Source organism: Hyperolius riggenbachi, chromosome 8 (genome assembly GCF_040937935.1).
Source record: "Hyperolius riggenbachi isolate aHypRig1 chromosome 8, aHypRig1.pri, whole genome shotgun sequence".
NCBI lineage: Eukaryota > Metazoa > Chordata > Amphibia > Anura > Hyperoliidae > Hyperolius > Hyperolius riggenbachi.
The window spans coordinates 23,375,452-23,447,540 of record NC_090653.1 but is presented as its reverse complement, the minus strand read 5'-3'; the positions used below and the strand labels follow the sequence as shown (position 1 = coordinate 23,447,540).

The 72,089-nt window shown below is 47.4% G+C and overlaps 1 protein-coding gene across 1 annotated transcript; it reads left to right on the top strand.

The window, feature by feature from the left end:
* Positions 1-24,788: 24,788 nt before the first annotated feature.
* On the top strand, positions 24,789-61,687 carry CHMP1B (charged multivesicular body protein 1B). The gene is made up of 8 exons (XM_068250060.1): positions 24,789-24,949; positions 46,639-46,736; positions 48,699-48,845; positions 50,993-51,061; positions 53,549-53,656; positions 55,425-55,468; positions 57,139-57,211; positions 60,819-61,687. The coding sequence occupies exons 1-8, from the start codon at positions 24,931-24,933 to the stop codon at positions 60,861-60,863; spliced, it is 603 nt and encodes a 200-aa protein (XP_068106161.1). The 5' UTR covers positions 24,789-24,930; the 3' UTR covers positions 60,864-61,687.
* The last annotated feature ends 10,402 nt before the right edge of the window (positions 61,688-72,089 follow it).

The window sequence follows — 72,089 nt, the reverse complement described above, 5'->3', positions numbered from 1 at the left end:
ATATATCAATTTAAAGGATGGGAATAAAGTTTAGAGTCAATCAAACACATGTTTAGTATAGAAATATATATATTTATATAGAAAGAGGGACAAAGTCCTGAAAGAGGGACAAATGAGGATGAAAGAGGGACAGAGGGACAGGGCTCCCAAAAAGGGACTTTTGGCTAATAGTATTAGAGGCAGAGGGTCGGGGGGGGGGGGGGGGTCTACAGACATGTCAGGCAGGGGGGGGGAATTCTCACAAGTTTGCCTCAGGCAGCGAAAGGTCTACAACCGGCCCTGAGTGTAGGCACATGCCTACAGGCGCCTGATGATGGAACGGTGGCTCACTCCCCTCCCCCAGTGCCCACCTCCCTCCTTCCCTATGCAGAGTTCCAAGCTGAGTGTAAATAGGAGGTTACTCACCCAGCTTCCGGCATTCTACTGATGTGATCTTCCTTCAGTCGGGGGCACCTCTAGCTACCTAATACTGAGGGTACGTCTGGCTACCAAATACTAAAAGGGCACCTGTAGCAACCTATGATGGGCAAGGGAAGTAAAGGAGAAGTGACAGCTGGGACAGCCAGCACACTCACGGTGCGGCTTGGTGGGGTATTTGTAGGTTCGTGGAGGGCGGAGTCTAGGGAGGGCGGAGTCTAGGGTGCCAGGACATCTGTGCCTATAGGCTCCCATAGCTCCCAGCTGTCCCTCTTTTGGAGCCCTGTCCCTCTTTCCTCCTAATTTGTCCCTCTTTCAGGACTTTGTCCCTCTTTCTAGGTAAATATATGTATTTCTCTACAAAAAAAATGTGTTTGATTGACGCTAAACCTTATTCACATCCTTTAAATTGATATATTACTAATGAAAAAAATGTTAATATGATGGAAAATGAATCAGGATAGAAAGGACCAGTGCGGATTGAATTATAAAACAGAATATTTTTCTTATGAAATCTTTATGGTATGCGTGACTGGGGGCGTGATCAGGGGAGTGGCAGAGGCATAATCAGGGGTGTGGCACGGGTGTGGCTTAAGCGTCCCTCTTTCTCTTCTCAAAAAGTTGGGAGGTATGGGCTCCTGTGATGTAAATCCAGGCCTGTCTGTGGTTGTTTAATTTGCACATCTTTGATGCCTTTTTTCATGACATATAGTTATACGATTGGTCATTCCACTGCTGTCTCCATAGATTTTTATCTGACGTGTGTACGCAGCTTCCGGCCAGAAGTCTTGGAGACAGCAGCCTGATTTGAGTGTAGTCTGCCGGCATGCTCTGCTGGTCTCGGCAATTGTAGAAAGCCCAGCCGTGCAGGAGAATAAGCTGAAGGAACCGCGAGGTGGAGAAATGTTTATCAGTCGTGTTCAGATAACTTTTTATAAAAGTTTAATAATCGCTGCCAGATCCAGAAGCTCTAAATTCAGGTCTATCACTTCCTCTCCGGCCCCCGAAGCTCCAGACGCTACAGTCAATAGGCCTTGCAGCAGATTGGTCCTTTATTCCTCCCTCGACCAATCGAGCAGGAAGGATGAGGGTCATTAGCGGCATTTGTTCGTCAATGCGCCGTGAAATCCACTGGAATTTAAAAAAAAAAAAATTAAAAACAGCTCCTAAATGAGTAGAACGGACTAATCACCTCCGGGGAATGCAGCGCTTCGCTGATAAATTGCGCCGAAGCCGACTTGAAAGGCGAAGATTCCTATAAATACGTTTTTTTGCCTTCTCAAGTGGATTATGCGCCCCCCCCCCCCCCCAATAAAGACTGACACATTAGCTTCAGAGATATTAAAAACACGAGAGGCGCCCCCTCGGGACACGTGGCGGACACGGATAAAGAGCGGGAGGACGTTCGCGGAGTTGTAAGGCGTGAGCGGTAGTTGTTATCCCCCCCCCCCCCCTCGTGTCTCTGCCTAGTTGTAGTAAACGAGAGCGCACACGTCTTTACTGGATGATTCATCCTCTTGCGTCTATATTATTTATAGACTGACTACATTCATCAGAGGAGGCGATTAGGGCGGCCGCAGACACGAGCAGCCCAGGCAGACGCTTCTGTGGTGTTTGTTACCCATATAGGGATTATACAAGATGGAGATTGTCGTGGCACAGACGCCTCCGGCCTCCGTCTGATAGATTAATATTCGCACAGGATGGATTGCACGAGGGTACTATAGGACAGCGGCTCCCTCACTCACAGGGCCGGATTGCTGAATAGGCCACAAAGGCCCAGGCATTGGGCGGCTGCAGCATAAGGGGCACACCTGAAAATAAAAGAGGGGTTGCTATGTATAAGAGGAGGCTGAAAATGGGAAGCAACACATGAAAAAGGGAAACTCATGTCCAAGGGAGCTGTTCATTAAAGGATACCTGAAGTGACATGTGACATGATGAGATAGACATGGGTATGTACAGTGCCCAGCACACAAATAACTATGCTGCGTTCCTTTTTTACTTACTCTGCCTGAAAGAGTTAAATATCAGGTATGTAAGTGGCTGACTCAGTCCTGACTCATACAGGAAGTGACTACAGTGTGACCCTCACTGATAAGAAATTCCAACTATAAAACACTTTCCTAGTAGATAATGGCTTCTGAGAGCAAGAAAGAGATAAAAAGGGGAATTTCTTATCAGTGAGGGTCACACTGTAGTCACTTCCTGTCTGAGTCAGGACTGAGTCAGTCACTTACATACCTGATATTTAACGCTTTCAGACAGAGAAAGAAAAAAAGGAACACAGCATAGTTATTAGTGTGCTTGGCACTGTACATACACATGTCTATCTCATGTCACATGTTACTTCGGGAATCCCAGGATAGATAAAACTATGTTAAAAACAAGATAAAAATACAAAATGGATAGAGGTGGCATACCTCTCCATGGACACAACCAAATATAGGTAGAAATTAGTTTTATTTGCACAGGCAGCACGTTTTGTGAGTACAAGTCCACTTCCTCAGGCCAATAACAGCACCGCTCGCTCTCTTGCACCCAGTGTGTACCGGTGACAGGCCCTCGCTCTGTTGTACACAGTGTGGACCGGTGACAGGTCCTCGCTCTGTTGTACGCAGTGTTTACCGGTGACTGGTCCTCGCTCTGTTTTACGCAGTGTGTACCGATGACAGGTCCTCGCTCTGTTGTACGCAGTGTGTACCGGTGACAGGTCCTCGCTCTGTTGTACGCAGTGTGTACCGGTGACAGATTCTCGCTCTGTAGTACGCCGGGTGTACCGGTGACTGGTCCTCGCTCTGTTGTACGCAGTGTGTACCGGTGACAGGTCCTCGCTCTGTTGTACGCAGTGAGTACCGGTGACAGGTCCTCGCTCTGTTGTACGCAGTGTGTACCGGTGACAGGTCCCCGCTCTGTTGTACGCAGTGTGTACTGGTGACAGGTCCTCGCTCTGTTGTACGCAGTGTGTACCGGTGACAGGTCCCCGCTCTGTTGTACGCAGTGTGTACCGGTGACAGGTCCTCGCTCTATTGTACACAGTGTGTACCGGTGACAGGTCCTCGCTCTGTTGTACGCAGTGTGTACCGGTGACAGGTCCTCGTTCTGTTGTACGCAGTGAGTACCGGTGATAGACCTGTCACTCCTCGCTCTGTTGTACGCAGTGTGTACCGGTGACAGGTCCTCGCTCTGTTGTACGCAGTGTGTACCGGTGACAGATTCTCGCTCTGTTGTACGCCGGGTGTACCGGTGACAGGTCCTCGCTCTGTTGTACGCAGTGTGTACCGGTGACAGGTCCTCGCTCTGTTGTACGCAGTGTGTACCGGTGACAGGTCCCCGCTCTGTTGTACGCAGTGTGTACTGGTGACAGGTCCCCGCTCTGTTGTACGCAGTGTGTACCGGTGACAGGTCCTCGCTCTATTGTACACAGTGTGTACCGGTGACAGGTCCTCGCTCTGTTGTACGCAGTGTGTACCGGTGACAGGTCCTCGTTCTGTTGTACGCAGTGAGTACCGGTGATAGACCTGTCACTCCTCGCTCTGTTGTACGCAGTGTGTACCGGTGACAAGTCCTCGCTCTGTTGTACGCAGTGTGTACCGGTGACAAGTCCTCGCTCTGTTGTACGCAGTGTGTACCAGTGACAGGTTCTCGCTCTGTTGTACGCAGTGTGTACCGATGATAGGTCCTCGCTCTGTTGTACGCAGTGTGTACCGGTGACAGGTCCTCACTCTGTTGTACGCAGTGTGTACCGGTGACTGGTCCTCGCTCTGTTGTACGCAGTGTGTACCGGTGACAGGTCCTCGCTCTGTTGTACGCAGTGAGTACCGGTGATAGACCTGTCACTCCTCGCTCTGTTGTACGCAGTGTGTACCGGTGATAGGCCTGTCATTCCTCGCTCTGTTGTTCGCAGGGTGTACCGGTGATAGGCCTGTCACTCCTCGCTCATCTCACCCCGGAGACCTCTCTGTCATTTCCATCATCCCGCTCTCCCCGCTGATGCCGCACCGCAGGGTTGCCGGTTATGATTTGATCTGACCCCGCTGCCGAGATTAAACTGCCTTGATTGACGGCGACGCTGCCGAGATCCCTGGAGGAAAATGAAGCTGCCGATGCCAGAGAAAGGCTGAGAATAGAGAAATGGACGGAGACGGAGATCACACACGGCCTGCATCGCCCCATCACTGATTACCAGCGCCTATTACCAACAGATGAGTAGAGCTCCGGCCCTGCTTCCAATCCCGGCCAGGGCACTATCTGCATGGAGTTTGTGTTCTCCACGTGTCTGTGTGGGTTTCTTCTGGGCACTCTGGTTTTCCTCCCACATCCCAAACACAAACAGATAAGATAATTGGCTTCCCCCTAAAAAATTGGCCCTAGACTACAATACAGAGATGGATTAATATGTAATGGGGCCCTAGGTAATGTAATAAATGCTGGGCCCCTTTAGTCCTTCTGGAAAGCTGAAGGGAAGAGAGGTCAGAGAGGTAGCAGGTGGACCCCTTGCCACCCACTAGGCCCCAGGCACCTGCCTATGGAATCTGTTGGGGAGGGGCAGAGGCGAATCTAGGGAAAACAGCGCCTATGGCAAACATTGAAACCCGCCCCCAGGGAAGGGGTGCGCCCCTCCAAACATTTTCACATGTAGTCTCGGCTGAACTGGTTGTATCTAAGTGTAAATGAAGCAATGGCCTATAAGAGTATGGCAACAGGTCAGCTTATACATATCCATATCCCCCAAATAACAGGCAGCTTGTTGTCAGCCCCCCAGCACCCCTCCCAGCCCCCCCCCCCCCCCTCCCAGGGGGAAAAAAAAAAAGATGTAGCCAAATTCAAATTGTTGCATTTTGCCAAACATTTTTTTTTATTGTAAGTTTCTGGATTACAAAGATCCAGTGAAAGTGGCCCTGTTATAGTGACATACTGTATAGTAGAATATATAGAAGAAAAAAAAGGTATGAAGAGAGAAGGAAAGGAAGCAAGACTCATCGAACCTGATGATAAGACAGGCAGCCTAAAAAGAAAAAGTAATTGCTATTTTAGTCTATTGCAATTATATATCAAACCATATTGTACTGTATTATGGAGTATATATAGAGTGTATAAAGGTATATAGGATATCGCATTTATTCAGGATATCCACTTTGAGGGCTCGTTTCCACTATCGCGAATCCGCATGCGTCCAACGCATGCGGATTCGCACATGTAATGCAAGTGGATGGGCCTGTTTCCACTGTAGCGTTGTTAGGTGCGTTTTTTTCAGCGGTGAAAAAACGCACAAAAGAGACGCAGAATTCGCCTGCGAGTGGAATGCATGTGAATCGCATGCAATGTATTTAATAGGGAAATCGCATGCGATTTCCCCATGCGTTTTTTGCCATGAATTCGCATGCGAATTCGCATAGGTACCAATGTAAATTCACACAGGCAGTGACATGGTTAAATGGTTAAAATCGCATATACCCTAACGTATGCGAATTCGCATGCGAATTCGCGGCAAAAACGCATGGGGAATCGCAGCCGCATGCGATTTCATCAGCGGTGGAATCCAGGCGATCTCGCACCGCAATAGTGGAAACGAGCCCTGAGGCCTCTTTCACAGTGCGACGTTAAAGTCGCACGTTAGAAAATGTTCCAACGCAGACTAACACACAGCAATACTAAGTCTGTGCGACAGTCACCGTGCACACGTTGCGTTGTGTGTAACGTGTAGCAATATTTACAAAGTGCTGCATGCTGTCCGTTTAGCAATACATTTGCTGTGTTATGTGTGTTGCACATGCTCAGTAAGGTTTGTTTTTTTTTAAATGTAAAGCATGCGCCATTTTTGTTCCATCGGTATGCAACGAAAACGGCGCACCAAGAGACACATAACGTTATGCAAAATAACGTCAATTTTATCACCTACATGCGCTGTGTTAGGGGCACGTTGTGCGACTTTAATGTCGCATCAAACGCAACGTCCCACTGTGAGAGAGGCCTAATGTTATATGTTTTGGTTTCAGCATCAGAAAAACTTCCCATATCTGTATATTGCTGTACATTGGTTTGTAGCCCCGCCCTACCAGTGGTGCTTAGCCTAGGCTGATTAGCTATGTGGAATCCCCCCCCCCAGCATTCTGGGAGACCAGGTATATTTTGTACTGGCTTCGGACCTCTCAGTAAGCAAACATTCCGCAGAGATCAGGACTAAAGATATCTCCACCTGTGATAAGTTTCAGACTGTAAATCAGGGTGGGGAAAGATTGTACAATGGGGAAACAAATGGTTTATAAATGAAAACTGTAAATAAATAAGCAATTTTATTTGTTACTTTTATTTTTTACTACAGTCCCTCTTTACTGTTTACTGTTGTTCTCCGGTACATAAACTACTAAGTCGCCTGTGTCGCGGATCTGCAGGTTGTTATTCCTGTAGCTATACAGGTGGGCTGAATGTTCCTCTGTGTATGCTGCAGTACAGCCGCAGGGTGACAGGTCCTCTTGTAGCCGTGCTCAGGCTGCAGCCCCCGGTGTAGACTCCTGGTTGTGGTGGCTGTGGTACAGGGGGGTGGGGGGTGGGCTGGGGGAGGTGGTTAACAGGTCCTCTTGTAGCTGTGGTACAGCCGCGGGGTGACAGGTTCTCTTGTAGCAGCAGTACAGCCGGGGGGTGACAGGTCCTCTTGTAGATGAGAGAGAGAGACCTCCGAAAGGGATTTTAGCCATTTGAAGAGACTTTTGGAAGCATTTTAAGCCATTTTCAAGTCACTTCCGGTTTTCTATCCGGATATCTGAAACTGGCCGGATATTGGGTTCGGATATCCGATACCAAAAAGTTCAGATTAGGATATCCGATTCGGATGCAGATATCTGGGTATCTGGATCAATTCGGATTTTGAAAAGGGGTATCCGAGCACCCCTGGTGACAGGTCCTCTTGTAGCCGTGCTCAGGCAGCAGCCCCCGGTCTAGACCTGTCTGGTCAGCTGCGGAACAGCCAGGGAGGGTGACAGGTCCTCTTGCAGCGCCCGATGTAGACCTGTCTGGTCGGCTGCGGAACAGCCAGGGGAGGGTGACAGGTCCTCTTGCAGCCCCCGGTCTAGACTCATCTGCAGACAGGTGGGTTTAATGTTCGGTTGTGGAGGCTGCGGAACAACCAGGGGGTGACAGGTCCTCTTGTAGCCGTGCTCAGGCTGCAGCGCCTGGTGTAGACTTGTCTGGTTGGCTGCAGTACAGCCAGGGGGTGACAGGTCCTCTTGCAGCCCCCGGTCTAGACTCATCTGCAGACAGGGGGGCTTAATGTTCGGTTGTGGAGGCTGCGGTACAGCCAGTGCCTGGTGTAGACATGTCTGTTCGGGTGCAGTACAGCCAGGGGGTGACAGGTCCTCTTGTAGCCGTGCTCAGGCAGCAGCCCCCGGTGTAGACCTGTCTGGTCGGCTGCGGAACAGCCAGGGGAGGGTGACAGGTCCTCTTGTAGCCGTGCTCAGGCAGCAGCCCCCGGTGTAGACCTGTCTGGTTGGCTGCAGTACAGCCAGGGGGTGACAGGTCCTCTTGTAGCCGTGCTCAGGCAGCAGCCCCCGGTATAGACCTGTCTGGTCGGCTGCGGAACAGCCAGGGGAGGGTGACAGGTCCTCTTGTAGCCGTGCTCAGGCTGCAGCCCCCGGTGTAGACCTGTCTGGTCGGCTGCGGTACAGCTGGGGGATGACAGGTCCTCTTGTAGCCGTGCTCAGGCAGCAGCCCCTGGTGTAGACCTGTCTGGTTGGCTGCAGTACAGCCAGGGGTGACAGGTCCTCTTGTAGCCGTGCTCAGGCAGCAGCCCCCGGTATAGACCTGTCTGGTCGGCTGCGGAACAGCCAGGGGAGGGTGACAGGTCCTCTTGTAGCCGTGCTCAGGCAGCAGCCCCCGGTGTAGACCTGTCTGGTTGGCTGCAGTACAGCCAGGGGGTGACAGGTCCTCTTGTAGCCGTGCTCAGGCAGCAGCCCCCGGTGTAGACCTGTCTGCGGAACAGCCAGGGGAGGGTGACAGGTCCTCTTGTAGCCCCCGATGTAGACACGTCTGCAGAGCGCAGGGAGCCGACAGACGTCAGCGGGGTCTAATGATATGAATGTTATTAGAAGTCAGCGTGTGTCGCAGAGGGAACTCAGGGATGAAATGACTTGGGGATGAGTCATCCGCATGGCTGTTGGGGGCTCGCCGCGCCGCACGCGTCTGCTGCTCTCCTGAGGCATCTACAGATCGTTATTAAAGAAGAACCCCAACTCAACATGCATGCAGAGACCTTTTCTTCAATGGACAACTATCGGGAAAAACCACAAGGCTAAGTTCACAGTGCTCAGATATGTTGCAGAATGACTCTGCATGTCAGTTCACTGCCCATACAACTCTATGGGGCTGTTCACAGTACTGTGTTGTGACTGATTGTGTTATTCTATCTCACTGCATGCAGGCTTTATATTAACGTCTATGGACAGTCTCTATTGCAGTTCACACTCATTATAATATAACATGTGCATTATACAACTGCCTGCGCAGTACACTCCACACCAGGTGCGATTGCGCGTTTACGCAGGCGCAGCAGAGGACGACCTGGCGAGGTCAGCCTCTGCACCGGAGGGGACCCCGGGCCGGCAGCTGAGAGTGGAGCTGCGGTGAGGGACATGGTGGCTGCAAGGGGCTGGAGGAAGCCCCGGGTAAGTAGATGCCCTTTTATTTTGCAGCTCGTACATTCCCTTTAACCTCCTGAGCGTTACGCACGCCAAAGGGTTTGCAACCGAGAGTCCCCAAGTATAATTTTAAGCGATCACATACCTTCAATAGCTTCAGCTAGCACTAGGCTAGATAGTAGTGGTGGCAGGCATCCCCCAAGTACTTCTGATCCCCCCGATCGCCGCTAAATACATTACCCCCCCTGGATCCAGCGATCGCGCAGCCTCCCCGGACAGCTCCGCTCTGCTCAAAAACCTCTAGCGTTTTGCGGATCTGCTAGAGGTTTTTGGTGTGCACTGGGCCTGTATGAGGATCTGCAGATATCATAGACTATGAATGCATTTTGCAGGAATGGATCTTTTGCAGGAACAGATCTTTTGCAGATACTGATCTGTTGCATGTGTACACCATCTTTGTGTGCAGCACCTTGCAAAGATTTCTATCTGATGAAGAGTTCAGCTCCATAGAATAGACTGTGTAGGTATGGCTCTCATACTACATGGAAGGGGGTAAAATTGGTCTAAAATCTTTCATTAATCTTTCAAGTGTGTACACACCATTATACAACATAATTTGACTTTGGAATCAAGACTTATGGTGTGTACACACTTGAAAGATAAATGAAAGATCTTAGACCAATTTTATTCCCTTCCATGTAGTATTGAGCTGAACTCCCCATCAGATAAAAATCTTTGCAAGATGTTGTACATAAAGATGCTGTACACATGCAAAAGATCAGTATCTGTAAAAGATCAGTTCCTGCAGAATGCATTCATAGTCTATGATATCTGCAGATCTCATACACACCTTGTTGAACGGACAATCATCTGCAGATCAGATCCACTCGGATGGATCTTCAGATCTGCAGATAATTTTCTGATATGCAGATGAATGTCCATTAAACAAGGTGTGTGTGAGGATCTGCAGATATCATAGACTATAAATGCAATTTGCAAAAACTGACCTTTTGCAGATACTGATCTTTTGCATGTGTACAGCATCTTGCAAAGATTATTATCTGATGGTGAGTTCAGCACAATAGGATAGACTGTGTAGTGTATAGGTGGCCATACACTGGTTGATTTGCCATCAGATCGACTAACAGATAGATCCCTTTCTGATTGAATCTGATCAGAGAGGGATCGTATGGCTGCCTTTACTGCAAACAGATTGTGAATCGATTTCAGAATGAAATCGATTCACCATCTGTGAAGCTGCCGCCGCCCCCCTGCATACAGTACCTGATCCGGCCGGCGCGAGTCCCCCGGTCTCCACTGTCTTCTTCTCCGCGCTCGGCTCCAGGGCTGCAGCTTCACTGAACTTACTGCCGGGGGAAGTTTAAACAGTAGAGGGCGCTCTACTGTTTAAACTTCCTGCCGGGACAGGAAGTGATGCGAGCCGGAACCCGGAGCCCAGTGGGGAAGAAGACAGAGGAGACCAGGGGACTCGCGCCGGGCGGATCAGGTAATGTATTGCTAGCGTAGGTCGTCGGGCATTCGAACGCCGCTATCGACGCACTCCCAACCCGCCGGCGATTGAGCAAAATCTTCCACAAGGACGGCTCGACGGGAATCGATGAGAATGATTGATTTCGGACGGAAATCGATCGTTCTGTCAGCATTTGTGCAACGATTTCACAGCAGATTCGATCACAGCGATCGAATCTGCTGTATATCGGCGGGAAAATCGTTAGGTGTATGGGCCCCTTATAGATCTCATACTATATGGAAGGGGGTAAAATTGGTCTGTGATCTGTCATTTTCCAAAGAATTTTATCTGATGTGTGTACCTAGCTTAAGGGTTCAAAGGGCGAAGAAAGATCCTGACTATGTTATGGTATTCACCTAAGCAAACACTCTGACTACTATACTTTTATGGCAGTGTATACTAGATGGTAGGACTAGTCCAAATTTAATGGTCTTGCTTTTTAGGATCCTATCTCACCGATTCAAAATTGTAACCAGGTATAAAGGTACAAAAGCATAAAGGTATACAGGTAGGTACTTAAGTATAATGGTCACGCATTCTTTAATTCTTCAGTGATATTTCCAAATATAGCAATGGTAGAGGTGACTACTTTGTTCACTACAGTATATTAAGTTTTATTGTTCATTTTGATAGTTTGTCTGTTAATAAAACTCCTTAGCACCTGGCTGAGGAGTTCATGTTTGACAGAAGTTTACTTTAGTCTTGCTACTTTTGTGTTGGCATGGCCAGACGCTACTGTGTAATCCTCTGTGTCTCTAGGCCCACTAACATGGGCGTAACAATAGGGGCTGCAGCCCATGCACCCGCGGGGGGGGCGGGGGGGCCCGCTCGTGGCCGTTTTGGGGGGCTGGAGGGGTCACAGCATGAGGGGAAAGCTATGGCCTCACCTCGGGCTCTCCCCTCTGCGCTCCCCTTCAGCCTTCCGTGCGTTCCAGCGCGGACACTTCTCGCTCTAGTGACTGACGCAACTTCCTGTATAAAACAGGAAGTCACGTCTGTCACTAGAGCGAGAAGCGTCCGGACGCACGGAAGGTATGTTTGCCTGCCGCTGCCCACCACTCCGCTGCACATATACAGTTATTGTAGCTGGAGGGGAGCGCAGAGGGGAGAGCCCGAGGTGAGGGAAGGGGGGGGGACCGTCCCCTCTCCCCGCCGAGTGTGGCCATAGCTTTCCCCTCATGCTGCGACCCCTCCAGCCCCCCAAAACGGCCACGAGCGGGCCCCAGGGGGGGGGGGGGGAGCTCAGAATTTCTGCAGGGGGCCCGGTGGCTCTTAGTTACACCCCTGCCCACGAGGCCTACACTTGTGATTCAGATGTTGTATTTCACAGCTGTGTATGTTGAAAATGTTCAATAAAAATCTTTGAAAAAAAACCAAACCCAGATGTGAGCATGTGCAATGCCTGTAACGTAGTGTGACGCAACACAAACAATTCAAACATGCAAGCGTTACCATAGACTAACATTGATTGTGTCAATGCATATATTTGCATAAACATAGAGCAGGATCTGTGTTATTTGTACATACCCCGTTGACGCGTATTGCACCACATGCACTGCGAACGTCGCATTGACTTTTCATTGCTGTGCCATTTTCTCCATTAAAAACTCTCCGTTATGACGCAACGTAACTGAGTACGGTGAGCGTAGCCCAAAGGATAACCGAGGAGATGGTGTTGAATAAAAGTTTTGACCTTATTTGCTGCAAAAAGTATCTGTGAGGTGGACTGCGGCCTCCTTCCCCCTCCCCCACCTCGAGTCCTTCCAACTGCGGCGAAACGTTTCCGGTCTGGGCCCCAATCCTCCGCTGGGTCACCATCCTTGCCCCAGAAGCAGTATTCCGCAACAGCCGCAGTACCTGCACAGTTCAGAACTCTCAGAAATAAAACATTCTGCAGAGGTGCACCTGGCAGGACTACCAGTGAGGAATGTCAAAATGTAAATCAGGGAGAGGAAAGATTTTACAATGGGGCAAAGCAATTTTATTCACTACAGTTCCTCTGAAGTGACAATAACATAATGGATAAAATTAGTCACCCTTTTCCATTGTAAAATCTTTCCTCTTCCTGGTACACTCTGAAACGTATCACAGTTGGCAACATCTTTAGTACTGGAAGGTGATCTCTGCAGAATGTTCCTTTACTGAGCAGGAGCGTAACTAGAAGTCACCAGGCCCCCTGCAAGAATTTGAACGGGTGCCTGCTAAGGGCCATTTTGAGGGGGCAGGAGGAATCACAGCATGAGGGGAGAGTCCCCCCCCACCTCGGGCTCTCCTCTCAGCACTTCCCTCCTGCATCTATCACTGGCAGCAGGTGGCGGGCAGGACACATACCTCCATCCACCGCCGGAGGTTCCGATCTCTAAGGGCTTCACACTACTTCCTGTTTAAACGGGCTTCACACTACTTCCTGTTTAAACGGGAAGTAGTGTGAAGCACTTAGAGATCGGAACGGCTTCACACTCCTTCCTGTACAAACAGGAAGTAATGTGAAGCATTTAGAGATCGGAACCTCCGGTGGTGGATGGAGGTATGTGTCCTGCCTGCCGTCGCTGCTGCCAGTGATAGATGCAGGAGGGGAGCGCTGAGCGGAGAGCCCGAGGGGGGGGGGGGGGGGGGGACTGCCCCCCTCCCAGCCGATGTGCAATGCTTTCCTGTCATGCTGCGACCCTCCTGCCCCCCCAAAATGGCCCTGAGCTGACACCGCCCCCCCCCCCACGTGCAGGTGCTGCATCTCCTATTGTTATGTCCCTGTTACTGAGATACATATACGGCCGTCATGTTTTCCCTGGCCGAGCGCTCCCTCATTATTAAATATAAGCTTCATTTTACAGGCGGTATAGTTACGTAACGTGGCGTTCTCACCCAGCTGTGCGTACCGCATACCGAGGAAAAACTGTCGCTTTATTGTATAACATATTCCTGTTAACGACGGCAGATCACCTCCAATCTCTCGCGCTGCCATCTGTTGCCATGAATATTTTATCGTCTTTGGTGGAGAATTCGTGAGGCTGTAATTGGCTCATTTGGTTCCAGGCATAAAACGTACGAAGACGAGAACGCGATTACAGCGAGTGATGAAATTATCCCGTGGTGTTTCCTGTACCCCCACAGAGCGACGGCCCCACCCAAAGAATCGGTCGCCATATAGACTGTATCCCCAGAGACCACATGACCAGGGACCATGGCCTATTGTGTCTGCAGTATAGATGTGTGGCAGAGATCTGCCTGCTACAATACATCGTCTCGTCTGTGTCTGCGCTTCATATACCTTCTGTCTGTGTATTATTATCATTATATATGTACAGGGGAGGGGCTTTCCATATAAGATGCTTGTAAAAGGATAATGGCTCCATCTTGTAATACAATATTCATACCTGGAGCTTTCATTATAATATACACAGGCCGGACTTACAGGGCTTATACACATCGTACACAGAATAGCACTGTTGGTAATAGGAACAATCCTTTAGCACTTGCAGCTCTGGGTCCTCTGTTGGAATCCCACTTTCTGCACGGAGTTTGTATGTTCTCCCCGTGTCTGCATGGGTTTCCTCCGGGCACTCCGGTTTCCTCCCATATTCGAAAAATATATAGATAAGCTAATTTGCTTACCCCTACATTGGCCCTAGACTATAATACATGTACTACACGATACAGCAAAGTCCCCATTATACGGAACCTGGCTGGAATGATTTGTCTGTGATCAGCCTACACATGAGCAGCTTGCTAGCGAGTAAGAATTAAAGCATGCCAACCGACTAACCAAGTACATCTGTAGGTAGATTTTATCCCATAATAGCACCATCATTTGGACAATCTGCTCTGCTGTAAAGCCTCATCGGCACCATACAATTTTTTGTCCAATTCTATTCATTGATTCGATTCAATCCGACATGAAAACAATGGCAAATTGAATCGAATCAAATCAAATCCCGATCGGACATGTCGGATTGAATCGAATCAATGAATCGAATCAAATTGAATCAAACAAAAAAATGTATGGTGTAGATGGGGCTCTAAGCCTCAGTTCTGTTTGTGATGTTTACATTTGGTTCCTATCATTGCTGAACTAGTTAGTCTTAAGGGGCCCATACACCTAACGATTTTCCTGCCGTTATGCAACAGATTCGATCACTGTGATCGAATCTGCTGTGAAATCGTTGCGCAAACGCAAATGATTGTTTTCCGTCCGAAATTAATTGTTCCTGTCGATTCCCGTCGAGCCGTCCGTGCGGAAGATTTTTCTCGATCGCCGGTGGGTCGGGAGTGCGTCGATAGCGGCGTTCGAATGCCTGACGACCGACGCAATACAGGAGCAATACATTACCTGCTCCGGCCAGTGCGTGTCACCGATGTCTTCTTCTCTGCTGGTTCCGCGTTCCAGTCCAGCTGGCTTCACTTCCTGTCCCGGCAGGAAGTTTAAACAGTAGAGCGCCCTCTACTGTTTAAACTTCCCCGGATAGAAAGCAGTGAAGCTAGCCAGACCGGAATGCGGAACCCAGCGGAGAAGAAGACATCGGTGACAGCGGGGATACATGCCGGCCGGAGCAGGTAATGTATGTGGGGGGGAGGGGGGGGGGGCAGCGGCAGCACCACCACAGATTGTGATCGGTTTCATGCTGAAATCGATTCACAATCTGTTTGCAGTAAAGGCAGCCATACGATCCCTCTCTGATCAGATTCAATCAGAGAGGGATCTATCTGTTGGTTGAATCTGATGACAAATCGACCAGTGTATGGCCACCTTTAATCTCACCACCAAAAAATATCTAAAGCTCGTTATACAATCATTGATTTTGATCACCCAAGTGGGTTCCACCGGTAGTAATCTACAGTAATCCCTACCATAGTCTTATGTCTATATAACTTAGGGGGAAGCCAATTACCTTAACTGTATGTTTTTGGGGATGTGGGAGGAAGCCAGAGCGCCCGGGGAAAACCCTCACACACACAGGGAGAACATACAAACTCCTTGCAGACAGTGCCCTGGCTGGGAGTTGAACTGGGCACCCAGCACTGCAAGGCGAGAGCGCTAACCACTACACCATCGTGCTGCCCTCAAATGTCTCTTGTTAATCCCCACAGATCAGCTGACATTATTGATCAGGCGTGTATCACAGAGGTTTGCCCGGCCCCGGATCGATCTCCCAGCCTGATCAGCCCAGCGACCTCCCTTTGCTGACACTTGTTTCTGAGCGGATTTATTTCGGGGTCGGAGTTAATGAGGCCTCCGATAACGAGCGTGTTAACGCGCTAATTACTGGAGCAGATATGCGCTGTGATGTTGGCCGTCGATCTGGCGGATTCCATTGTAGACTTCCCCCGGAGACCAGATCAATGCGGGGAATTTACTGATAGAGGCAGCCGTGTGTGTCTGGCATCACAGAGGAGATGGATCCGTGTCTAATGACAGCATCATAGGCCTGCCGATCGCGGGACGTGACAGATGGTGACTCATCGCGGGACGCTGTCTGCACGCAACACAAAGGAACAATCCTCCACGCAGCTCTCTGCTCTCCCTCCTCAGCCCAAGCAGATCCATTATCCTATATACTGTACATTTCATGTCCCCTACTTCCAAATCACTCGAGTTACATTTCAGAGATACAAACTTGTTCGCATCAGGGACGCTTCTGTGCGCTTTTCACAGCACATTGCCCTGTGCGTTCTGCAAGGTATTGATTTTCCCATGTAATTAAATGTGCCTGGTCCACATCTATGCGCTGCGCTGAGCTGTGTTACAAAAACGTAGTGTTGCATGCATTTCTGTGTGCCAAGCTCCAAAACGCACATCAATGCAAGTGAATGAATGCGCTTTTTTAGCGCATAGAAACGCACACATTTTTTACCACTATTTGGGGAAAAAAAACATTTACATATGAAAACAAAGCTTTATTGACAACTGCTACTGCTACAATAAGCAAAACATGCTTAAAGGGAAGGTTCAAGCAAAATAAAAAAATGAGTTTCACTTACCTGGAGCTTCTACCAGCCCCATGCAGCCATCCTGTGCCCTCGTAGTCACTCACTGCTGCTCCAGTCCCCCACTGGCAGCTTGCCGACCTCGGAGGTCGGCGGGACGCATTGCGTAGATTTGTTTGCATTCCCGCTAGTGCAGGAACATTAACACATACATTTTTACGCGTTACTGGTTCAATGCGTAAATTTTTACGCATTGGACCAGTAATGCGTAAAAATGTATGTGTTAATGTTCCTGCACTAGCAGGAATGCAAACAAATCTACGCAATGCGTCCCGCCGACCTCCGAGGTCGGCAAGCTGCCAGTGGGGGACTGGAGCAGCAGTGAGTGACTACGAGGGCACAGGATGGCTGCATGGGGCTGGTAGAAGACCCAGGGAAGTGAAACTCATTTTTTTTTTTTGCTTGGACATTCCCTTTAAAAAAAAGCGCACTGCAATGCACTAAAGCGCGCACAAGCGCATGCGTTTTTTGTGCGCTTTTACGCATTTTTCAACGCACCCAATGTGAATGAGGCCAAAGTTGTCTTCATGTACAAAATATACAATACTGTGTTTTTTTCTGTACCCGAGGTGACATGTGACATGATGAGATAAGCATGTGTATGTACAGTGCAAAAACATATAAATAACCAATCTGTTTTACTTGCTATATTCTGCTGCCTAAAAGAGTTAATTTTTAGACCTGGAAGTGACAGCTTCTGACTTGTTGGTAGCTTGTCAGGAATATAGTAACCATCACTGATAAGCTAACTACAGCCATAAAAGTTTACCTGGCAGAAAACAACTTCTGAGGGCAGAGGAACAGATAGAAAAAGGTCAGTAGTTTATGTATTTATGGACATCTAATAGGCTGCTACTGAACAGAGACAACAAAACATTCAATCGACTTTGTAAATCTATATATATAAAAGTGTGTGTGTGTGTGTGTGTGTGTGTGTGTGTGTGTGTGTGTGTGTGTGTGTGTGTGTGTGTGTGTGTGTGTGTGTGTGTGTGTGTGTGTGTGTGTGTGTGTGTGTGTGTGTGTGTGTGTGTGTGTGTGTGTGTGTGTGTGTGTGTGTGTGTGTGTGTGTGTGTGTGTGTGTGTGTGTGTGTGTGTGTGTGTGTGTGTGTGTGTGTGTGTGTGTGTGTGTGTGTGTGTGTGTGTGTGTGTGTGTCGATCACGCGAAAACGGCTTGACCGATTTGAACGAAACTTGGTACACAGATCCCTTACTACCTGGGATGATATGTTCTGGGGGTCTCGCGGCCCCCCTGCACACCTGGGAGGTGCTACAAACAGCAAATCAGATTCCACCCATTCAAGTCAATGGAAAAATGTAAAAGGCTGCCATTCTCACAGTAATCAAGCCAGAGTCCTCACACATGGCACAGTTGGTCACTTGGTGACCGAGGTTACAAATCCAGGAAAAGTGGGCGGAGCATACAACAGCCAATCAAATTTCAGCCGTTCATTTTAAATGGGAAAATGTAAACTGCAGCCATTCTTAGACTGTTAATCACAGAGTTCTCAAACTTGACACAGTTGGTCACTGGGTGAATGAGATTAAGATTCAAGAAAATGGGTGGAGCCTACAACAGCCAATCAAAATTCACCTGTTGATTTTCAAGGGGAATATTTAAACTTTTGCTATTCTTACACTTTTAATGGCAGAGGCTTCAAACTTGCTACAGTCGGTCATTGGGTGACTGGGGTCCAAATTCACTAAAGGGGCGGGGCCACATACAGCCAATCAGATTTCCTTGGTTGATAAACTGCTTCCATTCACACATTTTTGATGCCAGGAACCTGACAGCTCACAAACTTGGTCATTGAGTGACTGTGTGTCAAGGTTACAAAAAGTGGGCGGAGCCAAAACAACTTTTACTGGGAAAATATAAACTGCAGCCATTCTTACACCGTTAATGGCAGGGTTCTCAAACTTTGAACAGTTGGTCATTGGGTGACAGATTAAGATTTTGGAAGGTGGGGGAGCCTACAACAGCCAATAAAAATTCACCTTTTGATTTTCAAAGGGAATATTACATCTGCTACCATTCTCTAATACTGGTAAAAGCAGATGCCTCAAACCTGGTACAGTTGGTCACTAGGTGACTAGGGTCCAAATTCAGGAAGGGGGGCGGAGCCACAAACAGCCAGATTTGTTTATTTTTCAATGGGAATATACAAAGTATTGATACCAAGGACCCCAAAGCTGATAAACTTGATAATTGAGTAACTGTATGTCAAGGTTAGAAAAAGTGGGCGGTGCCAACAACTTCATTTTTTACATTGCAGGGTTCCCATACTTTACACAATTGGCCACTGGGTGACTGAGATAAATATTCAGAAATGTGGGTGGAGCCTACAACAGCCAATCAAAATGTACCTATTGATTTTCAAGGGGAATATTCACATTGCTACCATTCTCACACTGTTAGTGGCAGAGGCCTCAAACCTGATACAGTCAGTCATTGGGTGACTGGGGTCCAAAGGGGTAGAGCCACAAACAGCCAATCAGATTTGTTAGGTTGATTTCAGCCATTCTGTTATTGGCAGGGTTCTCAAACGTGACACAGTTGGCCACTGGGTGACTGGGACTGATATTCAGATAAGTGGGTGGAGCCTACAGCAGCCAATCAAAATTCACCTTTTGATTTTCAAGGGGAATATTTACATTGCTGCCATTCATGCACTCTGAATGGCAGAGGCCTAACATCTGCTACAGTCAGTCACTGGGAGACTGGGGTTTAAATTCTGAAGGGAGCGGGCCAAAAACAGCCAATCAGATTTGTTTAATTTCAATGGCAAAATGCAACTTATTGATGCCAAAGACCCCAAAGCTCACGAACTTGGTCATTAAGTGACTGTATGTCAAGATTAGAAATAGTGGGCGGAGCCAAAAACAACTAACTTTTTACATGGGGAAATGTAAACTTCAGCTTTTCTTACACTGTTAATGGCAGGGTTCTCAAACTTCACACAGTTGGTCACTGAGGGACTGGGATTAATATTCGGAAAAGTAGGTGGCGCCTAGAAGAGCCAATCAAAATTCACCTTTTGATTTTCAAGGGGAATATTGAAACTGCAGCCATTCTCACACTGTGGCTTCAAACCTGCTACAGTCGGTCGTTAAGTGTTTGGGGTTCAAATTCAGTAAAGGGGCGGAGCCAAAAACAGCCAGATTTCTTTGCTGGATAAACTTCTTCCATTAGCACAATTTTGATGCCAGGAACCCAAAAGCTCACAAACTTGGTCATTGAGTAGTGACTGTGTGTCAAGCTTACAAAAAGTGGGTGGAGTTAAAAACAGATTTTTCTGGGAAATTGTAAAGTGCAGCCCTTCTTCACTGTTAATGGTAGGGTTCTCAAACTTAGCATAGCTGATTACTGGGTGACTGGGATTAATATTCAGAAAAGTGGGTGGAGCCAAAAATGCCAATCAAAAATCACGTCACTTTTCAAGGAGAATATTAAAATTGCTGCCATTCTTGCACTGTTAATGGCACAAGCCTCAAACCTGGTACAGTCGGTCATTGGGTCACTGAAGTTCAAATTCAGAAAAGGGGACAGAGCCACAAACAGTGAATCAGATTTGTTTCATTTCATGGGAAAATACAAATTATTGATGCCAAGGACCCCAAAACTCACAAACTTGGGCATTGATTAGGGACTTTGTGTCCAGGTTACAAAAAGTGGGCGGAGCCAAAAACAAATTTCACTGGGAAAGTGTAAACTGCAGCCCTTCTTACACTGTTTATTTCAGGGTTCCTAATCTTTGCCCAGATGGTCACTGAAGTGACTGAAATTAATATTCAGGGAAGTGGGTGGAGCCTATAATGGCCGATCAAAATTCACCTGTTGATTTTCAAGTGGAATATTTAAATTGCTGCCATTTTTACACTGTTAATAGCAGATGCCTCAAACCTGCTACAGTTGGTCATTGGGTGACTGGGGTTCAAATGCTGGAGAGGGGTGGAGCCACAAACAGCCTATCTGATTTGTTTAATTTCCATGGGAATATACAAATTATTGATGCCAAGGACCCCAAATCTCACAAACTTGGTCATTGAGTGTTTGGGTGTTAGGGTTAGAAAGTGGGCGGAGCCAACACCAGTCAAATACATACCTGGGCAACGCCGGGTCATCAGTGGGTGGAGACAAATACAAATTTCACTGGGAAAATGTAAACTGCAGCCATTCTGTTAGCAGGGTTTTTAAACTTTGCACAGTTGGTCACTGGGTGACTGGGATTAATATTCAGAAAAGTGGGTGGGGCCTAAAAAAGTGAATCAAACGTCACCTGTTGCTTTTCAAGGGGAATATTTAATTGCTACCATTCTTGAACTGATAATGGCACAGGCCTGAAACCTGGTACAGTTGGTTATTGGTTCAAATTCAGAAAAGGGGGTGGAGCCACACACAGCCAATCAGATTTGTTTCATTTCACTGCAGATTATTGATACCAAAGACCGCAAAGGTCACAAACTTGGTCAGTGAGTAATTGTGTGTTAGGGTTAGAAAAAGTAGGCGGAGCCAACACCAGCCAAATACATACACGGGCAACGCCGGGCAATCAGCTAGTATCTAAATAAAAAAGAAAACCATGATATACTTGGAAAACTCATTTTAAAGAGTACCCGAGGCGAGGTTCTCACAACAAAATCCCCATACAGAGGCTGGCTCTGCCTATAGAGCCCAGCCTCTGTTGCTAATCAGATCCCCCCTAAATCCCCCTTGCGCTCAGCCAGACCCCATAAATTACAGCCGCGCTGTGCGGCTGTTTACCTTTCTAACGGCAGGTCAGTCTCGGCGCTCCCCCTGCCTCCTGCAGAGCTCCGTCCCCGCCCGCGTTCCTTTCCTCCAATCAGCGGGGAGGGAAGGGACGCGGGCGGGACCGGAGCGATGCAGGAGGCGGGGGGAGCGCCGAGACTGACAGGAGGAGGTAAACACAGCCGGCTCTGACACGCTGTGTGTCAGCAGCGCGGCTGTGATTTATGGGGTATTGCCGAGCGCAGGGGGGATTTAGGGGGGGATCTGATTAGCAGCAGAAGCTGGACTCTATAGGTAGAGCCAGCCTCTGTATGTGGATTTCGTTGTGAGAACCCCGCCTCGGGTACTCTTTAAGGAGTAGTAGGATAAATAGAATTGTTTACCTCAGTTTAGTTTCACCTCAGGTTTCCTTTAAAGTGGATCCGAGATAAACTTTTACTCATTGCATAATTGTGTTCCTTCCATATAGCTTATAGGGCATTTCTCAAGCCAAATACTTATTTTGTTTTGTTTTAATACTCTAAAGCTGCATCTACACGTGTAGATGCGGCCGCGATCCTCCTTATCAATCGAGCCGCTGATGCGGCTCGATTGATAAGATCCGACAGGACGGATCTTGCTTCCGCCGATTCCCTGCTCGCTCCCCGCTAGGGGACAATGGCAGGGAATCGAGCGGAAGATAAGCGGCGCGGCGACGAGCGGGAATCGAGCGTGGATTGATGCCGGCGCACGCGCGGCGAGCGGGGACGCGGCGGGCACGCGGAAGAGGCGATCCGGCGGCTAATCGAGCCGCCGGATCGCTGCAATGTCCCATCGTGTAGATGGGGCTTAATTCCCTATAAACTAAACAAGCCACGCCCACAGTTCCTTTTGTGCCTTGGCCAGGGCCGGATTTGTACCAGCTGCCCTAGTATAGGTAACCTGTTGACCCCCCTACTGTATAGGTAGCCAGATGACTTCTCCGCCCTTTTTCTCCTGTATAGGTAGCCAGATGACTCCCTCAATACCTCCTTTTCCCACTTCCCCCCTTTCAGTACATGTAGCCAGCTCACCTTCACACCGTTGCAGCCATCTGTGTCTCATTTCTCAGCTCGTCTCTAGCAGGGCCGGGCCGAGGCATAGGCTGGAGAGGCTCCAGCCTCAGGGCGCAGTGTAGGAGGGGGCGCACAATTCATTCAGCTGTCATTCCTAATTGTGTATGAAGCAGAAAGAAATAAGAAAAGGGGATACATAGCAGTGACTGCAAGCCAGATAACTAGATATTAAGGGGTTGGGGAGGTTGTGGGCCCTGTGGCCCTCTTAGTCTAATAGCAATCAGTGTGTGACAGCTGAGGGGGGAGGGATAGAGGGGCGCACTTTGGTGTCTCAGCCTTGGGTGCTGGAGGACCTTGTCCCGCCTCTGGTCTCTAGTGCCGAAGCTTCCTCTTCCCCTCTGTCTCCAGTGCTGCCCAACTCCATAGCCACCCGCCACAATGCAAATGTGCAACAGAGAGCAAGTTGGCCGCTGCACAGGCCACTGGCAGCAGAGTACCGTGGTCAGGCGCTCACCTGATCTCCCTGCATTGCAGCATTTGCAAGATTGCAAATGCTGCATAAGTTCAGCCTGCTGCTTTGCTGCCCTAGGCCTAGGTGGCCTTGGCCTAAATCCAGCCCTGGCCTTGGCACCGTAGCAAGAGCTTATGTATCTCAGTCTGGGCAGGAGGAGGTTACTAGCCATTGATTTATCAGAGGCAGAGGGAGGAGGAGAGGGGACTGAATTTACACACAGGCAAGCTGATAGCATCTCCAGCCCTCAGCCTGTGACATGTGACAAACAGAACATGGCTGCTGTCATTGTATCACAGGAATAAATAATCATAAACTTTTTAAGCTGTTTGCAGCAGTTTTGATCTGGAAGGTACATTCCTTTTGGATCTATTTGGGATGCAGCAAACTTCTGGCTTTTAAATGACAACTGTAGTGAATAGAATATGGAGGCTGTCATATCTATCTTGTCTGGCAGCCCTGCTGGTCTATTTGGCTGCAGTAGTGTCTGATTAATACCAGAAACAAGCATTCAGCTAATTTTGTCATATCTGACAATGATGTCAGAAACCCCTGATCTGCTGCATGCTTGTTCAGGGGCTATGGCTAAATGTATTAGAGGCAGAAGATCAGTCAGACAGCCAGGCAACTGGTATTGTTTAAAAGGAAACAAATGTGGCAGCCTCCATACCCCTCTCACTTTAGTTGTCCTTGAAGCTCCAATTGAGTGTCACAGCTTAATTTATAGTAGATAAGGTTGTCTCGTATGGGCCCTGTCCTGGTCACATGTCACCCACCACACAGTGCCCTTATGACTTTGGAACCCCTCGCTCTTCCATTAGCGGTAAACACGCCGCCGACACATAGCAGCAGCGTGTGTATACCGCTAACGAAAGAGCAGGGGATTCCGAAGACAGATGGGCACCACTCGGCGGGCAACACAGGACAGGTAATATATAAATGCAGGCATGTGGGGGATATATTTATACATTGGGGAGCAGCGCCGTGGGTTTTGTCGCATTTGTCGCTTGTCCAGATATAGCTCACCGCTATTACCGCGACCTCAATCGACCACGACAGCCCGACATCTTGCAGCGTGTCCGATCTATACATATGTCCAATTTCACCATGAAATTGGTTGCATTGTCAATCGGGCATGCTCTTGGCATCATCAATTTAATCCAATTATTATCGAATTGTATGGTATTGGCCGCCAAGTCGATAGATGTATGGGTGCCTTTAGACTATATTGGCTCCTGTGCATACCTATCAACTTTTTGAGATGAGAAAGAGGGACACTTAAGCCTCGCCCCTGCCACACCCCTGACCGTGCCCCGTCACGCGCCCTAGTCATGCATACCATAAAGATTTCATAAGAAAAAAAATGTTGTTTTATAATTAAACCACACTGGTCCTTCCTATCCTGGTTCATTTTCCTTCATAGTAACATTTTGAAATTAGTAATATATCAGTTTAAAGGATGGGAATAAAGTTTACAGTCAAACACTATTTTAGCAGAGAAATATATATATTTACATAGAAAGAGGGACAAAGTCCTGAAAGAGGAGGAAAGAGGGACAGGGCTCCCAAAGAGGGACTGTCAGTTCAAAAGAGGGACAGTTGGGAGCTATGCCTGCACCCTCCTCCTCTGTGCCTCATGTATGATGGTACATCCCCGTCCTCCACTGTTGCCAGCCGCCCCACTCCACTCTGTGACCTCAGCTGCTCACAACACCTGACCTGACTGGCTGCTAGAAAGGTAACAAGACTCCGCCCACCAACAGGCACGTCACGCAGCGCCTACCGACTGACGGATTTTATGAATGAGCTCTGACCACGCCCACCGCATTGGAATGTCAAAGCTGCCCCGCCCCCTCCCTGGCGTCACCAACGGTCACAAGACTCTGAGATCACCCGCCCCGCCCAGCGCCACCAGACAGCGCTAAGCCCCTCCCCCGATACCCGGCGCCCCGTCACACTGGCTGAGGGGACGGTGACGTCATTCGGGAACAGGAAGCGGAGTGCAGAGACACCGGAAGACGGAAGAGGAGAGAATTTCAGAGACACCCGAGAGAAGAAGAGAAACCGGAGACACCATGTCGTCCAGCATGGAGAGTATCCTTATATCACTATCACTGTGCTGGGGAGTCCACTGCTGTGTATATAGTGTGCTGGGGACAATGGGGTGGGAGGGGGTGTGTGTGGTTGTTATTATATTACTATATACACAGTATGGAGAGTGCCCTGCTGTCTGTGCTGCGTACAGTGTGTGCTGGGACACCAGGGGGAGGAGAGGGGTCTGTGTGTGATGTTATTGTTATGTTACTGTACTATATACACAACATGGAGAGAGTATCCTTATATCACTATCACTGTTATTATATTACTATATACACAGTATGGAGAGTGCCCTTCTGTCTGTGCTGCGTACAGTGTGTGCTGGGACACCAGGGGGAGGAGGGGACCTGAGTGTGATGTTATTGTTATGTTACTGTACTATATACACAACATGGAGAATATCCTTATATGGTTATTACTGTACTGTAATAATGGACACCAGGGAGGAGGGACCCTGTAATTGTTATTATATTACTATATACACACTATGGAGAGTACCCTGCTATGTGGACTGGGGACACCAGGGAGGAGGGACCCTGTATTTGTTATTATATAACTATATACACACTATGGAGAGTACCCTGTTGTGTGTACTGGGGACACCAGGGACGAGGGACCCTGTATTTATTATATTACTATATACACACTATGGAGAGTACCCTGCTATGTGGACTGGGGACACCAGGGAGGAGGGACCCTGTATTTGTTATTATATAACTATATACACACTATGGAGAGTACCCTGTTGTGTGTACTGGGGACACCAGGGACGAGGGACCCTGTATTTATTATATTACTATATACGCACTATGGAGAGTACCCTGCTGTGTGTACTGGGGACCCCAGGGAGGAGGGACCCTGTATTTGTTATTATATTACTATATATACACTATGGAGAGTGCCCTGCTGTGTGTACTGGGGACACCACAGAGGAGGGACCCTGTAATTGTTATTATATTACTATATACACACTATGGAGAGTACCCTGCTGTGTGTACTGAGGACCCCAGGGAGGAGGGACCCTGTAATTGTTATATTACTATATACACACTATGGAGAGTGCCCTGCTGTGTGTACTGGGGACACCACAGAGGAGGGACCCTGTAATTGTTATTATATTACTATATACACACTATGGAGAGTACCCTGCTATGTGTACTGGGGGCACCAGGGAGGAGGGACCCTGTATTTGTTATTATATTACTATATACGCACTATGGAGAGTACCCTGCTGTGTGTACTGGGGACACCACAGAGGAGGGACCCTGTAATTGTTATTATATTACTATATACAGACTATGGAGAGTACCCTGCTGTGTGCACTGGGGACACCAGGGAGGAGGGACCCTGTATTTGTTATTATATTACTATATACACACTATGGAGAGTACCCTGCTGTGTGTACTGGGGACACCAGGGAGGAGGGACCCTGTAATTGTTATTATATTACTATATACACACTATGGAGAGTACCCTGCTGTGTGTACTGAGGACACCAGGGAGGAAGGACCCTGTATTTGTTATTATATTACTATATACACACTATGGAGAGTACCCTGCTGTGTGTACTGGGGACACCAGGGAGGAGGGACCCTGTAATTGTTATTATATTACTATATACACACTATGGAGAGTACCCTGCTGTGTGTACTGGGGACACCAGTGAGGAGGGACCCTGTATTTATTATATTACTATATACACAGTATGGAGAGTGCCCCGCTGTCTGTGCTGCGTACAGTGTGTGCTGGGACACCAGGGGGAGGAGGGGACCTGTGTGTGATGTTATTGTTATGTTACTGTACTATATACACAACATGGAGAATATCCTTATATGGTTATTACTGTACTGTAATAATGGAGAATACACTACCGTGTATAAAGTAGGTGCTGGGACACCAGGGAGGAGGGACCCTGTATTTATTATATTACTATATATTCACCATGGAGAGTACCCTGCTGTGTGTACTGGGGACACCAGGGAGGAGGGACCCTGTAATTATTATATTACTATATACACACTATGGAGAGTACCCTGCTGTGTGTACTGGGGACACCAAGGAGGAGGGACGCTGTAATTGTTATTATATTACTATATACACACTATGGAGAGTACCCTGCTGTGTGTACTGGGGACACCAGGGAGAAGGAGCCCTGTATTTGTTATTATATATTACTATATACACACTATGGAGAGTACCCTGCTGTGTGTACTGGGGACACCAGGGAGGAGGGGCCCTGTATTTGTTATTATATATTACTACTAGCTGATTGCCCGGCGTTGCACGGGTAGGTATTTGGCTGGTGTCGGCTCCACCCACTCTTTCTAACCCTAACACACAATTACTCAATGACCAAGCTTGTGAGCCTTGTAGTCTTTGGCATCAGTAATTTGCATTGAAATGAAAAAATCTGATGGGTTGTTTGTGGCTCCACCCCCTTTTCTGAATTTGAACCCCAGTCACCCAATGACCAACTGTACCAGGTTTGAGGCCTGTGCCAATAACAGTGCAAAAATGGTAGCAATTAAATATTCCCTTCAAAAGCAATAGGTGAAGCTTAATACACTTTTGTAGGCTCCACCCACTTTTCTGAATATTGATCCCATTCACTGAGTGACCAACTGTGCAAAGTTTAATAACCCTCCCATTAACAGTGTAAGAATGGCTGCAGTTTACATTTTCCCAGTGAAATTTGTATTTTTCTCCACCCACTGATTGCCCGGCGTTGCCCGGGTATGTTTTTGACTTGTGTTGGTTCCGCCCACTTCTTCTAACCCTAACGCACAAACACTTAATGACCAAGTTTGTGAGCTTTGGTGTCTTTAGCATCAATCATTTGTATATTCCCATAGAAATTAAACAAATCAGATTGGCTGTTTGTGGCTTTGTCGCTCTCCAGCATTTGAACCCCAGTCACCCAATGACCAACTGTAGCAGGTTTGAGGCATCTGCTATTACCAGTATAAAAATGGCAGCAATTTAAATATTCCCCTTGAAAATCAACAGGTGAATTTTGATTGGCTATTATAGGCTCCATATTAATCTCAGTCACCCAGTGACCATCTGGGCAAAGTTTGGGAACCCTGCCATTAACAGTGTAATAAGGCCCGCAGTCTACATTTTCCCAGTGAAATTTGTTTTGCTCCGCCTACTTTTTGTAACCTGGACATACAGTCACTCAATGCCCAAGTTTGTGAGCTTTGGGGTCCTTGGCATCAATAATTTGTATTTTCCCAAGAAATGAAACTGTTTGTGGCTCTGTCCTCTTTTCTAAATTTGAACCCCAATGACTAACTGTACCAGGTTTGAGGCTTGTGCCATTAACAGTGCAATGAATGGTAGCATTTTTAATATTCCCCTTTAAAATCGACAGGTGATTTTGATTGGCTTTTTTAGGCTCCACCCACTTTTCTGAATATTAATCCCAGTCACAAGTAACCAGCTGTGCAAAGTTTGAGATCCCATTAACAGCGAAGAAGGGCTGCAGTTTACAATTTCCCAGAAAAAAATCTGTTTTTGACTCCACCCACTTTTTGTAACCTTGACACACAGTCACTACTCAATGACCAATTTTGTGAGCTTTTGGGTTTCTGGCATCAAAATTGTGTGAATGGAAGCAGTTTATCCAAAAAAAGCAAATCAGATTGGCTGTTTGTGGCTCGACCCCTTTAGTGAATTTGAACCCCAGTCACTTGATGACCGACTGTAGCAGGTTTGAGGCCTCTGCCATTAACAGTGTAAGAATGACAGCAGTTTCAGTATTCCCCTTGAAAATCAATAGGTGAATTTTGATTGGCTCTTGTAGGCTCCACCTACTTTTCCAAATATTAATCCTAGTCCCCCAGTGACCAACTGTGCCAAGTTTGAGAACCCTGCCATTAATAGTGTAAGAATAGCTGCAATTTATATTTTCCCATGTAAAAAGTTAGTTGTTTTTGGCTCTGCCCACTATTTCTAACCTTGACATACAGTCACTCAATGACCAAGTTTATGAGCTGTGTGGTCTTTGGCATCAATAAGTTGCATTTTACCATTGAAATTAAACAAATCTGATTGGCTGTTTTTGGCCCACTCCCTTTTCAGAATGTAAACCCCAGTCTCCCAGTGACTGACTGTATCAGGTTTGAGACCTCTGCCATTAACAGTGTAAGAATGGTAGCAATGTAAATGTTCCCCCTTGAAAATCAATAGGTAAATTTTGATTGGCTGTTTTTAGGCTCCACCCACATTTCTGAATATTAATCCCAGTCACCCAGTGGCCAATTGGGTCAAGTTTGGGAACCCTGCCATGTAAAAAATTAAGTTGTTGGCGCCGCACACTATTTCTAACCTTGACATACAGTCACTCAATTATCAAGTGTATCAGCTTTGGGGTCCTTGGTATCAATACTTTGTATATTCCCATTAAAAAATAAACAAATCTGATTGGCTGTTTGTGGCTCCGCCCCCTTTCTGAATTTGAACCCCAGTCACCCAGTGACCAACTGTACCAGGTTTGAGGCATCTGCTATTAACAGTATAAGAGAATGGTAGCAGCTTAAATATTCCCTTTGAAAACCGAAAGGTGAATTCTGATTGGTTGTTGTAGGCTCCACCTACCTTCCAATTCTTAATCTCATTTACCCAGTGACCAACTGTGCAAAGTTTGAGAACACTGCCATTAACGGTGTAAGAATGGCTTCAGTTTATATTTTTTTTTTAGTAAAATTTGTTTTTGGCTCCGCCCACTTTTTGTAACCTGGACACACACATCACTCAATGACCAAGTTTGTGAGCTTTCAGGTTCCTGGCATCAAAAATGTGTGAATGGAAGCAGTTTATCCACCAAGGAAATCTGATTGGCTGTTTGTGGCCCCGCCCCTTTTGTGAATTTTGACCCCAGTCACCCAAAGACCGACTGTAGCAAGTTTGAAGCCTCTGCCATTAACAGTTGTAAGAATGGCAGCAGTTTAAATATTCCCCTTGAAAATCAATAGGTGAATTTTGATTGGCTGTTGTAGGCTCCACCCACTTTCTCGAATCTTAATCACATTCACCCAGTGACCAAGTGTGCCAAGTTTGAGAACCCTGCGATTAACAGTCTAAGAATGGTCGCAGTTTACATTTTCCCATTTAAAATGAATGGCTGAAATTTGATTGGCTGTTTTATGCTCCGCCCACTTTTCCTGGATTTGTAACCTCGGTCACGAAGTGACCAACTGTGCCATGTGTGGCGACTCTGGCTTGTTTACTGTGAGAATGGCAGCTTTTTACATTTTTTCCATTGACTTGAATGGGTGAAATCTGATTGGCTGTTTGTAGCTCCGCCCACGTGTGCAGGGGGGCCGCGAGACCCCCAGAACGTATCATCCCAGGTAGTAAGGGATCTGTGTACCAAGTTTCGTTCAAATCGGTCAAGCGGTTTTTGCGTGATCGCGGCACATACACAGGCACACACATACACACACACACACATACATACATACATCCGATTTTATATATATAGATACACAGTATGGAGAGTTCCCTGCTGTCTGTGCTGGGACACTAGGGGAGGAGGGGGGTCTGTGTGTGATATTCTTATGTTTCCATACTATGTACACAACATGGAGAGTATCCTTATATCATTATTACTGTGCTGTATAAACACTATGGAGAATGCACTGCTGTGTGTGGTGTGTCGGGGAAAGGGGGGGTTATTATATTACTATATACACAGTATGGGGAGTGCCCGGCTGTCTGTGCTGTGTACAGTGTGTGCTGGGGACACCAGGGAGAGGAGGGGACCTGTGTGTGATAGTATTATGTTACCATACTATGTACTTAACATGAAAAGTTTCCTTATATCATTATTACTGTGCTGTACACACACTATGGAGAGTGCCCTGCTGTGTGTCTAGTGTGTGCTGGGGACAACAGGGCAGGAGAAGGACCTGTGTGTGTCATTGTATTACTATACTACTGTATATTACAGGCTTTCTCAAACAGGGTTCCCTGGAACCCCGGGGTTCCTTCAGTATTTTGCAGGGGTTCCTTAGCGTTTCCCCCCATCGTGGGGGAAGTATAATAGGGGCACATTATAATAGAGGGTACTGTAAAAAGAAGTACTAATTTTGGGGGGCAGAATAATAATGAGCACATTAATAAAAATGCACATTAAAAAAAATAAAAAGGATAAACAGACAGTATAATAAGTGTCAGTGTAATAGGGGGTAGTAAAATATACAGCCACACCTACTTTTAAAGACCACGCCTCCAGCAAAATAAATGCCGGGGTTCATCGAGATCCAAAAATTATTTGCAGCGTTCCTCCAGGGTAAGAAGGTTGAGAAAGGCTGGTATATACACACTAATGAAAGTGCCCTGCTGTGTGTGGTGTGTGTTGGTGAAACTAAGGGGAAGATCTTGTATACTATATTGTATTGTATTATTACTGTTCTATATATATACTATGGGCAATATCCTGTAGTGTGCACTGGGAACATCGGGGTAAGGGTCCTATGTGTGTTATAATATACATTACGGTGATGTAGTGAATAGCACTCTTGCCTTGTAGTGATTGGTCCCCGGTTTGAATCCCAGCCAGTGCGCTATCTGCAAGGGGTTTGTATGTTCTCCCCGTGTCTGCATCAGAATCAATTTATTTGGCCAAATAAATTTGCACTTACAAGGAATTTGACTTGGTAGTAGCTTAACAGACACAGACAATACTGTACAAGGACAGACAGTGTATATATACAGTGGGTTGCAAAAGTATTCGGCCCCCTTGAAATTTTCCACATTTTGTCACATTACTGCCACAAACATTAATCAATTTTATTGGAATTCCACATGAAAGACCAACACAAAGTGGTGTACACATGAGAAGTGGAACGAAAATCATACATGATTCCAAACATTTTTTTTTTACAAATAAATAACTGCAAAGTGGTGTGTGCATAATTATTCGGCCCCCTTTGGTCTGAGTGCAGTAAGTTGCCCATAGACATTGCATGTTGAGTGCTAATGACTAAATAGAGTGCACCTGTGAGTAATCTAATGTCAGTACAAATACAGGTGCTCTGTGAGGGCCTCAGAGGTTGTCTAAGGCCTGGTGCACACCAAAACCCGCTAGCAGATTTTGAAACGCTTTTTGTTATTCTTCTGTAGCGTTTCAGCTAGCATTTTGCAGTTTTGTGAAGCGGTTTTGGTGTAGTACATTTTAGATATTGTTACAGTAAAGCTGTTACTGAACAGCTACTGTAACAAAAACGCCTGCAAAACCGCTCTGAACTGCCGTTTTTCAGAGCGGTTTGCGGTTTTCCTATACTTAACATTGAGGCAGAAACGCATCCACAATCCAAAAAATGCCTCACCCCTGGAGTATGCGTTTCTGCAAAATGCCTCCCGCTCTGGTGTGAACCACCCCATTGAGATACATTGACCAAGCGGATCCGCAGCCGCAATCGGCTGCAGAAACGCTGAAAAAGCCGCTCGGTGTGCACCAGCCCTAAGAGAATATTGGGAGCAACAACACCGTGAAATCCAAAGAACACACAAGACAGGTCAGGGATCAAGTTATTGAGAAATTTAAAACAGGCTTAAGGTGCGTACACACATGCGACTATAGTCGTTTGTAACGATCGTTCCCCCGATCTTTACCAACGACGATCGTTACAAAAAACGAACCACCGACTATTAAGGCAAACGACGAACGAGCCAAATCGCTACAAAAGAAAGTTCTGTCTCGGCGGATTTTAACCAACGACGATCGTTTGCAAAAGTAGTACATCGTTGGAAACGATCGTTCGTACTAGGCTTGACATGCGCATTTCACTATTTCTCCATGGAACTTCTCATTTTTATGCGCAGGCGCAATAGTTGCTTTCTGTGATGTAACGTTCGTTCCAACGATCAGATCGTTACACACATTTTAAAACTACCTTTACTTAGGTCGTTCTTTCATCAATTAAAAGTTCGTTCGTCGTTCTTAACGAACGATCGTTGTCGCATGTGTGTACGTAGCATTAGGCTACAAAAAGATTTCGAAAGCCTTGAACATCCCACGGAGCACTGTTCAAGCGATCATTCAGAAATGGAAGGAGTATGGCACAACTGTAAACCTACCAAGACAAGGCCATCCACCTAAGCTCACAGGCCGAATGAGGAGAGCGCTGATCAGAAATGCAGTCAAGAGGCCCATGGTGACTCTGGGCGAGCTGCAGAGATCTACAGCTCAGGTGGGAGACTCTGTCCATAGGACAACTATTAGTCATGCACTGTACAAAGTTGGCCTTTATGGAAGAGTGGCAAGAAGAAAGCCATTGTTAACAGAAAGCATAAGAAGTCCCGTTTGCAGTTTGCCAAAAGCCATGTGGGGGACACAGTAAATATGTGGAAGAAGGTGCTCTGGTCAGATGAGACCAAAATGGGACTTTTTGGCCAAAATGCAAAACGCTATGTGTGGCGGAAAACTAACACTGCACATCACTCAGAACACACCATCCCCACTGTCAAATATGGTGGTGGCAGCATCATCTCTTCAGCAGGGACAGGGAAGCTGGTCAGAGTTGATGGTAAGATGGATGGAGCCAAATACAGGGCAAACTTGGAAGAAAACCTCTTGAAGACTGCAAAAGACTTGAGACTGGGGCGGAGGTTCACCTTCCAGCAGGACAATGACCCTAAACATAAAGCCGGGGCAACAATGGAATGGTTTAAAACAAAACATATCTATGTGTTAGAATGACCTAGTCAAAATCCAGATCTAAATCCAATCGAGAATCTGTGGCAAGATCTGAAAACTGCTGTTCACAAATGCTGTCCATCTAATGTGACTGAGCTGGAGCTGTTTTGCAAAGAAGAATGGGCAAGGATTTCAGTCTCTAGACGTGCAAAGCTGGTAGAGACATACCCTAAAAAAGCTGTAATTGCAGCAAAAGGTGGTTCTACAAAGTATTGACTCAGGGGGGCGAATAATTACGCACACCCCACTTTGCAGTTATTTATTTGTAAAAAATGTTTGGAATAATGTATGATTTTCAATCCACTTCTCACATGTACACCACTTTGTATTGATCTTTCACGTGGAATTCCAATAAAATTGATGCATGTTTGTGGCAGTAATGTGACAAAATGTGGAAAACTTCAAGGGGGCCGAATACTTTCGCAACCCACTGTAGTAAAGGACAGTATGTAATTTACAGTAGCAGTGAAGGGGGTGAGAGGTGTTTAATTTTCAGTTCTATGCTTTAATGTTTTCCAGTCCTAGCGCGTGTGTGTGTGTGTGTGTGTGTGTGTGTGTGTGTGTGTGTGTGTGTGTGTGTGTGTGTGTGTGTGTGTGTGTGTGTGTGTGTGTGTGTGTGTGTGTGTGTGTGTGTGTGTGTGTGTGTGTGTGTGTGTGTGTGTGTGTGTGTGTGTGCGTGCGTGCGTGCGTGCGTGCGTGCGTGCGTGCGTGCGTGCGTGCGTGCGCGCGCGCACGCGCGCGCTGGGGACACCAGGGGAGTCGTGTGTCTAATAATATACTGTATTTTTATTATTATACTATATACGGTACACACTATGGAGAGTACCTTGCTGTGTGTAGTGTGTGATGGGGACATCAGGAGCAATGTGTGAGTTATTGAACTATCTTATTATTCTGCTCTATACACACTATGGAGTGTACCCTGCTGTGTGTATGTTTACAAAGCTTTCAGGACTCAATCACTCAGGCAACAGTGCAGGTACTGAGTCCAGTATATACACTTTGGTCTGCTATTGCAGAGTGTCCTTTTTTCTATGGCAGGCGAGGAGGGACAAGAATGTGGCGCATTGTTCTGGATCTTCAAATGAGCTTCAGGGTCATGTACACGCTTGATTTTCAGCCAAGTTTAATACTGCTTGTGTTTGCACCTTTAGTTATAGTTATTAGCCTGGTCTATTGGCTTCTTAAAGAAAATGTAATGTAATGAGAAAAACCTCCCCTGGGGGGTACTCACCTCGGGTGGGGGAAGCCTCCGGATCCTATTGAGGCTTCCCCCGTCGTCCTTTGTCCCTCGGCGGCGGAGATAAAGCTCCCCGAACAGCGGGGATGCAAATATTTACCTCCCTGGCTCCAGTTCAGGCGTAGTGCCCGCTCTACTGCGCAGGTGTAAGTCTCCTGTGCCTCCGCAGTAGAGCGGACCCGACAGAGATCGGCTATTTCCGCCTATCTCCGTGCTGAAAGCCGCAACAGCGCCCCCGCTGGAGCCAGGAAAGGTAAATAAATCAGTGCTTGTCAGGCTTGTCGGGGGAGGATTGCCGGATACTTCGGAGGAGCCAGTGCTGGACTGCCTGCAGCTACAGGAGTGGGGGAAGCCTCATTGGGACCCTGAGGCTTCCCCCTCCCGAGGTGAGTACTTTTTTTGTTACAGGTTCTCTTTACAGGAAACCTCAGGGGAAACTAACAAAATGAGCTTTACTTACCTGGAGCCTCCTCCACTCCCTGGCAGCCGACATGTCCTTCGCAGCAGCTCCGGGATCCACTCCTCGCCAGATCGGCCTCTACTGCACCTGCGAGTGCGCTGCTGTCAATCACGCTCACGTGGTCTGGAGCGCTCTGCACAGAACTACAGCCCCTGCGCAAAACGCTGCAAACCATGTGAGCGTAAATGACAGTGCTGCTCGTGCAGTGGATGCCGACCTGGCGATGTCAGCATCCGCAACGGAAGGTATCCTAGGACTCCAGAGCTGCGGTGAGGGACATATCTGCTGCCAGGGGCTGGAGGAAGCCCCGAGTAAGTAAATCTCATTTTGTTCGTTTTCTTGAGGTTTCCTTTAAAAGGAATCCGAGCTGAGAGTCATATGGAGGCTGACATATTTATTTCCTTTTAACAATACCACAATACAATACCAGTTGCCTGGCAGTCCTGATGATCTCTATGGCTGCAGTATGATCTGAATCACACACCTGAAACAAGCATGCAGCTAATCCAATCAGACTTCAGTTATAAACATCTGATCTGCATGCTTGTTCATGGTCTGTGGTTTAAATGATTAGAGGCAGTGGATCACAGGACAGCCAGGCTATGTGCATTGTTTAAAAATAAATAAATATCAGCCTCCATATGTCTTTCACCTCGAAATCCCTGTGAGGGCCCGCGCACACTAAAAACCGCTAGCGTAAAAGAAAACGCTCAGCGCTTTTTGAAGTGATGTTTTTTAAGGCGATTCTAGGCATGTGCAGAGCGTTTTTTATTTTATTTTAAGCATGCCTAGTGATTTTTGGAGCGTTTTGGTGGAGCGTTCTTTTATATTTTGTTACAGTAGAGCTGGAACTGGACAGCTTCTGTAACAAAAATGCTTGGAAAACTGCTCTGATCTAGCGCTTTTCCACTTTCCTATACGTAACATTGAGACTGAATCGCCTCAGAAATCAGCAAAAAATACTGCATGACCCGAGTTTGCATTTGGGGAAAAAACTCTCAGGTGGTAGAGCTGTCCATTCTTCTTGGCTGTCATCAGAGATCCACCACCATACTTGTCACCATACATCTTGTTGCCTCTTCTCCAAAGGGCTGGTGCACACCAGAGCGGTTCTGGAGCCGTTTTTAAAACACTTGCAGGGGGAAAACCGCTTGGCTAATGAAAGTGAATGGGATTGTGCACACCAGGGTGGGTCGTTTTTTCCACAAACGCAAACTCGGGGGGGCTGCAGCATTTTTTAGATTTCTGAGGCATTTCTGCCTTAATGTTAAAGTATAGGAAAGTGGAAAACCGCTCTAAACGCTAGATCAGAGCGGTTTTCCAGAAGTTTTTGTTACAGAAGCTGTTCAGTGACAGCTTTACTGTATCAATATATGAAATCTGCTACCCAAAAACGCTCCAGATAATGCTAGGCATGTTTAGAAAACCTCTCTAGACATACCTAGAATCGCTCTGAAATCTGCTCCAAAAACCTCTAGCGTTTTGCGGATCTGCTGGCGGTTTTTGGTGTGCACTGGGCCATAGTTCAGTTTTGGTCTCCTCACTCAAAAGCGCTTTGTTCCAGAGGATTCAGGACTTGTGTGGATGCTGTTTGGCATATTGTAAGCGGGGCTTTCATGGTTTTGGCCCAGTAAAAGGCTGCTTTCTTGCAACTCGACTGCTATAGACCAACTTTGTTGAAACAGCAATGCTACATGTTTGCAGAGGAGCCTGTATTTCATCTCGCATGGTTTGTAGGTTTTTCTTGGCTCCTCAACAAATGATCCTGGCGGTTGTGGCTGGAGACTTGCTTGGTCTACCTGACCGTGGTTTGGTAACAACAGAACAGAACTGACAGGCATTTTCAGCTCTCTGGATATATGTTTATATCCTTTTTTCTTGATTTATATAATTTGGCAACCTTTTCTTTGTTTGCTGTCTCTGTGGTTTGGTATCCAGCAAAGTCTGTGCTGCTCTGACTAAATTTAGATAGGCTATTTATACAGAGAGACACTAGTTGTAATCAACAAAGGTACAGGTGTGGACACTCCCCTAAATTGAACCTGTATTTGTCAACTTATGTAAATATTATTAACATTTTAATCAGGCCCGTTTGGGTGGTTTCATTTATCAATGTCAGTGTTCTCCCCAGGCTCTTTTAGCCGGGTGCTCCACCCGGCTAGATTTGGTGACCACCCGGCTGTCATTGGCTCAGCTCCTCACCTCCTCCTATGCTGTAAACAGAGTTGTTCCGCATTTTCATCTCGCCCCACCCGGGTACTTTTTCATGCCACCCGGCTACTATTTCATGTCACCCGGCTGGAAACAAATTCTGGGGAGAACACTGAATGTGAAGAAAAAAAAAAAAAAGACACACAATTATGTTAAGACAAGACACAAAACATTTACATTGCGCTTCCTCTGGCGGACTCAAAAGTGCAAGAGCTGCAGCCACTAGGACGCACTCTGTAGGCGTAAGCATTGTTAGGGAGTCTAGCCCAAGGACTCCTTACTGAATAGATGCTGGCTTACTGAACAGGAAGAGACGAGATTCAAGAGTCAGAGCCCTTAACCAGTGCACCTGAGCAACGCCTTACATAAAGTGGACCTGTGCTCTTGCACAGGACAGAAGGAAAAAATAGAGAAATGCACCCTGTGTGTATTTAGAGAGTATAGCCTAATATCCCCTCATCTGTGACTAATCTGAACTGTAATTTGATCTCTCAGCTGTGTCAGATGGCTGCCTCGGCAGCTCAGCTAATTTGTAAACACAGGATGTTATCCCTATGTCTGCTTCCGTAAAAGCAGGAAGTAGACACACTGCAGAGTTATTGCAGGATTTGTATTAGCTGTAACAAGGAAATGTTTTTCTTTAAAGGTTATTATGTTGTTACTTATCTTTTATAGCACAGAGGAAGTTCTGAGTTAAGGGATTCAGCAACAGTCACTTATATTTTCCTACCAATGGAGAATATTTCTCAAATCCTGCCAGTGTGTGATTTTCCAGTTCTATCGACCATTTGATTGGATAATTTTATCGGATCTGGGAGAATCGATTGTTCCGTTTTCATACAATAATACACTTCAGTGCGAGTTCACTTGTGTCCACCACCGAAAACACCATAAAAACTGATGCGCTTACCAGATTCTCACAGACCTTAACTACAGGGTCTGCAATATGGCTTTATGAGGTCAGCAGCAGGAGTCTTCGCAGCCGGCCTCCTCTCCAGACAAGCCGAACAATCTAATCCTCAATTGCAGTATTTCACCAGAAATGAAGCATGCAAAGAGACAATGCACATCTAAGCGTATCTACAGCGATTTTAATAGCTCAATAAAATGACATGAAAAAGTTTTAAAATGTCACTCACATCTGGGCCCTTATGACAGGGACCCACAAGGAAAAACAGCACTTAAAACATAGGACGCCGTCCAGCCACACGTCCGCCTCGCCCGACCGGTTTCACTGTCAAAGTTTCATCAGGGGCAGAAGGGACAGTATGTACAGGACATTACAGGCGAGTCTAGATGCATTCTTAAAGCTCAGATCCAAAAAAGAACACAATAAGAAATCTGTGCCTGGCATGAGAAGTGAGACCACTCAGAGACCTTCGGGTCCTCTTCTCCTCCAGTCCGGGACGGTACCAGCCTACTAGAGTGGGGGCGGAGCTATGTGTATGGTACTCATGTTTTACTACCTACATACTACCTATGTTTTAAGTGCTGTTTTTCCTTGTGGGTCCCTGTCATAAGGGCCCAGATGTGAGTGACATTTTAAAACTTTTTCATGTCATTTTATTGAGCTATTAAAATCGCTGTAGATACGCTTAGATGTGCATTGTCTCTTTGCATGCTTCATTTCTGGTGAAATACTGCAATTGAGGATTAGATTGTTCGGCTTGTCTGGAGAGGAGACCGGCTGCGAAGACTCCTGCTGCTGACCTCATAAAGCCATATTGCAGACCCTGTAGTTAAGGTCTGTGATAATCTGGTAAGCGCATCAGTTTTTATGGTGTTTTCGGTGGTGGACACAAGTAAACTCGCACTGAAGTGTATTATTGTATGTTGATTGAAGACGTTTTACTGAGGCGTTGGACTTTGGCTGCGACACATGTAGTGTTCCACATGATAGGACTTGCTTGGCTGCGCTGATATTGTGTTTTGATTAGATTGTTCCGTTTTCCCCGATTGATGGAAATTGGCTGATATCTCGTCCAATCGACCAAATTACTCGATCGTACAGGATGGAAAATACCAGTCAATCATAGAGGTATTGGCTGCGGTTCACATGATTTCAATCGATACAGGAATTTTGCAGGGCTGAGGAGTCAGTACAAAAATCATCCAACTCAGACTCCTCAGTTTATGAAACCACCGACTCCGGATACCCAAAAATGGCTCCGACTCCTCGACTCCGACTCCTTGGTCTAATACTTACCAAGGCTTGTGGATTTGGTACAAAAATCTTCTAACTCCAACCCCTCAGTTTATGAAAACTCCGACTCCGTACCCAAAATTGCTCCAACTCCTTGACTCCAACTCCGCAGCCCTGGAATTTTGGTGTCAGAGCACGGAGGCACAAGGTCCTTCAGATCGAATTAATGAAGGCAAATCGCCAGGATCTCGCTTGTAGTGTGTGGGCCACGAGTCAATCGACTTTCGATCAACCACACTGTTGTTGCTCATCCAATAAAGGGGATCGCTTTATCACCCTATGCTAAATGAGTACTGTAATGTATGGTTACCTTGTGGGCTAGAGGGGTCTAACAAGGAGTTAGTAGGCAGGAAATCCAGACAGTTCTGAATAGACAGTATAAGCTTTTACTCTGTGTCTATGCTAATAGTAAACTAGCTGCAGTGTGTACTGATTTCTGCTACCCTCAGTATATACAGTATAAGCTGTTACTCTGTGCCTGTACTGATAGTAAACTAGCTGCTGCGTGTGCTGATCTCTGCTGCCTCCAGTATGTACAGTATAAAGGTCCGTACACACGCCGGACTGGAAGCAACGACGGGTCCGTCGTCACCTCCCGCTGGGTGGGCGTTCCAGCGATCCGGGCGGATCGCTCAGAAACAGCCGTATCAGTCTGCAGACAGACTGTACACACGCCAGACTGTCGTTGGAACGCCCACCCAGCGGAGGGGGCCAAAGGACCCGTCGTTGCCTCCAGTCCGGCGTGTGTATGGACCTTTAGCCGTACTGATAGTAAACTAGCTGCAGCGTGTGCTAATCTCCGCTATCTCCAGTATATACAGTTTAAGCTGTTACTCCGTGCCTGTACTGATAGTAAACTAGCTGCTGCGTGTGCTGATCTCTGCTGTGTCCAGTATGTACAGTATAAGCCGTTACTCTGTGCCTGTACTGATGGTAAACTAGCTGCAGCGTGTGCTGATCTCTGCTACCTCCAGTATATACAGTATAAGCTGTTACTCCGTGCCTGTACTGATAGTAAACTAGCTGCAGTGTGTGCTCATCTCTGCTACCCCCAATATGTACAGTTTAAGCTGTTATTTTGTGCCTGCACTGATAGTAAACTAGCTGCAGTGTGTGCCGGTCTCTGCTACCCCCAGTATGTACAGTATACGCTGTTACTCTGTGCCTGTACTGATAGTAAACTAGCTGCAGCATGCTGATCTCTGCTGCCTCCAGTATGTACAGTATAAGCTGTTACTCTGTGGCTGTACTGATAGTAACCTAGCTGTAGTGTGTGCTGATCTCTGCTACCTCCAGTATGTACAGTATAAGCAGTTACTGTGTGCCTGTACTGATAGCAAACCAGATGCCACCATGAACCCCGCCCCCTCCCCAGGCCTACACCCACAGGTGTGGGAGTACCTGAGGTAGGGATGAGCCCCTTGTCCTATCCATGGTGAAGGGGAGGCTTTCCTGCCTCTTTCTTCCGGAGGCCCCCCTCCCCCCCCCTCCACCCCAATACCATGGACCTGTAGGCTGGTATAGCTCAGGCTGCGGAGCCCCACACAATCCAAGCTCCGAATTCTGGCCATACCAGCCTGCCAAGGTGACAAGGGGTTAAAGATACCTGGGAGAGGGGCCCCAAGCTTTCTGCTTCCTTAAAATGTGTCAAGTGTGTAGACGGTATTCGGAATTAGTATATATTAGTGTATCACACCAAAATGTCATTTTACGGAATTAAAACATTTTTTTTTCTCCAAATGATTTTCTCAAAAACTACAAGGACTTATTGAATTTTTTTTTCTTGTCTCCATTATTCTCCCTAAAGCCCCATCTACACAATACAATTCTTTGTGCGATTCGATTACGATTCTATTTACGATACGATTAAATCCGACATCCCAATAGGGATTCGATTCAATTCGATTTGCCATTGTTTTGCAATGGCAAATCGAATTGAATCGAATCCCGATCGGACATGTCGGATTTAATCGGATCGTAAATAGAATCGTAATCGAATCGCACAAAGAATCGTATCGTGTAGATGGGGCTTAAGATATCTTGCAAATTTAGTGAAGCCAGCATTTATGGGGGCTTCAAAATTAACTGTGGAAATTCGGAATGAAAATTTTAAATTTAGAATTCCATGGAATTGTATTGCTTGTCCCTAGAGGCCAGTAATGATCAAAGTGTCTCTAGTTAGTGCCGCTGGTAGAGGCTAGTGTAGTGTGTGGAGGCTGCTGGCAGAGTCCTACATACAGGGCAGTAATGATTGAAGTAGTAGAGGCAGGGCCGGATCTAGCATAAGGCACTGTAGGCACTTGCCTACAGGCGCCTGATGATGGAAAGGCCGGCTCACTCCCTTCCCCGAGCACCTCCCCCCTCCTTCCTTATGCAGAGTCCCAAGCACAGCATAAATGAGAGGTTACTCACCTGGCTCTCAGCATTCCATTGACGAGCTCTCCCTTCAGTCTGGTGCACCACTAGATACTTAAAGTTAATGGGAACTGCTGAATAAAAAAATAAACCAGATACTTACCTGAGGCACTGATCTGCAAACTCGGCTTTCCAGCTGTTAAGGAACTACAAGTCCCACAATGCATTTGCCTTTATGAATCATGACTGTGGCTGTCAGACTCCTGCAATGCATTTTGGGACTTGTAGTTCCTTAACAGCTGGAGAGCTAAGTTTGCAGATCACTGAGTCCTAAGGAGAGGCAAGGATCTGGGTCCTATAGAGCATTCCTGCTCCTCTAAGGATCTTTCGTTCCACTGCAGGCTCCGCGGTGGCAGTATTCGATCAAGTAAGGGCTGGTTCAGACGGACGTTTGGAGGCGTTGCGTTTGCTGGCGTCGCGTTCAGCAGCGTTCGTGTGCGTTTGGATGCGGTCGCGTTTTTTCTTCCCCTAGGGGGACATTAGCCGTCGCGGTTAACCTCCCCTGGAAGCTACATGTAGCTTCCAGGGGCTCCTTGAACGCCAGGGAAAATCGGGACCCAAACGCCGCGTTTGTGTAAACGCGCTTGAAAGCTTGGTACAAACGCTCCCATTCACTTGAATGGGAGCGTTTAACACCAAGCCCTGAACGCTGGCTGTAAACGCTCTGCAAGCGTCCGTCTGAACCAGCCCTAAGTCAAATCCTGCTTGCCGTGGCTGAATGGGGGTTTCAGAAGTCTTCAGGAGCCCAAGTGCTCCCAAAGACACGTACTGCGCTCGCTCATGCAGGTGCAGTACAGAGCACTCGGCTTCCGAAGACTCCTCCGGTGGGCGATTCATAGGGGCAGCCAGCAAGGGCATCGAGCGAGGAGGGGGAAGGCTCAATAGGACCCAGAGCCTTCCCTCCCCTTAGGTAAGTATCTGGTTCATTTTATTTTAGCGGTTCCCCTTGACTTTAATACTGAGGGGACCTCTGGCTACCTACTAAGGGGCACCTGTAGCTACCTATGAAGGGCAAGGGGAGAAAGGGAGAAGTGACACTTGCGGTGCAGTCCGGTTCGGTGAGGTTTGTAGGTTCATGGAGGATGACGTGTAGGGTGTCAGGACATCTTTGCCCATAGGCTCCTGTGATGTAAATGTAAGCCTGGATACAGAGGCTAGTGTAGTGTGTGGAGGCTGCTGGCACAGTCATACGTACAGGACAGTAATAATGATTGATGTGGACAAAGGTTGAGTATGATCAGATTTGGATTGATATTGTGTACTCAGCAGACATGTGACCAGACCTCATGCACTCCTGACTGCACTCGTCACGGCGTCATGTGACCTGCCTCGGGATGTCATGTGACGTCAGCAGGGAGTGTAGTCGCTAAACTGGCCTAACCAGTAATGTGAGACTCGGAGGTTATTATTCAGGAATCTTGTCCTGATGGCGACAGATGTTCCCGGGCAGAAATAGCGGCAGGAGGGGGGCTGATGTGTCCAGATGGCACGGGGGGGGGGGGGGGGTGTTATATAAATAGCACATATTGCCGCACACGGACCCCAGTGACGTAGGAAGATGACATCTGCTTATGGCCATTCAGGCTCTGTGTTTTGTGTCTTCATGAAGCGAACATTTAAAGGGAACCTAAACTGAGAAGGATGTGGATTTTTCCTTTTAAAATGATACAAGTTACCTGACTCTCCTGCTGATCCTGTGTCTCTAATACTTTTAGCCACAGCCCCTGAACAAGCATGCAGATCAGGTGCTCTAACTGAAGTCAGACTGGATTAGCTGCATGCTTGTTTCAGGTGTGTGATTCAGCCACTACTGCAGCCAAAGAGCTCAGCAGGGCTGCCAAGCAACTGGTATTGTGTAAAAGCGGATCCGAGTTGAAAAACTTACTATAACAAGTAACTTGTCTATATATCTTATCTAAAGTTTAGATTGTTTACACAGCAAATCTAGCTGAAAACAGCTTCAACAGTATGTGATTACTTCTTCCTGTGATACAATGAGAGCAGCAATGTTCTGTTTGTCATCATTACACACCGGCGAGCTGCTCTGCATCTCCAGCCCTCAGCCTGTGAAAACTTCACTCCCCTCCGCCTCTGAAAACCCTGGCTAGTAACACCTTTCTTCCTCCTGCCCAGACTGCGCTCCCATAAGCCCTTGCTACAGTGCCAAGGCACTCTGGAGAAGCTGTTGGCGAGGCTTGTTTAGTTTATAGGGAATAAGAGTATTAAAACAACAACAAAAAATATTTGGCTTGAGGAATGCCCTATAAACTATATGAAAGGAACACAATTACGTAATCAGTAAACGTTTATCTCGGATCCACTTTAAAAGGAAACATTCATATCCCTCTCAGTTTAGGTTCTCTTTAATAATAATTTTTAAAGGTGTATGCTCTGGGGATTTCACCGCCTAATCCGTGTCCTGAAACAAGCATGCAGCCAGCAAAGTCTAAGTTCATTCCAGTGTGCTTGTTCAATGCGGTGAAACCAGGAGGAAGGTAATAGCCCTGGAGCTTGCACTTTTCAAAGGAACCTGAGGTGAGAGACCTATGGAAGCTGACATATTTATTCCCTTTTAAACAATACCAGTTGCCTGACAGCCCTGCTGATTTTTCTTGTCAGTTAGGGTTTAAATTACACACCCGAAACAAGCATGCAGCTAATCCAACCAGACTTCATAGTTACATTGTTATTTTGGTTGAAAAAAGTCATACGTCCATCGAGTTCAGTCAGAGCACCTGATATGCTGCATGCTTGTTCAGGGTCTCTGGCTAAAAGCATTAGAGACACCTGATCAGCAGGACAGCCAGGCAATGTGCATCGTTTCAAATGAAATAAATGTGTCAGCCTTCATATCCCTCTCCAGTGTTCTCCCCAGTATTTTTTTCCAGCCGGGTGGCATGAAAAAGTAGCCGGGTGGGTCGTAATGAGAGAATGCAGGGCTGGCGCTTCTGTGCACAACTCTGCTTATAGCATAGGAGGAGGTGAGCTGATGACAGCCGGGTGCTTATCAAAACTAGCCGGGTGGAGTACCCGGCTAGAAGAGCCTGAGGAGAACACTGCTCTCACTTCAGGTTTATTTTAAAGCAGCAGGGACAGCAATACTATCCCGAGGAAAAAAAAACGTACATAAATACTTGTTCTACTTACATAACACTTGTTTTGTACTGTCCACATTTTGATTTTAGTGAATTTTATATAGTAAATAAAGAGAAAACTGTTAGAGGCATTTTCCATCTTTACTGCCTCTGACTGAAGCCAATCCTGATGTTCTTTTTTTTCTCCTGCCTGAAATTGCTCTGTCATATCTAGCTTGCTTTGTAAATACATGTGAGCACAGCATAGATCGTATTTCAGCAGCTTCTGCATAGGGGGGATGTGTATTTCCCTTCTCAGTCTCAGCCTGTTGCACTGAACTGCCCTCAGCCAATCGGTGAGGATCAGGAATGTGGGAGGGGATATAACAGCTTCCCTCTCCTCAGCAATGTATCCAAATAGAGCCAGGCTGACTGAGATAAGATTAATTACAGCAGACACATTTATGATTACGGTATATTAGAATGCTTGCAATGCAGGGTCAGGATGTCGACTACATAATAAACACAGAGCAGAGGGTAAATGGAATTTGATTTTAGGGCTGACAATCCCGCTTTAAGGTGGCCATACATGAGACAACCAAATCAAATTGTATTCAGAAAAAAAAACATTTTTTTATTTAAAGGGAACCTGAAGTGAGAGGGAGATGGAGGTTGCCATATCTACGTCTGTTAAACAGTACTAGTTTCCTGGCAGATCTGCTGATCTATTTGGCTGCAGTAGTGGCTGCATCAAACTCCAGAAACAAGCATGCAGCTAATCTTGTCAGATCTGACAATAATGTCAGAAACCTCTGATCTGCTGCATGCTTGTTCAGGGGCTGTGGCTAAATGTATTAGAGGCAGAGGATCAGCAGGGCTGCCAGGCAACTGGTATTGCTTAAAATTAAATAAATATGGCAGCCTTCATATACCTTTCGCTGCAGTTGTCCTTTTAAATGGGAGTTGATTTTGTAAATTTGATAAAATGCTGGATTGGGCATGGTGGAAAATGCTGTTCATTGATCATTATTTTTATTTATTTATTTTTACCAAAAATACATTGAAAGGAATGAAAAAATCTGGCCACATTTGGGCACCTTTAGATTTGGGACATGCTGGCAATGAGGATGATCAGTAAGATGCAAATAATGCAGAGTTGAAGCTAATTGTATGAAGATTTATTCAGCATCTCGCATTTGATGGGTCTATTTCCATAAATTTTGCATCAACTCAGAATTCTCGCATCTCGCTGACCACCCCAGATGATAGGAAGGCCTCCTGGGTTTACCGCAGTTTGTCTTCTGGAATCTGCCGTTCGCTGTCCTTGTGTTATATATTCTATACATCTGTCGTTCTGCTCCTTATCCCGCCAATCCCAGAAAACCTCTTCAACTTGAAGTTTGCAGCTAAAGAGCTCCATCGAAACGCCAAGAAATGCGAAAAAGAGGAGAAGATTGAGAAAGCCAAAATCAAGAAGGTGAGAGATCCCTGGAAAATCTGTGCCACACTCCATTGCAGATCTTGTGTAAATCTGTCTGTGTGCTTTTTCTTAGATAAAGTCTATGCTCTCCTTTCTTAAAGAAGACTTCAGGGAAAGTTGAAAGTAATCAGATTTACTTACCTGGGGCTTCCTCCAGCCCCTGGAAGGCTGTGTGTCCCTCGCCGCAGCTCCGCTCCAAGCCTGTGTCCCGGGGTCCCCTGCGTAGGTACCGCTTGCGACCGGGCTTACGTAGCCGGGAGCCTTTCTGTGCATAAGTATTGCTCCTATGCAGAATGCTCCCATCCACGGGAGCGTGATTGCGAGTGGTGTGGCCAGGCATATGTACGGGAGACCTGCTCGTAGCGATGTTGCGGTGAGGGACACACAGACTTCCAGAGGCTGGAGGAAGCCGCTGGAAACTGAATCTGATCCCTTTTTTTTTTTACTTTTCCTGATATTCCCTTAAAGAAAGGAGCGCATATACTTTGTCACATAAATAATTTGTACTGCACCTGTAATGAGTGCAGACAAACACCACTTCCTGCTCCTTTGACTGCCTCTGCTATAGGCTGCAGTTTCCTTGCCGAGGTCAGTCTGTGCTCCGCCCACTTGCAGTCTGAGCAGCTGGATGATGCTATTCAGGCAGCAGCAGCCACATCCACAGAGTCTAAAACTCACCTGCTATGGTCCTCTACTTCTGGTCATGTGATCTTTAGCCTCTGCTTCTGGTCATGTGATCTGTAGCCTCTGCTTCTGGTCATGTGATCTGTACCCTCTGCTTCTGGTCATGTGATCTTTAGCCTCTGCTTCTGGTCATGTGATCCTGCTTCTGCCCATGCGATCTGTAGTGTCTGCTTCTGGTCCAGTGATCTGTAGCCTCTGCTTCTGGTCATGTTATCTGTAGTGTGTGCTTCTGGTCATGTGATCTGTAGCCTCTGCTCCTGGTCATGTGATTCTGCTTCTGGTCCAGTGATCTGTAGCGTCTGCTTCTGGTCCAGTGATCTGTAGCCTCTGCTTCTGGTCCAGTGATCTGTAGCCTCTGCTTCTGGTCCAGTGATCTGTAGCCTCTGCTTCTGGTCATGTGATCTGTAGCCTCTGCTTCTGGTCATGTGATCTGTAGCCTCTGCTTCTGGTCATGTGATCTGTAGCCTCTGCTTCTGGTCATGTGATCTGTGGCCTCTGCTTCTGGCCATGTGGTCTGGGGCCTCTGCTTCTGGCCATGTGGTCTGGGGCCTCTGCTTCTGGCCATGTGGTCTGGGGCCTCTGCTTCTGGCCATGTGGTCTGGGGCCTCTGCTTCTGGCCATGTGGTCTGGGGCCTCTGCTTCTGGCCATGTGGTCTGGGGCCTCTGCTTCTGGCCATGTGGTCTGGGGCCTCTGCTTCTGGCCATGTGGTCTGGGGCCTCTGCTTCTGGCCATGTGGTCTGGGGCCTCTGCTTCTGGCCATGTGTTCTGGGGCCTCTGCTTCTGGCCATGTGGTCTGGGGCCTCTGCTTCTGGCCATGTGGTCTGGGGCCTCTGCTTCTGGCCATGTGTTCTGGAGCCTCTGCTTCGGGCCATGTGGTCTGGGGCCTCTGCTTCTGGCCATGTGTTCTGGGGCCTCTGCTTCTGGCCATGTGGTCTGGGGCCTCTGCTTCTGGCCATGTGTTCTGGGGCCTCTGCTTCTGGCCATGTGGTCTGGGGCCTCTGCTTCTGGCCATGTGATTTGCAGCCTCTGCTTCTGATCATGTGATTTGCAGCCTCTGCTTCTGATCATGTGATTTGCAGCCTCTGCTTCTGATCATGTGATTTGCAGCCTCTGCTTCTGATCATGTGATTTGCGGCCTCTGCTTCTGATCATGTGATTTGCAGCCTCTCTGAGTGTTGCTGGGATGACTATCTAGTCTCCTGGGGAATATATGCACTGTGCTCTAATATTCTTTATTGCTTCTGACTCTTCCTCCCGTCTCTTCCTCCCCACAGGCCATCCAGAAGGGGAACATGGAGATCGCCCGGATACACGCCGAGAACGCCATCCGACAGAAGAACCAGGAGATAAATTTCTTGAGGATGAGCGCCAGGGTGGACGCAGTGGCAGCCAGAGTCCAGACGGCGGTCACTATGGGAAAGGTAGGCAGCCATAGTCCAGATGGTGATCACTATAGGCAAGCTAGGCAGCGGGAGTCCAGACAGTGATCACTATGGTTAAGGTAGGCAGCCAGAGTCCAGACAGTGGTCACTGTGGGCAAGGTAGGCAGCCAGAGTACAGACGGCAGTCACTATGGGCAAGGTAGGCAGCCAGAGTCCAGACGGCAGTCACTATGGGCAAGGTAGGCAGCCAGAGTCCAGACGGCAGTCACTATGGGCAAGATAGGCAGCCAGAGTCCAGACGGCGATTACTATGGGCAAGGTAAGAAAAAGACACCGAGAGCCCAATATGGTGTAGTATGCTCAGGACAATAGTGGATAATGTAATGTGAGAAGGTTATACTCACAAACAAGGGTTACCGCTGAGGCAACCACTGTGAATGCAGGTGAGGAGATTAGACCTGTCCTCACTCAGGGTTAAGAAGTCGCTCTCTGTAGATAGAAGAAAGGTAGGGGTGGGTCCCCCTTCCACCAAGGGTGGACACTATAATGACTTTGATGAACAGAGGCGCCAGCAGAATAAAAACAACAATTAAAAGTTTTAAAATATGCTGGGGAGGCAGTGGTGGACTTACCTCCGAAATCAGACTAGACTACTTGTCTGACATAAATAAACACTTTATTAGTACCCCAATAGATGCAACGCGTTTCGCAGGACCAAGCCCGCTTCATCAGGCAATAAAATAGGGGACAAAACAGTAGCTCTCAGGTAGCACATATAGCGCCTCTGGGGATTTTCAGCCATTTATGTGGATGGGCACCTCCCCTTCCCCTCCAGTGGCAACCCCTAGTAGATAAGCACCACCCCTCTCCAGCTTCGAGAAGCTAAGCACCTCCCCTCTTCAGCTTCCAGTAGCTAAGCACCTCTTCTCTCCAGCTTCCAGTAGCTATGCACCTCCCTTCTCCAGCTTCCAGTAGCTAAGCACCTCCCTTCTCCAGCTTCCAGTAGCTAAGCACCTCCCTTCTCCATCTTCCAGTAGCTAAGCACTTCCCCTCTCCAGCTTCCAGTAGTTAAGCACCCCCCCTCTCCAGCTTCCAGTAGCTAAGCACCCACCTCTCCAGTTTCCAGTAGCTAAGCACCTCCCCTGTCCAGCTTCCAGTGGCTAAGCACCTACCCTCTCCAGCTTTCAGTTGCTAAGCCCCCCCCCTCTCCAGCTTCCAGTAGCTAAGCACCGCCCCTCTCCAGCTTCCAGTAGCTAAGCACCGCCCCTCTTCAGCTTCCAGTAGCTAAGCACCGCCCCTCTTCAGCTTCCAGTAGCTAAGCACCCCCCCCTCTCCAGCTTCCAGTAGCTAAGCACCCCCCCCCCTCTCCAGCTTCCAGTAGCTAAGCACCCCCCCTCTCCAGCTTCCAGTAACTAAGCACCCCCCCCTCTCCAGCTTCCAGTAGCTAAGCACCCCACCTCTCCAGCTTCCAGTAGCTAAGCACCCCCCCTCTCCAGCTTCCAGTAGCTAAGCACCTCCCCTCTCCAGCTTCCAGTAGCTAAGCACCCCCTCTCCAGCTTCCAGTAGCTAAGCACCCCCCCCTCTCCAGCTTCCAGTAGCTAAGCACCTCCCCTCTCCAGCTTCCAGTAGCTAAGCACCCCCCCTCTCCAGCTTCCAGTAGCTAAGCACCCCCCCTCCATCTTCCAGTAGCTAAGCACCTCCCCTCTCCAGCTTCCAGTAGCTAAGCACCTCCCCTCTCCAGCTTCCAGTAGCTAAGCACCACCCCTCTCCAACTTCCAGTAGCTAAGCACCCCCCCTCTCCAGCTTCCAGTAGCTAAGCACCCCCCCTCCATCTTCCAGTAGCTAAGCACCTCCCCTCTCCAGCTTCCAGTAGCTAAGCACCTCCCCTCTCCAGCTTCCAGTAGCTAAGCACCACCCCTCTCCAACTTCCAGTAGCTAAGCACCCCCCCTCCAGCTTCCAGTAGCTAAGCACCCCACCTCTCCAGCTTCCAGTAGCTAAGCACCCCCTCCCCCTCTCATCCCCAGTGCCTGAGTACTGCCTCCCAGTTCAGCTTCTGCCTAAATGCCTCCAGTCACAGTCGCCAAGCCTCCACCTCTCCAGTGGACGGTGCACTTTCCTGTGATTTATAGCTGGTAGGTAAGGGGCGGTCTTTTGTATTCACGTTTTTGCTTTGTCTTTATTTCAGGTCACAAAGTCGATGGCAGGAGTGGTGAAGTCTATGGACTCCACACTGAAGAGTATGAATCTGGAGAAGGTGAGGCGTGTGATGTGCATTTACCTAATGTCACTGTCTGTTCTCCATTCTGCTCAGTGATTGGTGCGTGTGCAGGAAGTGTCACTGTCTGTTCTCCATTCTGCTTAGTGATTGGTGTGTGTGCAGGAAGTGTCACTGTCTGTTCTCCATTCTGCTCAGTGATTGGTGCTTGTGCAGGAAGTGTCACTGCCTGTTCTCTATTCTGCTCAATGATTGGTGTGTGTGCAGGAAGTGTCACTGCCTGTTCTCCATTCTGCTCAGTGATTGGTGTGTGCGCAGGAAGTGTCACTGTCTGTTCTCCATTCTGCTCAGTGATTGGTGTGTGTGCAGGAAGTGTCACTGTCTGTTCTCCATTCTGCTCAGTGATTGGTGCGTGTGCAGGAAGTGTCACTGTCTGTTCTCCATTCTGCTCAGTGATTGGTGTGTGCGCAGGAAGTGTCACTGTCTGTTCTCCATTCTGCTCAGTGATTGGTGTGTGCGCAGGAAGTGTCACTGTATGTTCTCCATTCTGCTCAGTGATTGGTGTTTGTGCAGGAAGTGTCACTGTCTGTTCTCCATTCTGCTCAGTGATTGCTGTGTGTGCAGGAAGTGTCACTGTATGTTCTCCATTCTGCTCAGTGATTGGTGTGTGCGCAGGAAGTGTCACTGTCTGTTCTCCATTCTGCTCAGTGATTTGGTGTGTGTGCAGGAAGTGTCACTGTCTTTTCTCCATTCTGCTCAGTGATTGGTGCGTGCGCAGGAAGTGTCACTGCCTGTTCTCCCTTTTGCACAGTGATTGGTGCATGTGCAGGAAGTGTCACTGTCTTTTCTCCATTCTGCTCAGTGATTGGTGTGTGTGCAGGAAGTGTCACTGCCTGTTCTCCATTCTGCTCAGTGTTTGGTGTGTGCGCAGGAAGTGTCACTGTCTGTTCTCCATTCTGCTCAGTGTTTGGTGTGTGCGCAGGAAGTGTCACTGTCCTCCATTCTGCTCAGTGGTTGGTGCGTGCGCAGGAAATGTCACTGTCTTTTCTCCATTCTGCTCTGTGATTGGTGAGTGTGCAGGAATTGTCACTGTCTGTTCTCCATTCTGCTCAGTGATTGGTGCGTGCGCAGGAAGTGTCACTGCCTGTTCTCCATTCTGCTCAGTGTTTGGTGTGTGCGCAGGAAGTGTCACTGTCTGTTCTCCATTCTGCTCAGTGATTGGTGTGTGCGCAGGAAGTATCACTGTCTGTTCTCCATTCTGCTCAGTGTTTGGTGTGTGCGCAGGAAGTGTCACTGTCTGTTCTCCATTCTGCTCAGTGTTTGGTGTGTGCGCAGGAAGTGTCACTGTCTGTTCTCCATTCTGCTCAGTGGTTGGTGCGTGCGCAGGAAATGTCACTGTCTGTTCTCCATTCTGCTCAGTGTGTGCAGGAAGTGTCACTGCCTGTTCTCCATTCTGCTCAGTGATTTGTGTGTGTGCAGGAAGTGTCACTGCCTGTTCTCCATTCTGCTCAGTGATTGGTGTGTGCAGGAAGTGTCACTGTCTTTTCTCCATTCTGCTCAGTGATTGGTGTGTGTGCAGGAAGTGTCACTGCCTGTTCTCCATTCTGCTCAGTGATTGGTGTGTGCGCAGGAAGTGTCACTGTCTGTTCTCCATTCTGCTCAGTGATTTGTGTGTGTGCAGGAAGTGTCACTGCCTGTTCTCCATTCTGCTCAGTGTTTGGTGTATGTGCAGGAAGTGTCACTGTCCTCCATTCTGCTCAGTGTGTGGTGTGTGCGCAGGAAGTGTCACTGTCTGTTCTCCATTCTGCTCAGTGTTTGGTGTGTGCGCAGGAAGTGTCACTGTCTGTTCGCCATTCTGCTCAGTGATTTGTGTGTGTGCAGGAAGTGTCACTGCCTGTTCTCCATTCTGCTCAGTGATTTGTGTGTGTGCAGGAAGTGTCACTGCCTGTTCTCCATTCTGCTCAGTGATTGGTGTGTGCAGGAAGTGTCACTGTCTTTTCTCCATTCTGCTCAGTGATTGGTGTGTGTGTGTGTGCAGGAAGTGTCACTGCCTGTTCTCCATTCTGCTCAGTGATTGGTGTGTGCGCAGGAAGTGTCACTGTCTGTTCTCCATTCTGCTCAGTGATTTGTGTGTGTGCAGGAAGTGTCACTGCCTGTTCTCCATTCTGCTCAGTGTTTGGTGTGTGCGCAAGAAGTGTCACTGCCTGTTCTCCATTCTGCTCAGTGTTTGGTGTGTGCGCAGGAAGTGTCACTGTCTGTTCTCCATTCTGCTCAGTGATTGGTGCGTGCGCAGGAAGTGTCACTTTCTGTTCTCCATTCTGCTCAGTGATTGGTGCGTGTGCAGGAAGTGTCACTGTCTGTTCTCCATTCTGCTCAGTGATTTGTGTGTGTGCAGGAAGTGTCACTGCCTGTTCTCCATTCTGCTCAGTGTTTGGTGTGTGCGCAGGAAGTGTCACTGTCTGTTCTCCATTCTGCTCAGTGATTGGTGTGTGTGCAGGAAGTGTCACTGCCTGTTCTTCTTTCCAGATCTCAGCCTTAATGGACAAATTTGAGCACCAGTTTGAGACCCTCGATGTTCAGACCCAACAGATGGAGGATACCATGAGCAACACAACCACATTAACAACCCCACAGGTAAGTCACTAGCAGCACTACCTACCCAACGTTTAGCGACAACACAAACTCGAGACATGTAATTTGGGTGCCGCTTGGTGCGCTCCATGTGGGTGGGCACCGCCAAAGGTCGTAATGTGAATTGCGGCTATAGCGGTGCTCACTGTGTAATTTGGGCTTTGGCAATTGTGGTAGCCAAAATTGCGGTATAAAAGGCGTAATTCGCAGCAATATCCTGAATTACATCTTCCCTACACAAATAGATTATCAGTAGGGGGGTGGTTTTGAAAATAGTCAATATATTTGCAAGAAGAGGATGAGCCGTCTTTCTGCTGCATCATGCGCCCAAATTTACTGGAACCGGTTTTGTGTGTGCACACGAACTATACTACTGATCAGTGACTAGCTTCACTGACTACCCTACCGGTAAGTAACTAGCATTACTAACTGCTCCACAGATCAGCAACACTGACTGTCCCACAGATCAGTGACTAGCATTACTAACTACTCCACAGATCAGTGACTAGCATTACTAACTGCTCCACAGATTAGCAACACTCTGTCCCACAGATCAGTGACTAGCAATACTACCCCACAGATTACTAACTTGTACACAAGTACAACACAATTACTTGTACACATGTAAGCGACTAGCAACACTAAAGTGGTTAGTAATGCTTACTTCTTAGAGTTCCTTGCTAAGTGCCACAAAGTACTGCAATGGTTGGCTAGCAGCATTAACCAGCTCAGGGGTGGTAAGTGATAGATGATGAACACTTGAGAAAAGGGGTTATAGTGATAACCACCAGTGTAGCCGGAGCAGAGCCCGGAGGTGCTGTGTATACATTGCGGTGGCTGGCTACTGTACTGGTTAAGGGCTCTGCCTCTGAAACAGGCGACCCGGGTTTGAATCTCGGCTCTGCCTGTTTAGTAAGCCAGCACCTATTCTGTAGAAGACCTTGGGCTACACTCCCTAAAGGGGCCCATACACTTACACGATTTCCCGCCGATATACAGCAGATTTGATCACGGTGATCGAATCTGCTGTGAAATTGTTGCGCAAAACGCTGACCAAATGATCGCTTTCCGTCCGAAATCAATCGTTCCCATCGATCTGTCCGAGTGGAAGATTTTGCTCGGTCGCCGGCGGTTCGGGAGTCTGTCGATAGCGGCGTTTGAATGTACAACGACCGACGCAAGCAGCAATACATTACCTGTTCCGCCGGCGCGTGTACCCGCTGTCCCTTCTCCACGCAGGGCTCCGGCTGGCTTCACTTACTTCCTGTCCCGACAGGAAGTTTAAACAGTAGAGCGCCCTTTACTGTTTAAACTTCCCCCGACAGGAAGTAAAGTGAAGCTGGAGCCCAGAGCAGAGAAGAGACAGCGGAGACCGGGGGACTCGCGCCGGCCGGATCAGTTCATGTATGCGGGGGGGGGGTGGGGGGGGGGGGATTTGCACGGCTGCTTCACAGATTGTGAATCGGTTTCATAGTAAAACCGATTCAAAATCTGTTTGCAGTGTAGGCAGCCAACCCTGTTTGATCAGATTCGATCACAGAGGGATCTATCTGCTGGTCGATCTGGTGGCAATCGACCAGTGTATGGCTGCCTTAACACTGCTATTGCTTATAGAGCGCTCCCTAGTGGCTGCAGCTCTGGCGCTTTGAGTCCACCAGGAGAAAAGCATGTGTTTGTTCTGTGTTTGTTTGTTTATGCCGGTAATGTGGATAATCTGTGTTCTGATCAGATCACCGGTCAGTGAAATATCTGCTCATATCTCTCATTTCAGGGCCAGGTGGATAATCTGCTACAGGAAATGGCAGATGAAGCCGGGTGAGTCATTTCTTCTATCCAAGAAACAGATACGCCCGACTGTGTTCCCCAAAAATATGGGGGTCCCCACTTCCTGCATGCCCTTCACTGGAAATATGGGGGTCCCACTTTCTCTGTTCCCTGACAATATGGGGGTCCCACTTCCTCTGTTCCCTTCACTGGAAATATGGAAGTCCCCACTTCCTGCATTCCCTTCCCTGGAAATATGGGAGTCCCCACTTCCTCTGTTCCCTTCCCTGGAAATATGGGGGTCCCCACTTCCGGAATTCCCTTCCCTGGAAATATGGGGGTCCCCACTTCCTGCATTCCATTCCTGGAAATATGGGGGTCCCCACTTCCTGCATTCCCTTCCCTGGAAATATGGGGGTCCCATTTCCTGCATTCCCTTCCCTGGAAATATGGGGGTCCCCACTTCCTGCATTCCCTTCCCTGGAAATATGGGGGTCCCCCACTTCCTGCATTCCATTCCCTGGAAATATGGGGGTCCCCACTTCCTGCATTCCCTTCCCTGGAAATATGGGGGTCCCCACTTCCTGCATTCCCTTCCCTGGAAATATGGGGGTCCCCACTTCCTGCATTCCATTCCCTGGAAATATGGGGGTCCCCACTTCCTGCATTCCCTTCCCTGGAAATATGGGGTCCCCACTTCCTGCATTCCATTCCCTGGAAATATGGGGGTCCCCACTTCCTGCATTCCCTTCCCTGGAAATATGGGGGTCCCCACTTCCTGCATTCCATTCCCTGGAGATATGGGGGTCCCACTTTCTCTGTTCCCTGACAATATGGGGGTCCCCTTAGCTCTGCTCCAATACCCAGTAATATTGGGGTGTCCATCTATTCTCTGAAAGGTAGGGGGGGGGTCTCTCTTCCTCTACTCCATCCCCTGATAATATGGGGTGCCCTTCCACCACCCTCCAAATATACGCCCTTCCCCCTCTCTATTGATTGGCAATCTGAAATCTCTTATTGGAAGCATATATGGCAGGGATTAGACAATGCTATGTTCTGAATGCTTGGGGTGGGGGGGGATCACAATGGCAGGCATGTTCCGCGAAGGAAAAGCCCTCTTTGTACAATTACAATGTAACTTTTATTGAGTCTGCATTAAAATAAGGCCAATGTCTAGAACTGTAACTCACAAGTGAAAATCGCACACTGTGGATCAGTATAAATTTGGGGGTCGCCAGTTCAGTGATCTAACCCCCAAGATGGACTCACGATCAGTATATGGCCAACGATGCACCTCTATGTGCTCAGTCCAGGAGTCCAGTGGCTTCTACAGACTGTATAGCCAGATAGGACCCTTGGTCTGGTCTCTTGCCAGGGTTTGGCCTGTGCTCGGCCCTCCTGCTGACCTCTTCTGCCACTTTCTGTCCTCCTGTGTAGATTAACATTTCAGGTTTGCGTTCCCGTGACTGGTGTATGTAGGAAGCTCTCCTCTCTTCAGTGGAAGTCGGCGTTTGAAGTGAGACTTGCTGGTTTTCCCTGCAGGCAGCACTCGGATGAACTTCACAGCCTACCCAGCACATGTTCATTCATTCTTCTAACCCACTCCCCCCTCCCTTCCGGAGGGCTCTGATCTGGCCGTAATCATTCTGTCCATGTCCTCCAGCCTCTGATGTCTGCAGAGCTCTGTGCATTAATAACATCTCTCCTCTTCTTGTCTGCAGGCTGGACCTGAATATGGAGCTGCCCCAGGGACAGACGGGCTCTGTGGGAACCAGCGTAGCCTCTACAGAACAGGTCAGACCTCCTGATATTTCCAGTACCATTCCTCTGCTCTGCTCATACAGTATACTCTCATTATAGAAAACTCCAAGGGACCAGAAAGTGTTTTACTATATCAGAAGTGCTAAGTGTTGATTGCCTTACTATATCAGAAGTATACTATATCTGAAATTGTCCTAGAAATGGCCCAGCATGCCCTGGTACATTCCCTGCTGAAAAGGAGCAGCTCTGTCCTTCCATTGGAGGTACAGTACAAGCACTTGTCCTAGAAATGGCCCAGCATGCCCTAGTACATTCTCTGCTGCACAGGAGCAGCTCTGTCCTCCCATTGGAGGTACAGTACAAGCACTTGTCCTAGAAATGGCCCAGCATGCCCTGGTGCATTCTCTGCTGCACAGAACCAGCTCTGTCCTCCCATTGGAGGTACAGTACAAGCACTTGTCCTAGAAATGGCCCAACATGCCCTGGTACATTCTCTGCTGCACAGGACCAGCTCTGTCCTCCCATTGGAGGTACAGTACAAGCACTTGTCCTAGAAATGGCCCAGCATGCCCTGGTGCATTCCCTGCTGAAAAGGAGCAGCTCTGTCCTCCCATTGGAGGTACAGTACAAGCACTTGTCCTAAAAATGGCCCAGCATGCCCTGGTACATTCCCTGCTGAAAAGGAGCAGCTCTGCCCTCCCATTGGAGGTACAGTACAAGCACTTATCCTAGAGATGGCCCAGCATGCCCTTGTACATTCTCTGCTGCACAGGAGCAGCTCTCTCCTCCCATTGGAGGTGCAGTACAAGCACTTGTCCTAGAAATGGCCCAGCATGCCCAGGTACATTCTCTGCTGCACAGGAGCAGCTCTGTCCTCCCATTGGAGGTACAGTACAAGCACTTGTCCTAGAAATGTCCCAGCATGCCCTGGTGCATTCTCTGCTGCACAGGAGCAGCTCTGTCCTCCCATTGGAGGTACAGTACAAGCACTTGTCCTAGAAATGGCCCAGCATGCCCTGGTGCATTCTCTGCTGCACAGGAGCAGCTCTGTCCTTCCATTGGAGGTACAGTACAAGCACTTGTCCTAGAAATGGCCCAGCATGCCCTGGTACATTCTCTGCTGCTCAGGAGCAGCTCTGTCCTCCCATTGGAGGTACAGTACAAGCACTTGTCCTAGAAATGGCCCAGCATGCCCTGGTGCATTCTCTGCTGCACAGGAGCAGCTCTGTCCTCCCATTGGAGGTACAGTACAAGCACTTGTCCTAGAAATGGCCCAGCATGCCCTGGTGCATTCTCTGCTGCACAGAACCAGCTCTGTCCTCCCATTGGAGGTACAGTACAAGCACTTGTCCTAGAAATGGCCCAACATGCCCTGGTACATTCTCTGCTGCACAGGAGCAGCTCTGTCCTTCCATTGGAGGTACAGTACAAGCACTTGTCCTAGAAATGGCCCAGCATGCCCTGGTGCATTCTCTGCTGCACAGGAGCAGCTCTGTCCTTCCATTGGAGGTACAGTACAAGCACTTGTCCTAGAAATGGCCCAGCATGCCCTGGTGCATTCTCTGCTGCACAGAACCAGCTCTGTCCTCCCATTGGAGGTACAGTACAAGCACTTGTCCTAGAAATGGCCCAGCATGCCCTGGTACATTCTCTGCTGCACAGGACCAGCTCTGTCCTCCCATTGGAGGTACAGTACAAGCACTTGTCCTAGAAATATCCCAGCATGCCCTGGTACATTCCCTGCTGAAAAGGAGCAGCTCTGCCCTCCCATTGGAGGTACAGTACAAGCACTTGTCCTAGAAATGGCCCAGCATGCCCTGGTGCATTCTCTGCTGCACAGGGGCAGCTCTGTCCTCCCATTGGAGGTACAGTACAAGCACTTGTCCTAGAAATATCCCAGCATGCCCTGGTGCATTCTCTGCTGCACAGGGGCAGCTCTGTCCTCCCATTGGAGGTACAGTACAAGCACTTGTCCTAGAAATATCCCAGCATGCCCTTGTACATTCTCTGCTGCAAAGGAGCAGCTCTGCCCTCCCATTGGAGGTACAGTACAAGCACTTGTCCTAGAAATGGCCCAGCATGCCCTGGTACATTCCCTGCTGAAAAGGAGCAGCTCTGCCCTCCCATTGGAGGTACAGTACAAGCACTTGTCCTAGAAATATCCCAGCATGCCCTTGTACATTCTCTGCTGCAAAGGAGCAGCTCTGCCCTCCCATTGGAGGTACAGTACAAGCACTTGTCCTAGAAATGGCCCAGCATGCCCTGGTACATTCTCTGCTGCACAGGAGCAGCTCTGTCCTCCCATTGGAGGTACAGTACAAGCACTTGTCCTAGAAATATCCCAGCATGCCCTTGTACATTCTCTGCTGAAAAGGAGCAGCTCTGCCCTCCCATTGGAGGTACAGTAGAAGCACTTGCACATTTGGTGGACTCACATTTGTAATGTGAGTGGCTCCGATACCTCTGCAGGCGGGACTTAGCACTCTCCGCTCCACTCTCCTTCGTTTTGCAGCGAGTAGGCTGCTCTGATCTGCACTACAAGTGAAAGTAGCCTGTACTGCGCTCCACATGTTACCATTGTTAAAGTGGATCCGAGGTGAACTTTTACACATTGCATAATTGTGTTCCTTTCCTATTGTTTATAAGTCATTCCTCAAGCCAAATACTTTTTTATTTTTGTTTTAATACTCTAATTCCCTATAAACTAAAAAAGCTACGCCCACAGGGTTTCAGAGAGCCTTGGCAGTAGCAAGGGCTCATGTGAGCTCAGTCTGGGAAGGAGGAGGGGGAGGTGTTACTAGCCAGAAATTGCAGAGGGGAGGAGGGAGGAGGAGGGTTGGATTAGGCTGATGGCTCAAGATACAGATAAGCCTGCCTCTGTGTAATGTTTACAAACAACATAGCTGCTGTCATTGTATCACAGGAAGAAATAATCATATTCTATTGAAGCTGTTTGCAGCTAGATTTGCTGTGTGAACTATCTAAACTTTAGATAAGATATATTGACAAGTTACTTGTTATAGTTAGTTTTTCATCTCGGATCCGCTTTAATAAGGTAAGAGATCCCCCGGAACTGCATGCAATCCCATGGGAGCACTGTGACTATTTTAATGGAGATTGACCAGGACCTGGACAGGTAGTTTACTATACCCAAATGTTTACTATAGCAAAGTTTATTATAATGAGATTATATTGTATCTTACAGTAGCCATGGGGTGGGGAGGGTCAATAAGATGCAAATGTTATGCTAATATATGCAGCTGGCAATGGATCAGTGAAATGCATCAGCTGATCCACTTTCTAAACCATGGAAACATGCATAATATTTGTATCAACACTGAATTATTAGCCTCTCATAGACCTTCCCTTTAGGTGCGTACACACATTCAAGTTTATTGAATGTGTGGCCCTCATACTATATGGGAGTCAAAATTGGATGTGTGTATGCACCCTAAAGGACTAGAGGTGGCGCCACACAGCCACGTGCCTAGAGGTGGCGCTGCGCTCCTAGAGGTGGCATTGCTGCAGATGCCAGGCAAAACACATTTGTCCTGTGAGATTTTGTGCTTTATATGATGTGATGAGCGTGTTTACAGTCATCAGCCTGAGTCCGGCTCTAACGCTCTGCTTTATATTACAGGACGAGCTGTCACAGCGTTTGGCGCGTCTCCGGGATCAGGTGTAGGCGGAGCCTCCTCCCACAAGTGCATTACCTGCGTGTTACTGTATATATATGGTACATACTGGATGTGTCTCTGTACGTTTCTGTCTATAAATAATACACACAAGACGCTTCTCCCTCATTACCGACGACGCCTCCTGCACAGAGACTGTAGGGGGCGCTGTTAGTCTGGCTGATTCTCAGCGGTAATAACACACAAAGCTTCCTTCTCCCGCTCAGTTAAGGCCTGCATCATTCACTGACTGAGGGGTGCGCGGACTATGGCGCTGCCTGCTACGAGGACCTGATCTTTTCCCGAGACCGGCGGCCTGCTGTGACCTCCTGCTGCTGTGATTCTGCAGTTCTGTTCAGATGGAAGTCTCCTGACACCACCGCTCAGAGCGGAACCATTTCTCCGAAGATCAGAGGAAGGAGTTTTTGGAGCACGGTTCACTTCCCCTGACTCTGATAAAGAATTCCGGAAACCTCTCGCGATAAAGCGTCGCTCTGTGACTGACATGATTGGACGGCTTTCGGCTCCTCCTCTTTGCCTATAACTTTGCCGTGTATAATATACATTTGTATTTAAGGATTTGGACTTTTGCTGAGATTAAACGTTTAGCGCCTCTTTCCCGTGTCTCCTGATCTGTATGTTGTATAATAGCGTCCGCCGTACACTCCGCTGTCCCCCCTCTGTCTCCGTCTCCAGCCTGCTTTTAATGATGTACGTTTTTGTTTTCTGGGATCTGTGTGGTGGGTGCAGCGCCCTGTCTGTCCTCTGAGGGGCGCTGCTGTTCTCTGAGATCTTTCTGTATTTGTAAAGCAGAAAATATATATTTGGTATTGGAGCTGTGCTGTCTTGGTTTTTTGGTATGAGTTGCAGTATGGATGAGTAATGATAATAGTGTGTTTACTAGATAGTGGAGGTGTGGTTAGCGCTCTCGTCTTGCAGTGATGGGTCCCCAGTGCAAAATTCAAGCCAGGGCATTATCTGCATGGAGTTTGTATGTGCTACCCGTGTCTTTGTGGGTTTCCTCCCACATCCCCAACAAAAACATACAAATAAGTTAAATGGCTTCCCCCAAATTGGCTATAGTCTACGATACATACACTACACGATGCATACATAGACATATGACTGTGGTAGGATTAGATTGTGACCTGATCTGAGGGACAGTCAGTGACATGACTATGTACTCTGTACAGCGCTGCGTAATATGTCAGTGCTATATAAATAAAAAATAATAATAGGATAGGACATTTATTTTATTTAAGTGCTTATGTAGCGCTGACATATTACGCAACCCTGTACAGAGCATATTGTCTTATCACTAACTGTCCCTCAGAGGGGCTCACAATCTAATCCCTGCCATAGTCATAAGTCTATGTATGTATCGTGTAGTGTATGTATCGTAGACTATAGCCAATTTGGGGGAAGCCATTTAACTTATTTGTATGTTTTATGGTAGGATTAGATTGTGAGCTCCTCCGATGACCGACATGACTTCGTAATGTGCTGCAGAAGATACCATTGCTATATAAATGCATAATAATAATATGGTAGGACATTAGACTATGACTATGGTAGGATTAGATGGTGAGCTCCTCTGAGGGCAGTCAGTGACATGACTCTGTACTCTGTAATGTGCTGCAGAAGATGTCAGTGCTATATAAATACATAATAATAATATGGTAGGACATTAGACTATGACTATGGTAGGATTAGAGTGTGAGCTCCTCTGAGGACAGTCAGTGACATGACTATGTACTCTGTAATGTGCTGCAGGAGATGTCAGTGCTATATAAATACATAATAATAATATGGTAGGACATTAGACTATGACTATGGTAGGATTATATTGTGAGCGCCTCTGAGCACAGTCAGTGACATGACTATGTACTCTGTAATGTGCTCACTCTCACTCACTCATATAGAGATTCCCTGAAAACGAATTTTACACAGCCTCCCTGCCCGCTGTACACTATTTTGACAGTTGGATGACTGTCATTCACCAAGTGTTGTTGAAAATAAACAAAACCCTGACAATCCCCCATGAGGAGATAGGCTAGTCCAAAAACTGTCTGTTCTGTCAGATTTCTATAACTTACTGTAAGTGACAGCATCATGGGAGAAAATTAATTTACGGCTCATTTTACTCAGGAAGAAACGGACTTCTTTTTTGCAGAGGGTGCGCGGTGCTGGGACCGCGAGCAGAGGGTGCGCGGTGCTGGGACCGCGAGCAGAGGGTGCGCGGTGCTGGGACCGCGAGCAGAGGGTGCCTCGGTGCTGGGACCGCGAGCAGAGGGTGCGCGGTGCTGGGACCGCGAGCAGAGGGTGCGCGGTGCTGGGACCGCGAGCAGAGGGTGCGCGGTGCTGGGACCGCGAGCAGAGGGTGCGCGGCGCTGGGACCGCGAGCAGAGGGTGCGCGGCGCTGGGACCGCGAGCAGAGGGTGCGCGGCGCTGGGACCGCGAGCAGAGGGTGCGCGGCGCTGGGACCGCGAGCAGAGGGTGCGCGGCGCTGGGACCGCTAGCAGAGGGTGCGCGGCGCATGGACCGCGAGCAGAGGGTGCGCGGCGCATGGACCGCGAGCAGAGGGTGCGCGGCGCATGGACCGCGAGCACAGGGTGCGCGGCGCTGGGACCGCGAGCAGAGGGTGGGCGGTGCTGGGACCGCTAGCAGAGGGTGGGCGGTGCTGGGATCGCGCAAGCGCAGTAGTCCCCAACTGTCTCAGAGATGACCGTTATGGAGGGGATCGGGAGGGCGGTGATAGAGCAGACGGACAACAGGGGCTAGAGAAAACCTCAGGTAAGTATGAATCCTTGTGCTAGCTTTGTCTCTTGTACACTAACCTATCAGCAGCCCCATCCATGTTGTATCGCTGTAGACAACTCATGGCAGGGCAGCGGAGGCCGGCAATACCCGGGCTGCCTATTGCAGCCTTTGCAGAGTGTTGCAGTAGGGTGCAGTTTCCATCACCCCTGGATGCAAGACACTTTTCTATTACCCCTCTTCCACCACTGGGTGGAGCTGCAACACTGACACCATCCTCAGGGTCCTGATCACGTCATATGATGTGATGGAAACCCAGAAGAGGATGTCATTGCACCTTCTCCGGAGGAAAAGGGAAGCTGATCCAGCGTCCAGACAGGGAAATCGAAGTGCTCCTTGCGCCCGCCCTGCATCATAACCTGCTGGGGGGGGGCGGGGGGTGGAGGAGACATGAAAACAATGAGGCGCCACAGCACACACTGGAAATATAAACCCATCAACCTCCAAAAGGTTAATAACTAAAAGAAAAAAATCTATAATCTTACTTTTTAGGTCCAGTGTGCATGGGGTAGTGATTTCAAGTCACTTAAAGTGCAACTGAAGATAATATTAAAACACAGTTTCACTTTCCTGGAGCTTCTGCAAGCCCCCAGCAGCCGTCCTGTCCAGTCAGCCTGAGGACACACTGATGAAAAAGGTCTGTGTACACCCGGACAAAGTGCATTAAATCTAATGTTGCCGTAATGGCTGAATTGAGGTAAGAGGATCATCTACAGGGCTCAATACTTAATAAAGGCCACTACTAGGCCGAAATGTTGGACACGTTACTGCTATGATGGATTGAATCGGCTATGTAGGCATACGGCCAAGTGGGGACCCAGTCACCTTTTTTGTTAGCTGGACTAAGACCAAACCGTGTCTAGGCCAAGGTTGTTGTTGTTTTTTGTTTTTTTTTTATCTCCAGGCAGACGAATCCTGCAAAACAGCAAAAGACCTAGGGAGTATGAGGGTAAGAACCAAGATAAGGGGAGGGGGGGGGGGAGGAGGGTGTAGATGGAGCCAAATTGATTAAGAGGAAAGGGAGAGAGATGTACAGATGTCTTTTTACATCCAAATCAACTGTGAATGTCTCCAGTCCGAGTGCTGTGTGACAAAGCCCCCGGTGACAGATCCAACTCACCTTGCAAAACAACCTGGTTCTCCATATACCGATAATGCATATTTATTTTTAGTTTAATATTGAAATTAGCTTTCCATTACAATTAGCAACCAGCTATGAATTCCCAACAAGCTGGATCACTGACCGGAATAAAAGCAAGAGTTGTAAAACTAGAGGATCCTACTGTCCAGAAGAGACTGCAGTATGGTTTCTACTCATCCAGTTCACCGTCACAGTTCCCTCCTTAGCAGTGGCGGCTCCAGAAATTTTTTTTTAGGGGGTGCTATGCAGGTGCTGGACCAATTTCCGGGGGAGCTGACGACCTGGGGCGCGCTAAGCTCGCCGCGGCAAAAAATGGGTGTGGCTACAACCTGCGGCGCGCGAAGCCTCGGCGAAAAATGGGCGTGGTCATGACCGGATGAGGGCGGGGCTAACTGTAATTTAAAGTGAACCCAGGGTGAGAGTGATATGGTGGCTGCCATATTTATTTCCTTTTAAACAATTCTAGTTGCCTGGCAGCCCTGCTGATCTATTTAGCTGTAGTAGTGAACTGAATTACACCAGAAACAAGCCATGCAGCTAATCTTGACAGTTCTGACAATATTGTTAGAAACCCCTGACCTGCTGCATGCTTGTTCAGGGTCTATGGTTGAAAGAATTAGAGGCAGAGGACCAACACGGCAGCCAGGCAACTGGTATTGCTTAAAAGGAGATAAATATGGCAGCCTCAATATTATTCTCACCTCGGGTTCCCTTTAAAAGTGCAACGCAAAGATAGAGGGCCCAAGTTTTGGTGACCCTTTCCCCAGAAAATTCACATAATTGTGCAGGTTTTCTCAAGAAAATACACGTAATGTGAGCAGATTTGAACAAAAAACACGTCCAATGACCCCAATATGCACAATCGTTATCAGATATGACCCCAATATGCACAATCGTTATCAGATATGACCCCAATATGTACAATCCTCAGCAAATCTGACCCCAATATGTACAATCCTCAGCAGATCTGACCACAATATGCACAATGCTCAGCAGTTCTGACCACAATCAGCAGCACCACCTGAAAAAGAAAAACCATTTACGCACCTAGTCAGAAGACCTCCTGTTCTGACGACCTCCTCTCCCGACCTCCTTGTGGCGCGCAGCTCCCACGATCCTCTTCCTTCACGTGACTTCCTGCCTGCAGCCTGCATTACCCGGCGAGCAGGGCTACGGGAAAATGGCCGCCCGAAGCCATGCACTGCAGACTCCAAGTCTGCAGAGCAGGGCTTCGGGCGGCCATCTTACCGTAGCCCTGCTCTGCTGCTTCGGGCTGCCGCTGTGAACTGACACGGCGTCTCTTAGACGCCTGAAGTCAGTTCACGCCAGGGGGTGCTTGAGCACCCCCCTGGCGCCGCCACTGCGCCTTAGGCCTTTTCCACGGACTGTTGATAGGCAGTGAAATGCCTCTCAAACTCTCACAACTGCTCACTGCTGCATGACAACTGCTCACTGCTGCCCGGTAACTGCTTGCTGAGCACACAGTTGAACAGTCCGTGGAAAAGAGGCCTTATGCTGGGAATACACGGTTTGTTATTGAGGCAGATTGATGGTTAGACAGAATTTCCGATATGTCCCATCTCCCGTTCGATTGTTTTGCCGCACGATTCCTGATATGAAGTGAATGGTAAAAGATAAGAAAAACGAGCGGAAGATAAGAGAATTGAACGGCAAAAGCGATCAAGCGTCAGAAACGAACAATATGGCCAGCATTAGAATTCGTGCGTCCTCTAGCTGCGCCAGTCAGCACACAGGCATGATGCTCTAGAACCTGAGGTTCCAGATGAGGCAATTCTGGGTAACTCCAGCTTACATGTAGATAGACGGTACGCTTCTTAGAATTGGGCCAATCCAAATAGGCAGGACGTTTGCTTGAGGGTGGGAGCACAGTAGGCAGAATCGCTAGCGTTGCAGAAAATGCATACCTTTGCCGATAATGAAAGCCTGTGGGCCGCATAAAAATACATATAAGGCATTGTTCGCATCAGGGAGGTTTCTGTGCGCTTTTCACAGCGCACTGCCCTGTGTGTTCTACAAGGTATTGATTTTCCCATGTAATTAAAGAGACACTGAAGCGAAAAAAAATATGATATAATGAATTGGTTGTGTACTATGAATAATTACTAGAAGATTAGCAGCAAAGAAAATATTCTCATATTTTTATTTTCAGGTATACAGTGTTTTTTCTAACATTGCATCATTCTATAATATGTGCAGATTACACAACACTCAGCATTCAAAATGAGTCTTTCAGAGCAGTCTGTGAAGTAATGAACTCTCCTCTAGCAGAGGAAACGTAAGCAGTTCAATTACAGTTGAGATAATAAAAGTCAGATAACAGCCCTCTCCACCACTTAGTCGGAGAGCTTAATGGCTTGTTTGCATAGAGATAACAACTGGAGTTTCTCAACTCTTCCTGTACTGGAAACCATTACACTGATGTATCTGATATTAATGGTTTATTTCTTAGCTGTGCTACACATACAAATCATAATATAATTTTTTTTTCGCTTCAGTGTCTCTTTAAATGTGCCTGGCTCACATCTATGCGCTGCGCTGAGCTGCGCTGAGCTGCGTTACAAAAACATAGTGTTACATGCATTTCTGTGCACTGAGCTGTAAAGCGCACATTCATGCAAGTGAATGAGTGTGTTTTTTTAGCGCATAGAAGCGCATACGTTTTTTTTGCCCCTAATTGGAAAAAAAAATACATTTACATATAAAAACAAAGCTTTATTGACAACTGCTACAATATGAAAAACGTACTTTCAAGAAACGCAACGCACAGAAACGTGCACAAGCGCATGCATTTTTTCCCACGTGCTTTCACACGTTTCTCAGTACAGCAGGTGTGAACGAGGCCTAAATCTGCGTTTCACAAGGTGCATTTTCTACAACTTGTTGCATATTTCTTGAAAATGCCTGTAAAATGTGCCTAATGTGTTTCAATGGAGATGCAGAGGATTTGCGGTTTACTGTGTTTTTGATCAAATAGATATACTGATTTTACTACATTGATAAAGGGAAAATATTGACATAATGCAAAAGCATACAAAAATGCACCAAAAATAAAAAGAAACGCAAAATGTAAAAAATTCCAAGGTTTTCTGCCCTGCCTAGTCAGCTCCCAGCCTGGTAGGTTCAACTCCAAAATGCAAATATTGAACTTTTGAAATGTTCAACTTAAAACGATTAGAATCTTATTGAGCACTGAAAAGGCTTGGTGTTTCTTTAACAGTTTCACAGCATCAGAACTTTGTTTCTCTTATACAAGCCTCATTTCTAGCTGCGCAGAAGAAAACTGCCCGGGCATTTTTCCCCTTATGCTGTGCAAAGCATGATGGGATTTCTGATGATGATGTTCTCGTTCTGCTGTTTTGGTGCAATTTTTTTTTACATTTTGAATTTGACATTTGAAGCCTAGCGTGTGCAGCTGGGAGGGGTGATCAGGACACAGGACAGTTGGAACTGTGTGTCCTGCTCCCTGTCACCTCCTTTCAACCAAAAACATGGCTGCCCCCATGACAAATATGGCAGCCCTCATGAATCACAAACATTTGCCTGTTCTTTTAAAACGGTGGGTAAGAGATTATATTACCTATCTATTCTAATTAACATAACTAATGTAACTTATTGACAGTATGTTTGTTTAGGCTGAAGTTCCCCTTTAACTATCAGAGCGTTTAAAAATAGCAACCCAGTCCAAGTTTCCTGAATCACATATACTCTCCAGAGTATGTTCTCTACTCCTTGGTGAATCATAATCCATTATTATGTCTGTATTTATTTACACATCTCCTCCCTGATCCTCTATTCTATTGCACCTTTTTGTTGTGTGCAAATAATTGCACCTTTTTGTTGTGTGCAAATACAGGCAGCAGCACCACCTGCTGGAGGAGGACGCACATTACAGCCACAGTATTCGGCTACTACAGATAGTTATCGGAAATAATGTGTGATAATTCAGGTTGGAGTGAGCTCTGAGATGTCTCCCAGTGCATCACTGCAGAATATATGCAAATTAACCATTGTTACCCTTAGAAGCTAAACACACCTCCAGAACCGCTGGAATGCAATGATGTGTCAGCTTGTTAATTGTACAGAGACACAATAATCCAACATGCATACAGACTGTTTCAGACTGGTTGGTCTTCATCAGTGCATGGCATGGATTAATGTGGCTCTATGGAGTTGGACTTGAAACACCGAGAGGTACAGATAGTAATAAGATTCTGTTTTACTCCAACTTGCATTCATTTTTTAAACTACCCAAGGTGGTATAAAAAAAAAAAAAGTCTACCTAAGAAGAGGTAAGCCTCTTGTTCTTGCAAAGGCTGCCCACATCCTCCTGGCCCCCAATGTCGCTAGGTACGGAAGTTTACATAAGGGAGGAAACAGTGTAGAGAGGTTGAAAACTACCATATTTTTTGCCTTAAAGGGAAGGTTCAAGCAAAAAAAAAAAAATGAGTTTTACTTACCTGGGGCTTCTACCAGCCCCATGTAGCCATCCTGTGCCCTTGTAGTCACTCACTGCTGCTCCAGTTCCCCGCTGGCAGCTCTCTGACCTCGGAGGTCAGGGCCACATTGCATACATTTTTACGCATTCCAGCTAGTGCAGGAACAAAAATGTACGCGTTGCACCACTAACGCGTAAAAATGTATGTGTTAATGTTCCTGCACTAGCGGGAATGTGTAAAAATGTACGCAATTCGGCCCTGACCTCCGAGGTCAGAAAGCTCCCAGCGGGGGACTGGAGCAGCAGTGAGTGACTACGAGGGCACAGGATGGCTGCATGGGGCTGGTAGAAGCCCCAGGTAAGTGAAACTCATTTTTTTTTTGCTTGGACCTTCCCTTTAAAAAGCGGAATATAACCCTGCATTTCAACTTTGCTCTAAAACATTATTTACAGCATATTATATGCAACCAGCATTTTTTCTTTACTAGACCAGCATTGGAAGGGTTACACACAGAGCTTTAAAGTTCCGTGGAGAGAAATGCTGCCGCAGCCGAAGTTTAGATAGATACATTTAAGTAAACACAATGTAACAAGTGAGGAACGTGACTCACTCTCTCTGTGTCCGGGAGCTCCTGCACACTCTGTGTGTCACGTTCCACACGGGCAGTTGAACTGCGTGCTCAGCAAGCAGTTACCAGGCTGTAGTGAGCAGCTACCAGGCAGCAGTGAGCAGTTGAGTGTTTGAGAGGCATTTTACTGCCTATCAACTGCCTCTGGAATAGAGGCCTCAAGGACCTGTGATAAATTTCAGATTGTAAAGGCTCATACACACATCAGACCATAGTCTTTGGAAAATGAAAGATCACAGACCAATTTTAGACCCTTCCATGTAGTATGAGAGCCATACTCTACACAGTCTATTCTATGGAGCTGAACTCCCCATCAGACAGAAATCTTTGCAATATGCTGCGCACACAGATGCTGTACACATGCAACAGATCAGTATCTGCAAAGGATCTGTTCCTGCCAAAAATCCATTCCTGCAAAATGCATTCATAGTCTATGATATCTGCAGATCCTAATTTAGGCCTGGTGCACACCAAAACCCGCTAGCAGATCCGCAAAATGCTAGCAGATTTTGAAACGCTTTTTATTTTTCTGTAGCGTTTCAGCTAGCGTTTTGCGGTTTTCTGTAGCGGTTTTGGTGTAGTAGATTTCAGATATTGTTACAGTAAAGCTGTTACTGAACAGCTTCTGTAACAAAAACGCCGGCAAAACCGCTCTGAACAGGCGTTTTTCAGAGCGGTTTGCGTTTTTCCTATACTTAACATTGAGGCAGAAACGCATCCGCAATCCAAAAAATGCCTCACCCCGGGAGTATGCGTTTCTGCAAAACTCCTCCCGCTCTGGTGTGCACCAGCCCATTGAGATACATTGACCAAGCGTATCCGCAGCCGCAAGCGGCTGCAGAAACGCTGAAAAAGCCGCTCGATGTGCACTAGCCCATACACCTTGTTTAACAGACATTCATCTGCAGATCAGATCCACCAGGATGGATTTTCAGATCTGCAGATGATTGTCTGATCTGCAGATGAAGGTCAGTTGTGTGTATAATGATCTGCAGATCTCATAGACTATGAATGCAATTTGCAGGAACGGATCTTTGGCAGGAACAGATCTTTTGCAGATACTGATCTTTTGTGTCTGTACAGCATCTGTGTGTGCAGCATCTTGCAAAGATTTTTTTCTGATGGGGAGTTCAGCTCCATAGAAAAGACTGTGAAGGTATGGTTCTCATACTACATAAAGGGTGGTAAGATTGGTCTGTGATCTTGCATTTTTCAAAGACTATAGTCTGATGTGTGTATGAGCCTTAAGGCCTCTTTTCCACGGGCAATTAATAGACATTGAAATTATTGCTCCCAACTGTCCTTTTTTTGGAGGGACAGTCCCTCTTTGCCTTTTTCTCCCTCATTTGTCCGTTGTCCCTCTTTCAGGACTCATGTACAGATCTGTGAAAATATATGTATTTTTTTAACTGAAAAATGTGTTAAATTGATTCTAAACTTTATTCCCATCCATTAAAATGAAATATTTCTTATTTTCAAATGTTACAGCGAAGGAAAAATGACCTAGGATAGAAACGACCAGTGGTTTGAATTATCAAATATTGTATTTTTCTTATGAAATCTTTATGGTATGCGTGATTGGGGTTGTGGCAGGGGCGTGGCTTAAAGAAAACCTGAACTGAAAATTAAAAGTAAAAATAAACATACACAAGTCATACTTACCTCCTGTGTAGTCTACTCTTCAATCTCTTTCTCCTCTCCCACGTCCTGTTTGTCCACTGTGATCAATGGAATTCTCCGTCCTCCATTTAGAAAATGGCCATTACCCCATAACAGCTTCCTGGTCAGCACACAGTTAAACTGTAACATTGCCCACTTGAGCCATAGGGAAACATGGACACATCAGTTCTCCTCTCAGCTGTAACTAACAGCAACTGATATATAACTGACAGCAACTGATATATTTCAGTTCTGACAAAATGTTGTCAGAAATGGAAGGGATCACTGTAAGAAGAAAATGGTGAGCTTCTGAGAGGAACTGATGGCAAGGTAACTATGTAATGTTCATTTGAAGTTACCTCATGTGTTTATTTTAAATAATTTTACTCGGTACAGGTTCTCTTTAAGGTTATTTATTTCTTATTTTACAAAGTTGGGAGGTATGATTGAAATGCTTCTCAAACTCTCACAACTGCTTACTGCTGCCTTGTAACTGCTTGCTGAGCACACAGCTCAACTGCCCTGGCAACTGATT

What these genes read in the sequence shown, in the direction of transcription:
- CHMP1B (XM_068250060.1), top strand. An exon ending in GAAATGGCAGATGAAGCCGG is followed by an intron (nt 55,469 to 57,138) that starts GTGAGTCATTTC and finishes TCTTGTCTGCAG; the next exon opens with GCTGGACCTGAATATGGAGC. An exon ending in GCGTAGCCTCTACAGAACAG is followed by an intron (nt 57,212 to 60,818) that starts GTCAGACCTCCT and finishes TTTATATTACAG; the next exon opens with GACGAGCTGTCACAGCGTTT.